Source organism: Haliaeetus leucocephalus, unplaced genomic scaffold (assembly GCF_000737465.1).
Source record: "Haliaeetus leucocephalus isolate CR32 unplaced genomic scaffold, Haliaeetus_leucocephalus-4.0 Scaffold848, whole genome shotgun sequence".
Taxonomy (NCBI): domain Eukaryota; kingdom Metazoa; phylum Chordata; class Aves; order Accipitriformes; family Accipitridae; genus Haliaeetus; species Haliaeetus leucocephalus.
Genome location: NW_010973284.1, coordinates 14,565,675 through 14,626,630, shown reverse-complemented (window position 1 = coordinate 14,626,630; position 60,956 = coordinate 14,565,675). Strand labels below are relative to the sequence as shown.

Sequence of the window (60,956 nt, the reverse complement as noted above, 5' to 3'; positions counted from 1 at the left end):
CCGCCGCCGATTCTCGGCGGCGGGACCCGCCCCCGCGCCCTCCGCCATTGGGCGGTGCTACCGCCCCCCGCCTCTCCCGCAACTGGATTGGCCTCGCTCGGGCGACGCCCCGCCCACGGGGCGCTGACTCCTCCTCCTCCCCCTCAGCTCTGAGCTGCCGGACCGAGGCGATGTCCCGCCTACATGCGACCCTCCGTGATTGGGAGGCCCTTCTTGAAGTCCCGCCCACCTCCTCACGCTCATTGGGCACAGGCACGGCGGCGCTTCGGAATGGCACAATAGTACTGCTCAGGCCGGCTGTCAATCGACGGAACCAGGGGCCCTATATGCCGGCTGGCAGCAACGCTTCGGCCTGAGGAAGGACCTTATTCAGGGTTGCGACCGCAAGGCCTGTTGAGGCGGGGGAACGGGAATCTCATTTAGCGTCGCTGTGTAAGCGCTACTTTGAACAGACTGGAGTGGCTTGGCTCTAGATTTCCCATAGAGGTTCTGGGTTAGCCGTTTCTGCTGGTGGTGCCGGGCGTTGGGAGCAAGTCTACGCTCTCCCGCATCAGGCAGTGTGTCGGGCATCCGCGATGGGTGAGGTCCTTCGGCGGCCTCCCGGCGACGCTGGCGGGAGCGTTCCAGCAGCAAGATGGCGGCGGCCGCCGAGCTAACGGCCCTGGGGCGTTGCTGGTTCTGGATGCTAGTGGGGCTGCAGGCGGTGAGAGGCCGTTCCGGTTTAGTTGCGCTCGGGTCTGAGTGCGGCTGCGATTTCCCGAGAGAAAGGGGGGGGGGGGGGGGGGGGGGGGCGGGAGTGAGACGTGTCCCATAGCGGGAGGCGGAGGCAGCGGGCCTTGCCCTGCCCGTCCCATCCCCGAGGCGTCGTCCCGTGCCTCGTCCCTCTCCTGCCTCCGTGGCGCCTCTCTTGCTCTCCTTGCCGCAGGCTGTTCTCTGCTTCTGCCCTCTTCCCTCCTCCTCTCGCTGCCTCTGCTCCTCCGGACAGCGAGAGCCGCGTTCTGAAGCCTGAACGCTCCTCCGCCTTGTCCCTCGCCTCGGCCCCGGCTTACTCTCTTCGCTCGGAAAACGCGGCGATCGCTGCGGGTGTTGCAGTGACTATTGAAATAAATTTACAGGCTTCCTCGCCCACTTTTAATGGGATTTGTGTGTTGTTACAAACCTCATGTCCCGGATTATCTTTAGTAACAGAGTTAGGAATGGGTTTGGGAAGTGAAGCTAGGAGGCTTTTGATTTCTAACTGAAAGTGGTCCTGTGAAGGCAGTCCCTCGAGGTTTGCCAGACAGGTCAGCTTTCTCTGTTTTAGTGCACTTAATGCCCTTAAAGTTCTGACCCACCTGAGCTCCAGAGACATGAGGTTATGCAGAAGACCTGTTCAAACGTTTCACTCTAATAACTATTAAATGCTTCCTAAAGCAATTTGTATCGATGCTGTATTTGTTTTAATATATTAAGTCATCAAATGTGAAAGCAAAGCAGTTGTGTAATGTGTATTTGTAGTCAAAGCTTTAAAGAAGAGCATGCCGCTGAAATGAGGCGTGTCATTGGCTAAGTAGTTGAAATTATCTTATTCTGGTGGGAAATTAGCTTCTGAAATGTGAGGGTTCTTTTCTAATCCTAAACAGAGACATTTATTTTAATTGATGTACTTATTATTTTAGGCTAGTACAATAGTTACAGTACTAAAAATTGAGGAAAAATACTAGGGAGAGCCAGTTTCTTCCTTTTTTTTTTTTGTTTTTTTGTCTCCTCCCCCTCTCTGTGGTTTTATTCTCAAGCTGTTTTGAGCTTGCTGTGTAACTAGAACCTCTTCACTGAGGAATTCTCATGCAATGGAGACTTTACTTGCTTTCATACACTGTTTTTTGGTTGGTCCGCCACAAAAAACAGGATAGTATTGGCGTTATATATGTAGATGCTCTAGCACTCTGCTGGGGAAGGGTGTGAAGAGTGCTGCTGATGGAAGCAAAATGACAATGCCGGAAGTACTGTTTTTGCTCCCAGGTGAACAGATTCAAAAGTGAGGAAAAGATGACAGTAAAGCATAAAAGGGGTTGGTGGCAAGCAGCAAGGTGCAAGAAAATGGTTTTAGCTACTGTCATCATCATTAATTTGATAAGTGAACAATAATTAAAATGTAGCTTTGGCAGTGTTTAGCATCCTCCTTAGATTTTCTATACTACTGTGGTGGTATTATATTTCTTATTCCTCATATCCCTCAGAAAGGAAAAATAATAGATAATTCAAGTACTGTAGGGTCCCATTTTTGCTTGCCTGCTGTCATATATAGAAATTCCTTTAGCAGTGTCCTGTAGGAAGAAGAAAAATAGCTTTCTGCCTGAGAGAATAGTAATTTCAAAATAATTTTCAGTATATTATACTTCTCTGTTCATGCTTTAATTTTTTTAGCAGATACAGAGAAACAGAATAATGAGGCACCTAATGTATTTTCTACCAATTCCTAATCCATAACAATGCCTATCTGTCACATCAGTGACATGTCTTTCCTTTGGCTATAGGTTGACCAGTTCAGGGGAGGAAGTAGGTTTTGTCTCTATCTTACTTGGGTATGCTGTATATATTAAATGTGAAGAGAAGTCTGATTTGCTGAAGGACAAACTTAGTTTGTTTGGCCCAGCATGATTCTTTTGACTCTTGGTCTGTTGTCCAGTCCAGTTTGCTAGTGTTATCTCACTCTTCTCTGAAAACAGAGATGCTTGCTGATTGTTTTGTTGGTAGTTTAGATGTGGGTTTTGCCCAAGGTCTTTCACCCAGACTGAGAAGCATCTGGCAAAAGGAAAACTGTCTCCTTTCTCTCCTTTCTTAATTTCCTCTCACTCTCCTCTGCCCTCCAGCATACAGCTGGCAGGAAGGGTTTTAAGCTCGGGTGTGAGAAATCCCTATGTAGGGAAGTGGGAATGTGGGGGGGAAAAAAAAAAAAAAAAATAATTTAAGTGCTGGGGTAGTTGGTAACATTGTTTTTGCTGCTCATTAAAAAAATAGAACTGGTGTTTTAGATAGAAGCCATGTAATCGAGTTGCCTGTTTTAATGTGTTACTGGTAAATCAGAATTGCAGGTTTTTATCTACACTTCCACTTTTAGTATGCAATTTTCCTGTAACATTAATGCAAACATGAAATTAAAATCCTACTTGTATGCCTTGTTGAGCAGTTAGGTCTGTTTCATCACTCCCTGGTTGTGCTTTTCCCAAGTTTAGTTGTTATGCTTATTTTCTAAGTGTGTTTTTGGTGATATGAAATTTACTGAAATTGTTTTGAAAGGGGAGGCTTTAGAGAGCTGTAGCCATGTGTGTTTCAGCTGATTCATTATGTTTGGGGTTTTTTCTTAATTTGTAGCTAGCAATAGGAAAACAGTAGAGTTGTCAGAAGCGTATATAAATGAATTTTGGCAGGTCTGATACCTTGAAATGTGCATAGTAAGAGTGTTTAAAATTCACTATTAGTTTAAGACCATTCTTCAAAATAAGGTGGTGTTTTGCACTTATGGGCAGACTGTTAAGCATTGCTGAAAAACAGGCACAAGAGACTTGTTCTTCCTAATCATTAAAGCATTTAAAATGTTCCTTTTTTTAAACAACTAATTTAATACTAAAGTATAACATTGTATTGCTTTTCAGATAAGTGTATATGGAGCACAGTTGTCATCAGAAGCTTGCAGAGAGCTGGGCTTCTCCAGTAACTTGCTATGCAGTTCTTGCAACCTTCTTGGACAGTTCAATCTGAATCAGTTGGATCCGTTCTGCCGGCAGTGCTGCCAAGAAGAAGCTCAGTTGGAAACTAGAAAGGTGGGGTTTGGACCAAATCCTCTGTGGAATAATTTAACACATTATGTGATGTATACGAAACTTTTCATTTTAAAAATATATGAGAATCTGGATTATAATCTCGAGAAAAATGCAATGTTTCTTCATAGTCCAATATACATAGGGTCTAGATTTGCAGACTTGCCATAGTGCTCTAAAATAACGTTCCTGTACGAGCAGGGGAACCTTTGGTTCTGTGACAGCCCTTCTCTAGTGTGAAGTGACTAATGGGAGCTATGCCCAGCTTCTTTAAATTGAAAGATGTATGAGATTTGAAGAGGGGAAAAAAAGAGGGTAAGGAGACTGGTGTTCTTGATTGCAGCTATTGCTTGGTCACTGACCCATAGTATAATGGCCAGGATAGTTCAGTTCAGTCCCAAGGAACAAAAGGCTGGTGCAGCTGTCAGGTCAACTCCTGAAGTGGCACGAACCTGGCAGAAGCAGGGCTGCTCAACTCCATTCTGCAGCAGTGAGAACAGTTAGGTTCTAACAGCTAGAAATACTGGGAATGATCTTGCTCAGAGCCCATGCTGTGCTTCAATCAGTTAGGCTAAGGCAAAACCTTTCCTTTAACTGCAGTAAATAATATCTATCTTGCTTAAGGTACATCAGCAAGGAAGAATTTTTACAGAGCTCTTGAAAAGAATACATGCTTTCAAATATGTTGTAATTTAAGAGTACTCTAGAATGCATTGAAGACCAGTCAGGATGGTAGAGATTTCAAGGAGAAGAGATGGTGAAATTATTTTTAATGGCTAGGAGCTACCTAAATAACTGACAACATGAAATTAATGAGGAAATCTAGCGGGTTTCTCTTCTCAATTAAATTCAGCATAGTATTTAAAAAAAAAAGTCTGCCTATAATTTTTAACAAAATCACTGATTACAGTGTTAAGTACAATGTATTAAATATCAAGAAGCCAGTGTTTGAGATTTGCAGAGAATTAATAATTAGTAGTTCCTTAATATTGAAAGACTATTAAGGTAAGAGGTAAGTCTATGAATTGTGTTTCATATGTTGACAAAATAATGCTTGCACTAATGTTTCAGTACAATCCTTATGGGACTTGATATCTAAGACTTTTTCTTTGCTAGATATATGAATCTTATAAAGGAAAATTTGTCTCTGGAAAATGCTGCAGTTCTATATATATGTACATGTATATACATGTACATACACATACAAAAGCTGAAAAGTTTCAGAATAAAATCTAATGAAATGTACTGAAAGGGAATGGAAAAATATGAGTCTTCAGCTGTGCTGTGGTTGTGTACCACAACTAGTAACAGTTGTGGTGGCAGCAACAAGGCTTCCTGTCCTCATGTAAGGAGCGGATGCTTTTATTTGTTCAGATAATATTCTTACAGTTGTGCCTCAGTGTGCACAAGATGTAGCACAAGAACTTGTGGAGCAGGATAATTTCTGTTGTCATTTGTTGGGAAAATAAAGTAGAGGAATTGTGTTGTATTTCTGTCAATGAGACTTGTAAGGAAAAAAAAATCCGTCTTCATCAATTATCAGTAATTTACTCAAGATGTAACTTTGTATTGTAAACATTACACTAATAAAAGTTGGATCAAGCAACAGGATTTAAAATCAATAGATATTTTTCTGATTATCCTGAATCAGACCTAGATTTCACAGTGTGGATAATAACACTTTTTGTGTAAGACTAATCAAATGCCATTTTGTGGTCAGGGCTTTACATTGTAAATATTTTTAGTCTCAAAACTTTTTCTATTTTGGTCATGCTGAATGTAGTAGAACAAATAGCACAGGGTCTCGAGGTTGTTTAACAAATCCCTTCAGAGTGAACCAGAATTTGTTGTATATTCATAAGAACCAAGAGATTGTATATTATAAGTTGTTTCTTTTTTAATCTATTTGTGTTAGTTTACCCAGTTCCATTTTCTGCTTGTGCTTTGTAGTAAACAGGAACAATTTGCTGCTATAGCACAATTCAGTGTACATCTTGATTATTATTTTATCTTACTTCTGTGACATTTTTGAAGAAATTTAATAGAAATGATACTTGAGATTTGGAGCTAGCATGTTATATATTGGCTTGAATTATAGGAGTGATTATGATACTATTTTCATGAATTTTCATGTCCGGGTTTGAATGCAGGCTTTCCATACTGTGTGTGTGAAACAAAATACTCGATTGTTCTAACATTACGGTTATATGGTTGAGTGCTAAATTACAACATGATTTCTAATATTCTTTTGAATGCTGTTTCAGAAGGTGGAAATTTTTTATACTGTTACCACTGCTTGGAAATGTATATTTTGGATTTGCTGACTTTTTTTTTTTTTTTTTTAAAGTTTAAAAAAAAATTGCACCAAGTAACTTCCCTTGACTAGCCAGTGGAAAATTAGCATTGGGAGAAATGACCACAAATATTATCTTAACAGATTGTATTCAGAATCATCACGTTTTGGACTGACTTGTGTTTTAACTTACTGCTAGTTGTAATTGTAATAGGTGTCTGTAATTGTTAATTTTTACATAAAAGTAACATCTTAAGATCAATCTAATTTATAGTAGCTTCTTGCTGAAGTAGTATTTTCATGATATGTGTGCGGAATAGAAAAACTGAATGCTGCCTTTTGCTATATTTTTTTCGCATTCCCTAGTTTTTTCAGATTACCATAGAAGTCTTCTTTCTAATGAAAATTTGGTAGTCCAGAGTGAATGGATGTTAAAAATTAAGTTTTTTTCCTCCCCTCTTGCTTGAAGAATTTTTTTAATCTTACTCTAAAAACCTGCATCTAGTTGGAAGGTGTCTGACTTGCTGATTAACAACCTTCTATGTTGCTGAGTTCTAAAGCACTGATGCTCTGGGTTTTGCTAATGCTGTGACTATGTCCTTTAACATCTTCAAAGTACATGAATCTTTTTTTCTGAACTGTGATTCCAGTACATGACCTAGCTTGTTCATTATGTGAGCAGATACTTGTTCCCATCATGTGACACAGCATGTTGGTAGTCTGTGCTACAGACAGACTTCCAAACTATTAGAATTCCAGGACAGACTTCAGGATTTTAAGTATGTGGCAAGTGTTAGAAATAGAGAAAGCGAGAGTTAGTTTATTGCATGACTTGTGCCTGAGTTTTAAATGAGAATTTAAAATTAAAGCAAAGAGATAGCATGTGTATCTGAGAATTTTTATGTATCATTGCTGCTTTTCACAAATGATCTGTGAAATATGCCCAGTGCTAAAAATACTTTGTGCTGAATAGCATCAGTGCAACCTCAAATGAGATGTTTACAGATTTCAACTGTTTCATTTCCTTGAAAGATGTTTAGTAATCCTCATCTTGTTATTGGTCCAGTATTCTGTGAATTGACATTGCAGAAAATAGCTGTGAGGTGCTCTTGCTACCCAATATTTGTCTTGCTCATAACTTCTGCTGGCACCTGTCCAGTGATATATTTTAATTACTTCATAATTGTACTGTGGGTAAAATGAAAAAAATTCTTTTTGGTTATTTTCTCATTTTCTCCTCTTCTAGGGATTTTGTATTCACTTTCAGCCTAATTCAGAAGCTATCTTAAACAGTATTGCTTTAGACAGCTGCAAGTTTTAAGCTTCAGTCTGTCAGATGCAGAGTAGTGCTGGTGTGTAAAACGTAGAAGGATGAAATGGAGGTGAAGCTAACTGTGCGTGAAATTGTAGTAGCAGGAGAGATTGTCCATATTTTGCAGTAGCTGAAAATAGCCGCACTCCATCTGCAGCTTCACTTATGCTGTGTGATCATTTCAGACATAGCTATAAGCATATAACATTAATTGTATATTATAATCTGAGATTATATCTCAGCAATTTATGCATGTCAAAATCCAAATTGATTTTAAGACTCAACTCTGTGATTAAATTTGCCATACATTAAATTTCACAGTTGTGCTGTGCAGCATTGCTGCCACCCTTAAAAGTCATCAATATTTCTAAACGGAGCTTTGATATATATTTTGCTCACTAAGATATGTTGAACTTCAGCATTTTAAATTTCTGTTGTCAAGTATTTGTCATGTTGTAATGTTATGGAGTTTGGTGAATTGGATAATGTGACATCAGGTGTAAGCAAAAGTTGATCAGGAAATTTGAGACATGAAAATAGATGGGTTAGATGGCAAGTTGTCATGGGTAACATCACATGTGTCTACCATACACTATTTCTAAATAGTTTGATTCTGCCATAAAACAGGGCAAACATAATGATACAGGAGTCTATATGCATACTTCTAAAGTTACATAAAGATGGATAACTGCACCACTGTACAAATTTAAGCAAGAACATCCAAAATCGTAAGATTTTTAGCAACTTTCTTGTGCACATATTCAATGTTGTCAAAATATGATAAGCTCTCAAAGCATGGTTTAATAACTTAATGGAATATCTGGCCTCTGCATTGCTAAGATAATAGGAAATTTAGGATTATTTTTTACCAGCCTTGTACCAGATGTAACAATATAAATAACTAAAATAATTCAGAAACTTGAAATGGATTATTGTGCTGTCAGAGGGGAGGTTTCCAACTAGACATTCTTCCCACACCAGTAAATATAAAAATTTCCTTTCATTTTGACATCAGAATATTGTGAAATAATAACCTGAAATATGTGTGGGCAGCTTAAACTTTGGTTATTATTTTTTCCCAGAAATCTTAAAGCCCATCTTAAGGTTGCTTTACATTCAGATCCCCATTCTACATCCTACCTGAACCTAAAATAATTTTCAGTATTTATGACTGCTGTTTGAAAGGTAATGCAAGTCTATGGACATAACCCCATTAGTTGTAGACAAACAGAATAGATGAGATTTAGAAAATAGTGGTATTTAGTGACCTTTAAGTATTATTTTCTCAACATTTTGAAAAATGCTAAAAACAGAGAACCAACTTGGGAGAAAATCCTAAGAATACATATTAAAATACTCTGGAAAATGGGGAGAAAAGTCAAGGCACAGCAGAAGAACATTTCCTAGAGTTTTATTATGGATTTCCACTGGCCAGTCAGGTAAGCATGTCTTCATTTGCAGTTAGATTGATCAAAACATCTGGCAGCTAGGCATGTTGCAGACCTGTTGCCTAGTTGTTGCATTGTAACTGGTGCTATACTTAACCAGATACTTTGATGGTTCTGCAGGAAGATCATACCATGTTTTCACTGCATCAAGCTGAGATTCTTTTCCTTGCAAGTCCTTGGTACTTGAAAGTGTGGGAAGTCATTTTAAGACATGAACGATTCAGCCTATTTCAACACTGCAAAACCAACAGAACTTCTAGTCTGTTGAAAGTGAACCCTGGTCTCTGAGCCTGTCTTCCATGTCAGCCACCTATTTCTGCATAGTATAACACAATTTGAGAGGGTTTTGTGCATGGAAAATACAGAGGTGAGGGATGATATGCAAAAGAAGAGTGAATTATACCTATTTAGCCCATGTAATAAGTAGCTGCTAATGTTCAGCTTGGTCTATTCTGAAATAAAGATGACCTTTAATTTCACTGAAAGGTAAAAAATACTCCTGTACAAATTCAGTTTTACGTAGTCCACCTTATCTGTCACTCACATCTTGAAACATTACAGGTTAGGAGACAAGCATGTACGCAGAAACTGTTCCTCAGAACGGGTTATTTTAATCCTAATGGATAATACTTATATTCTCCTTATGATGTAGTTTGATCATAACTTAAAACCAATTCTTTGGGTGGAGTTTATTTTCCCTCCTGGAAATTAAATAAATATTTAGTGTAATATTAGTAATAAACATGTCCACTGTAATCATGACTGTGTGCTACTTTTAATAAAAAAAAAAAAACAAACCTGAAAGCTTTCTTAAAACTCCACCTTTTTACATGTGCAGACCTTTTAAATGTGCTGTTATTACAAGGAGGAATAAGGTGACATTCTTGTTCAGACTTAATTTTTAAAACTCACAATAGTTTACAAAACTCACAATAATTACTGAAACTAGAATAACTTGAAATGCTTTTAATGCTTTAGGGTTTTTTTGCGTGTGACCCAATTTAATTTCATTTTTCAGGGTTTTTTCTTTTCATTTCAACTAATTAAAGTGTTACATTCAAAAATGACTGTTGGCTGCCTGCTTGTTCTGCCAGAGGCTCGTAAGATGAATAGTTCCAATGAAGCAGTCTCATCTCTTGGTTTTTAACTCGATGGGTAAAAACAGAGAACTACTTAGAATTCACTGACATCTCAGTGGTATGACATAAGTGTATGTCTTACCAATATTTGTATAAATGAATTAGAATTCTAGTTTACTTGTAGCTGTTTCTCAAAACCTCCAGCTTTGTCTGTCTTTTGATGTGTTCTGTAAAATCCTTTGTCTGATTTGTAAGAATCAAACTGTGCTTTTACATAGCTGTACTCCTTATTTCTAATATGCTACATAAAAATGGTTCATGTTCATTGTTTTTACCAAGTGTAACTTTTAAAAATAGCGTAATTCAATGACAGCATATTTAACACTCGGGTAAATAATCAGAACTCTGTAATTAAGGTTAATATGTCAAATGATCTCCCTTCAAAGTTTGCTTTTAACTAAAAAGTATCCCATACAGTTCACAGAGGAATAATTTTACGGGGAATATTGATAGGGAAGTTGGGGAATTGAGATGGTTGTGTTCTCTCGGAGAGTCTCTTATCAGAGTACTGTCGCTTCAGAATATTATGCGCAGCCATTCCTTGTAATAAGGTGATGAAGTGGATGTCCTTCTCAACTTTATCATGTACGCTGTTTCCCTTCCTTCTGTACATGAGGTTATCAGCAATGAAAATTAATGTTGACAAACAGTAGTCCTAGATAAGGAAGGTGCAGCTAGCTAGTCAATGCCTAAGATAAAAATTTACCATCTTTTGTCTAGATCAGATTCACCAAAAGTTCATCTGTGTCAGATAAACTAAGATAAAATACATTATCTGTCTATAGTAGGGCAAGCCTTACTATGGAGGACCTCCTTCTAGTCTTACCAGTGAAAAAAGAAAAGGTATGGGAAATTGTAAATGTGAATTTGCTGAATGTGAGTTAAGGTTTTTGATGTGTGTCAGTGCTGGTGAATGGAATAGGTTTAGCTAATTAAGTCTGATCTCCTTCAGCTGGATACACATCTGGGTAAAATACTGGCATTTGACTCTATATTTGTTGAAACAACGTCAAAAAGTACAAAGTCTCCAAATTACTTAAATGTGCAAAGTCAAATAAACAGTTGATGAGTTCCGTTCTCAATGTTTTCTTTGCAACTCTTCTAAGATGCTTTCTTTTTTAATAAAAGCACAGATTCTGGAGAATGAGATGTTCAAGGATTATACTTCTAGAGGTAAGTAGGTGGTTAGATAGTAAAGTTAATTGGACAGTATATTCCAAAACTGGAACTTAAACTGTGAACTTGCCGTCTCTACTTCTTAGCTTACATAATTCTGTTCACTAGGTCCAAGTGACAGCCTGTACATAGGAGCCCTTTTTCCACCACCCTTCTCTATTCCACTCTGCCCCCCACCCAGATAAATTGGGCATTTGGAGCACCTAATCCATGCTACAGTTCCAGAGGTCTAAAGTTGATGGTTGCTCAGCTTCTGCCTTTTCTCTCTCACCCTTGTGCCAGATCTCTTGCTCACATGACCTTACACCAAACCATTTCAGAGAGCAAAGTTAACAAAAAATAGTCTGTCAGGAGGGGAAGTTGTTTTGGTGCTTTATGGTGGTTGTTGGATTTAAACAGCAAAAATGTTTACATAATACTGCAAGGGGGAGATTGTTTAACACCAAAAATAAAACACTTAGGTGGATGACACGTTTTCTGTACGCTGAAGATTGTAATAGTAATGCACAACTATGTTATGTACATACAGAATAAAGTTGAATCTCCTACTCAAAGCAGAACTCAAAGTTCTGAAGATCTCCAAGGATACAGATTCTACAACTTTCTTAGTAAATTATTTCAGTCCTTGAACATCCTCATTGTGACTTCTTTTTTCACCCTTGTATTCATTTGGAATTTCCTTCCTTGCAAATAAATGAGAGCTTAGGTTCTCTTTCAGATTTGTTCAGAGGAATTTGCCTGTAATACATAGTGCTGATCACAGGAATAGCACTAATTCAGATAACTAGTTTTTGGCTGTTTGACTCTGTTTCCAAACTCTTATTTAGAGTTAGGCATCTCCCTTCACAGGCTAATGAGTTGTGAATGGGAGCAGTTTCTTTGTTGCTAAATTTACTGATTACATCAGTTGTGAATGATGTGTGTGTGTGTAGCAATGACTTTATTGACTTTCTGCATTACAGAACAGTAATTCATAATGTTCCTGGCAGTGAGGCTTTCTGACTGCTCTCTGTTAACCCAGAGATTCTTGCTCATTTTCTGTCTCCAGGGAAGGGGAAGACGAGTCATTTTGAAAACTTCTAACTGTCCATACAAATACCCTGCATTCTGTCCCCCATAGAAGAGGAAATACTTTATAGTTTATATCTCGGTGTATATTCCTTTATTTTAACTAACCTAGTTTTCTAGTAAAACTAACAAATGAATTGGTAGTTATAGGAAAGAGCAGAAGAAACTTGCACCAAATCTCTTTCTTTGCGACTTCATTTCTCAGAAGAACAAATACCAAATATTAACTTGTTTTGCCTCCTGGGTGGGTGGGACACACTAGAAATTAATTTGCATGCCTTTCAAAAGAGAAATCATGCACCTTATTTTAAAACAATACCAGTTTGCACATGCCAAGCAACTTTGGCTAATAAGACTAATAATGTCTGTATTTTTCCTGACTTTTCTTTGAAGTAAAACAATAGTATGAGTTGATAGGAGATGAGGAGGTTTCCTTGGCAGATCTGCTTATATAGTCATATGAAATCAAAATTACAGTGAATTTCATTAAAAAAAAAAATTTCTTTGCATTGGAAAGAGATTAATTGTTGGTAAATGTTTAATGGAAGATTTTCTTGTACTTGAGGCAAGTGAAAATTCCAATTTTAGTAGTAGCCATAAGTTGTGTTTTACTGCTTGTTCCCAGAGCTTAACTTTATTTTTTAAACTGTTTGATATTAGGAGAGGAAAGTATGCAGATATCGGAGGGAATCCAGATACCATAAGATAGCTATTTACCATTGTGTGGCTTTATCTTAACAGCCTGTTTCATTGTGTGTTTTAAGACATGATGGTACTCTCTTTTTTTTTCAGCTGATTGCAAACAGCTGTACAAACCCAGTTTGAGTGACACTTTGTAACCTGTGCAGGGTCAGGCTTAGTCAGTAGTTAGAAGAAACCAATGTGCAAAGTATATGTGCTATAGAAGTAAAATTAGGGATAATCTATTGTATTTTACAAAACTTTTTTTGTCACCTTTGATCTAACACCATTTTGTTATGATCAAGGAGCAATCTCTGTGAAGTATAGTTTTTTTCAGTTCAGTTTGATCTCAATTCCTGTTTAGTTGTAAACATTAACAGTTATATAGCAGCTTCATAGCAGGAATGTAATTTTTCTTTTGGAGTTTTCACCATGAGTAATTGTGATAACAATACCGTATCTATTTATAAATGAAGCACCGCTGGAATTTTGTCTTGCAGAAATTATATCAGTTCCCTTCCTAATAACAGGTGAAATGTTTTCTTTCACCTAAGTTAAGGTTCCTTGCTTTTAATTGATGGAACAATTATCTTTACAATACATATTTTTATCTAACACTCTTCTTATGTAAATGGTGGTTTATTCTGTTACAATTACCACTTTCCTTCATCATTAAAGCAGAAGTGACTGATAGTGTGGTCTTCCTCCTCTCAGTTGTGAAAAGCCATCTTCATTACATCAGTGTGAACTATTACAAGACATTCAGGTGCTTAGAAAAAGCTTTTGAATGAAATTTAGCTCAAGCTGATGCTTTGTAAAGGATGAGGGAGGAGTTCAGGTTTTGTCAGACTAGCCTTAGAAGGCATGCTATTAGAATGCTTTAAAAAAAAACTAAGTTATTTTTATAGATGCAGACATGAATTAGCCTGGAAATCATAACAGCACTTGTTTTGGATGTTAAAATGGGCACTAGTAATAGTTTAGGGAGTCTTTATTTCATTGCTTGTAGTATGAAACTCACTTTCATGAGCACTAAAACAAGTGAAGCATTATTTTAAAATGAACTAAATTCTGAGTTAAGCATTGTGTAATGAACTGACTCATCATGTTTGTGTGCTTCTACACTGAGTGATATGTGTCATTCTTAGTAATACATAGTAAATGCCTTCACAAAGAAGTTTGGAGGACATCTGCTCAGGACACGATGAGATGGTAGCAGCAGTAGATATTAACAAGTATGCTTTTGTTGTGGGCTAAGTGATGCAAATAAACCTGTTTCTTGCAAAAGACACCTTTGTTTAGAGTTATAAATGAAGCCAATTGATTTTTCTTTTTTTCTTGTCTAGCCATCTAGAGAGCAGCTGTTTGTCCCAGCATGAATCTGAACTTTTTTGTACCAGCACAGTTGGGCTTCAATTACAGCAGAGTTATAAGCTCAAAATACAGACATCAATGATTGAGCTGTTTTCCTTGTTAAACATCACTTCTATCAGATACTGGCTAAGAGTTACAAACTGGGAGTAGTTTGTAATCACAAGATGTCTTACACAGTTTAGATTCCTACAGTGATCGTGTTCCATAGAAATCCTTGTTTGAAAGGAAGAAATAAACTAAGAATTACTTGTAGTAATGAGAATTGAGAAATGCTCGTTTTGCAGTTGTACTAAATTTGGGTGCGCTTAGTTCTTTATACACATATATAAAATAATTAGTTAACTAGATAGAAGGAGGCTATTTATTCCTTTGTCTACTTCTTTATACTAACTTCTTGATAGAAAAATGCAGGTAACTGTCAGTATCGGAGAACCAGTATAAATGTTCAGTGTGTTAGTGAGTATGCAAACTAATATCTAAATCTAGGATTGCTGATATAATTGTTGTTGAATGTTTTTAAAGAATAGTGAGTAGAGACAAGGTAAGTGAAGTTTATAATCTCACTATTCCATGTTTGCTCCATCTTTGTAATTATTTCATGTTTTAAGTCCAGAGGAACTTTAATTATGCAAGCTAGTATCTGAGCTGTTTATCTGTGCCTTTTTAAATTAAAATCTTTGATGGGTAAAAAAAGCTTTAAAAAATGTGGTATTTTTGATCTCTTGAGTATGGTTTCATAGCAGTTCTGAGTTTTAACAGTCAATTCTTAGTTTTTATCTTAAATCTAATGTCTAGTTGAAAACATAAATGTAGCTAAGCAATTTCTGAATGCTGCTCTGAACAGATAATGCAGTGTAACATTTTTAGTTCCATTTCCTGTGAAAGTAATGATTACTGATTAGTTCACATCAGGAAAGAAGTTGTAATTTCCCTGCAAATTATTAGAGTATTTCTTACATTCTAATTCATAGTATTTAGGCAAATATTGAGTTGGACCTGAATTCAGAAGATTCATATTTTGAAATGAAGATGGATTCCTGGGTTCCGTAATGCCTACATAGATAGGTGACAAAGTGTTAATAAAATTGCCTTCGAGATTTCTGTCATGTCATGTGTTGTTTGCTTTTATGATTCGTCACTCCTTTTTCAGAGGTGTTAGTACTCATTAAATTTCATAGTGAAAGCTTATTTTTAATTACATGTATTCACTGTTCATGTTAAGTGAAATGTGAATTTACTTCATTTCAGTAAGGTTATGTTTTTGCATGTCCTGACTTGCACTTTTGTTATGAAAACACTGTATAAAAGATAATGAAAGCAGAGGTCTTAATTGTTTGTAGTAGGTAGTGTATTGAATTAAGAATTTTTAACTGAAGCTATTCTGTCAGCTTCTCTATAAACAGTGGGGTTTCAGAGTCAGAAGGACATGATTTGGTATACAGTATTGACAACTATTTGTAAGATTAAAATGCCTAACTTTACAGTATGAAGTTCTATTTTAGTAGCCAGAAAAATACGTTGTTAATTTATATTTAAGATTCAGAAAACTATGGAATCAATTGCATGTTGCCAAAAAAACCCAAAAAAGTTTAAAAACATGTGACAGTATACAAGGTCAATAGGGGTTTTCTTTATTTAGATTCTGTGTTAAATTGAAATGAACTTATACTTTAAGAACATCGAATCTGAGTATCTTGCATAGCTGATGGAATTGACTGACATCTAAGTGCAAGCATCAAAGCTAGCCCAACCTGTATATGTTACTTCAGTTAAGGCCTATTAATGTGCTGTCTTCTTTCTGCAATCACAATTAACTACAATAAACTACTAATAGTTAGCCCAAATGAGAAGTCTAAAGTCACTGCGTTATCTTTATTATAAACAGTATTTCACTGTCCAAGTTAGGTTTAAAATGGAAAACAAAATTTCACTTAATGAGACTTTCTTAGCATCTCTGGGGAGGAAGAAATAAAGTTTTCCTGTTACTAGTACATAATTCTCATTGTAACATGTCCCATTGCAATTTTTTTTTTTTAAATGAAGCTTTGCTTCCAGCAACAGTATATCTCAAATGATCTTCTTCTTCCTGTTTTGATATTTTTAATACAATGAATGAAAATTATCATGTATCTTGAGTGAATAGTCAGTTGTTGCATAAATCAGACAGGTCTGGAATTGTGATTCTATTTAGGCTCTTATTTGTCTGTAGTTAACTATCAACATAATAGTGTCTTGTCTCCTCAAAGTAAAATAGTTCAACAGATAACACACCATAAGTAAACTAGTAATTTAAATTTTTTTGTCATTAACCGCTTATGTTTATTATTACAGCTTTATGCAGGAGCTGTCCTAGAAGTATGCGGATGAAAATTGGGAAGGTTCCCTCAAGTCCAGGGTAAGTAAAGCCACTACTGTTCTTTCAAATATGGAGTACTGTCACAGCTGAATGACAAAATGTGCTTTTAAGTACTACTACAAGTAGTCATAAATTTCATATATTATATCAGGAAAGTTGCATTGACCTGAGACTCATGGAACTGGTCTCCAATAATTGATAGATGAAATTGTATTGTGCACTTAATGGAACTACTTTCTTTTCACAGATCCTGCAGTATAAGTGTTTTGTCAGTGGATAATGACAGTCAACTAAAGGGAATGCAACACAATAGTGTAAAAGGAAAGTCAGTACCATCAGTGTGCGGTGGGAGGAAGCTGCAGGAAAAACATCTGTGAGAAATTTCAAACTGGAATTTTGTTATAAATGGGGGAAGAGCTTAGGCAATAGCAGTACTTTGATCCCTGCCCCCCCCCCCCAGTAATGAAGATCCTAATACTGTACTTTGGACATAGAGAAGAAAGATTAATCTAGCTTTAGACATAAAATTGCGCAAACATCATGTCTCCATCTACCATGGCCAGTATTAATACCTCCCTGTTTGAAGGCTGACTGACAAACAAGTAAAAAAAAGGATTTTAAACCAGGTTACAATTAACATAAGTTATGCTGCTTTAGACCCTCTCCTGCCACCTCTACCACACACAGTTCAGTTAATTGACTGCAAGACCAGAGCAAAGCTATTTTCTCTTTTCCACTGTTTAAAATGCCAAAACAAGAATTGTTTATATTACTTGTCCTACTTCAGGGGTGTGAGGAGATTAACTTTGTTAGCACAGGAATCCATACTATCTCCATGACCATTCAAATTTAGCAAACATGAAAACATTCCCAACTGTTGTTGCGCATTCACTCAGCTTCTTTATGGTTGTGAATTTGTAACAGTTAAGTGCTCTTTTGAGCGATAGGTTTGAAAGAAAAAGTCAACCTGTTAGCCTGACTCCAGCCCTGCATTATGTCCTCGGTTATCTTCATGTGTAGGTCCTAAATGGGAATGGTCCTCCATTTCTACTGTGTGCACACTATGAAATATGTTCCAAAAGCTTACAGTACAGAAAGAAAAACCTGAAAATTTTAACTTTTTTTTTTCTTTCAATCCTTGGTTATCTAAACCTGCTCAAAGATTTACATTGCATTAATCATATAGCTTGCTTTTAAAAGTGACTGAATGAATTTCAGTGGTTTTTCAGTAGGTTCTCTGTTTTGACTACCAGTTCTTCTTTGCTACAGTAAGAATTCAAAAAAGGACTGACTAGTGCACTTAAGGATCTCTTGCCTTTTCATCACCAATTTCTGCAGTTACCCAATCTAAATTTATCTTGACCAAATTTACTGCTAAGGTATTAGAACAAGTTGGAAAATGGGATAAATTTTAAGAGCATATTAAGAAATTTTAAAAACCAGTAGAATATATTCTTCCAGCTGGTATTTGTCCTCACATTAGTATTAATCTCAGAGTACTTTTACTTAGATTTTCCCTTTGGTTTTAACTTCTACCAGAAACAGTATTTAATGTCTCCATCTTAAGACATTAAAATTCAAGAAGTGTTTTTATTTCAACTTTTTACTTGGATGTTTGCTATGGAAGTTAGGTTGCCTGAAGGTCATGTTGCTGTGTTTGAAGCATTGTCTTTGTAGGCTTCATTGAACTGTGTACCCTGTCATTGACAAATGTCTTGTTGCAAATAACTCCGATTCCTTTCCCATAGCTTCTGCTAGGATTTTGTTGGGGTATTTTTTTGCAAAATGTACACAAAATGGCACTACTAATTGCAGGACTGTGTATGTATTGGAATTACATGGATTAGTTACTTCTGTATCTGACCGTGAAGTCTTCACCTTTAAGTACCTGTCTAAATTGTTTTGTCACTTGGCTTACTCCCGTAGACTTGATTTGTCATGGACTACTTCTGGATTATATTTTATTTGGCCAAAGGATGAACAGTGGTTTTTTTATAATGAGATTCACATCTTAAAATAGTTAAGGATTAAGATCTATTGAATTAATGAAGGTTTGTAAAAGTTACACAGTAAGAAAGTTACACAGTTGGAAAATCCTGTGCACTGCTCATGGTTACTAAAGGCAATATTCTATGGTCCTTCTGTATCAAAATTTCTATCAAAATTACTGGTTATATAATTTTTAGCTACAAATAGATGCTGAATACACCTGTGTGCCTGAAATGTGAGAATCATTACATATGGAATATATTTGTAGATACTAGGAAAGCAAAGAAGTGACAAGTGATGAAAAAAATCTAGTCCTCAGCAAGATTATCTCAATCTTAAACTGAATGTTATTCTTTGTAATATCATAACAAACTACTAAATGCTTTTGTGAATATGCCCAAGGATGTCTGTTACATTTTTCAAATACAGCTTCTTGTGGTAAGTCAGGTAACAGACCAGATTTCTGTAAGTCTCTTTATGTTCAGTACTGAAATATTTTTCCTGCTAAGTTTCCCTTAAAAATAAATTGCTCTATTATGAATGCTGCACTGTAAAATTGATTCCTGTATTACATGTATTTTGAAATCATTCTGTATAAAATTGTTCTTAAATATTTATCATTTAAAAGCACTCCATCGAAGTAGAACATTGAAAACATAAATGACAAGATTCATAGATGAAGCAATATCTTATTGTACCAGGTAACAGAGAAAATATGACAGTTTTTGGCTGACATTCATAAAACTAAGGCTCTGAAATAGAATAATAAATTAGCTGGGTCAGTGATTAATCTAGCATATTTGCTTTAAGTTGACTTTTCAGTGGCAGCTGTGTTCTGCTCATGATGAGATAGGAGATAACAGTGTCTAGATTCCTACGTTCTTTCCAGCTTGTTTAACAAAAACTGATTTAGGCTGGGTTTTTTCATTTAACATTTCTTATTTCTCTGCATTCTTTCTGTTCATCAGTAGAATAACTCTCACCTTTCCCTGTGTGACTCTGTTAGCTTAAGAAATGGATGTGGTCCCAGCAAATCTGTTACAGAAACAAGGTCCTTAATCCTTGAACTCATTCAGTATGCAACTGCATTAGATCCTCTGACTTCAGAGTCAGTAAGCACTCTATTATATTGCCCAAGTTCTGCAAGTGTGAGGGGGATTCTTTTAGCTACTAAAATGTAATTTGTTATGGATTTGCATTTTTAGGTAAGATGACTTCCTTTTTATTTTCATCTGCAATTCTCAAATACTGGTGAAAGTTAGAAAGTTATATTAACCTGAAATCTTGCATTGGTAGAAATGTTAGTAAAACTCTTGCTAAGAAATGTAGGATATTGTAGTGGGAGACATGCATTGTTTTATCATAATCTTTTGTAAATAGATGATACACAAACTAAAACAACACTTCTCTTCAGGTTTAGAAATGTCTCTTGCCCTACTGCTTCTACAAAGTACTCTGTCTTTGGGGTTTTTTTGTGAAGTTTCTTCAGGCTTGATCAGAGCTCTGTCTTGGATTTGCTTTTGAAAGCGTGTGGTGTTTTGTATAAAATCATGAACAGCTGCACTGTAACTTGATTATTAGACTACAAATAGTAGTTATTGATGTTCCATATAAATTCTTAAATTCAAATTCTTATCTCAAACTGCGGTCCCCAAAAGGTAAAGAGCTATAGCCATTAAAACGTAAATGAGTGCTTGACATCTGCTGTAGTTCCGTCTTTTTGCTAGGTTCTCATGGTATCTTTTGAAGCAGGCTCATGCGATCTTCAAAACTGCAGAGCATGTATTTGTCCCCAAAACAAATTATGAAAGAGCCTGAGGAAAGAAATGAATGCTTTTGGTTTGCCTGTATTCCCAGTGATTTACACATTCACATTTTTAACAAACATTGCCAGTTGTCTTAGCAATGCTTAGATATTTGTGATGTAATTAAATGTTGCATTTTCCTGTCTTCATAAAATATCTACTCTTCCTTTTGTTTTGGTTGTTTTTCTTTTCCATGGGTTTAACACTTGATAATTAGCAATGCCTCAATAAAACCATTGTTTTATTCAAGTTCATTTCAGGTACAAAATGGTCAAGTCTGTGGTATGGTTAAGTCCTTTTTCCCTTTTTTACGTACAAATCTGTGACATTATGCACAAATTTGTGTTTCTAGTAAAATTTATTTTTACTTTCAAACTGCTTGTTTTCATTGGTTTATGCTAAGTAATATTACATTTGCTTTCTGTTTATTGAAATTAACTCAGAACAACTATTTATAGATAATCTTAGATGTACTTTAATCATTCTCTTGTATTAGTAATAGATCACTTCAGTTATTTCCTATAACACATTTTGTATACATTTAGTCTTTCTTTTGAGTTTTAAAAAGCAGTTGTATATGCTGCATTGAGTTGCACAAAGTACTATGCTACTGTTTGATAAAATGTCTTTTCAAAGATAGCAATAACTCACGTGCTTCCTATTGCTAATTCAATGTGTAAAACATTTAAATGCATCACAAGAAGACTTTAAATATTTCTCTAAAAATAGATCATCCTTTATACTAATTTTGAAACATTCCTCCTTACTTATGAATGATGGTGGAAGCATTCCTTTCTGATGGTGCTCTCGGAGCACTAACATTCTTTGCCCTGATCGCATAATGGGCTCTTTTTGGTGTGACGCTGAGGGACAGGAGGGATAGTCACCTTCATCAAAAAAAGTATGCTGCTGCTTTTCAGTGCACAATCAGCATTTTTAATTAGACTTACCTGTAATATGAATCTGTGTATCTGTACATAGCATCAAAAGTTTAGAAGAAGCTGAAGGGTTCTGTTTACTAGAAAAATACCATAAACTAAGAAGGGTGTATCCACTTCAAAAAGTTAGATGAATCCCCATGAGCATACATAGTCCTTATAAGTAGTCCAACAGTAAACAATGGAATTAATCTAAACTAAAAGAACAGCTTTTTAAATAACAAAAGTATTAGAAGTTTGAACAAGTGAACTTTTCCATTACTGGCAGATACTTAATCACATTAGATTCTTGCTAAAAGATATGCTGTATCTTACCAGGAGGAAAAATTGTACAGTAAAAATTTATTGTTGACCTTATGCTGAAGATTTGACTGGTTCTGACTTGTGGTTTTCTGCCATTAAAATCTGAAACTGATATAATAAGAGACAGTAAGGGGTTTTTTTAATCTCCTGCAGGCCTTTCTGATTTGAGGCCATTATAAGCCTTCTGATGCGTGTAGAGACAGACAGGGTTAAAAATGCTTGTCTGTGTGCATAGTTGTTTGAAAACTAGTGTGAGATTTTATTGCCATTGTATATTGGCTGTCATTCAAGAATTAAGAGATTAGCTTAATTTTTTCTCAACGTCATTTTGTATCTTTTCAGTTACAGATGAAGCAGGAGATCTTTGCTCCTAAAGCAGGAATCTAAATAATGTGAATATTTCTGAATGTAGATATCCTTGGTAGTCTGGATCATGCCCTTAATTAGGTAGTCAACTCTGTTTACAAAGAAGTTATGCCTAGCATATAGATCTGCAACTCTGCATGGAGAGATGTGGCATCATGTCCATTTTGGGTCAGGAAGTTTTCTTATGGTCCATCCTACTGTACCTCAGAGAGAATACCACAGGTGCGTGCATGCATATACTTAGACTTGCCATTTGGGCCTGAGTGATTCTTAGATTCCTTAGTAATCTCAACTTCGGACTATAGGCTTTAATTCCAACAGACTAGTTTTCACGGACTTTCTCAAAACAAAGAGGTGTTTCATATCAAACAAAGTGACATTACAATGATAGCAGTGAGTTTCTCTGTTCTACTGTGTTTGTAGGCAGAGGCTGCTCTTAAGTCTTTAAAAGTACCATTCAGTATTACCTCTCTTTGCAAAACAGTTTGGTGCTGAGCCGGCTTTAAAATGCCCATATGGACCTGATCCTTTTCTCTGACCTTTTAGTTGTAGTTAATTGTGCGGCAATCAAGCCTGCTCTGTAGGCTCACCTCAGGATTGCCTTCAAACAGAAGGCGTATGCTTTGGTATTGCACGTGTTTTATAAGAGCGTAAGGTGAAGTGATTTTCTTAACATTATGTGAAAGGACAGCTGCAAAGCTGGCAATAGAACAGCTCTGACTTCTAGTCTGGTGTTCAATTCACTGGAACGTAGTGTCATGGCACCAAGCTCAGAGTTCATCTTATGGAAGTCAAAGTGGAAAATGCCTTCCCCGCTCACCCATGAATGGACTATATAAATGCTTGTTTCTCTGCAGTGTGTAATTTCTAAAGCTGCCACAGGGAGAGGAAAATGGGGAGATAGCTAGAATTTTAGTATTAAACATCAGACTTACACCATTATTTAAAGATGTGCAAGTAGCCTTCAGACATAGGATCATAGCAAGCAACAATGTTGATGTCAGGGCGTAGAAGGGAAACTGTTGGAGCAGTGCTGAAGGTGGAGCATGTGCACCACATCACATGATAAGCATGTCCCAAAATGTGCACTGTAGCTGCATCTGACTTCCTAACCCTATTAATTCCATTCAAAGGCTGTTTATTCACTTAAGGCATGATTCTGTGGAAGGAAAAAAGTGTTTTATGGGATAATATGTATTTTTAATGCATGTCAGTATATTAGTTTCTCACCTTAGCTTCCAAAATTGAAAATATACAAATTATTTGTACAGTGAGTGTTTTTTCTCTGTTGCATTGCAAATTCAAGTGACTAATGCAGAAAGGCACTATGATCAGCATTAGAAATAAATAGGCCATTAACAGAAACAAATTTTGTTCCAGCTGTCTAAAATTTCAGGAGAAATGTTCTGTAGTGCTTCAGCTTTCAGAAGATTTAGACATGTGACATTGATACAAGTGTGTAATAGCTACTTTTAAAGTGACAAAATGTAATACTGCCTATAGAATACTTTCTTCTTCCACCTAATTCTGTTCCCATTTTTTGCGAGCTTGTTCAGTCCAACACTGCAGCCAGAGAACAGCCACTCATGTCCAAATGAGCTTTTATCTGTCAGTCAAGTAACAAATCCTCACACCTGTTACAAGCTTAAAGTGCTGTAACCTGAGTTAACTCCCAAAGGCTGTTCTTTAATATAAGTTGAGTTCCATAGTTTGGATTTGCTTCTGAAACTTTATCCATTTTACTATGCTCTCTTACCATTTTTCTTTAAGTTTTGCAATTAAAGTTACCCACTGCACTGACTGCTTCTTACAACCTCCTTTTCATATAAAGCCCTAGAGACTGATTTCAGCTTTAGATTTAAATCGAAAACAATGTGGAAAAATTCCCCATAAAATAGTTCAATGTGCTGTGGACTTGACAAAGAATAAGAAATACCTTTGACACTTTTTTGCATGTTCCTGTTGACGACAGCCAAGACAACTAGCAGGTCACAAGCAAATGGAAACACTGAAGTTGAAAATTATGTCTTTGTGAGTTTAAATCAGAATTGAAGTGCAGTATGTGAGCAAGTACTGGTTATTTAGTGCTATTTGAAATTGTTATATAAGTATAGCTTACAATATGACATTAGCGTATACTTCTATAGAAAGAATGAAAACAAGCCTTATTTTCTTCTTCAGGGGTCTAGTATATCTGGCAGCTCATTGGGCCATTGGTATTTTTTTAACTTGCTTCTGCTGTGTAGTGGTTGGTGCAGCAGGCAGAGTATATGATTTTGATCTGTACTGGGAGCACAGTGGAAGATGGAAGAAAATAAATGTCACTCTGTATATACATACTGAGAAAGTGTTAAGGTAACTGTCTACAGTAATATAAAGATAGGTATAAAGATGCTAGAGGACATCTCTACAATTCCTGAGGAAAGCACTACATTTTGTGAGGCAGCGTGAAAAATTAGTCCTGAGGTTGCACTCATCTCCATGCAGCAGCTGGATGCACTGCAATTTGTGAGAGGTTCATTGTTGTCTAACCTTGAAAAAGCAGCTTTAACATGCAGCTAGGACCTTTGTAAGAGCCAATCCGTACTGACAGGGTTCATCCTTGGGGAGATGCTACTGACATACTACAGGAGTGTCCTGAATCCACTTAATGTCAGTACAGATACTAAATTCAGCCTTGAACGTAACCTGAATGTAAAAAGGAGGAATGAAGACTATGGCATTTTCTAAATAAATTTTAAATACTTCTAGAACTCAGACATTCATTAGGCTAAAGTGTTTGGAAGTAGGGGATTATGCTCACACTTTGTTCTGCAATAATTCATATCATCTTTTCAATGTTAACACAAGGCCTGGGTTGTGCTGTAGGGATACAGGGACTATGCTGCAGTTAATGCTTACTGTTTGCTGACTAGCACTTCAAGTGAGGAATTGTTCATCAGCAGCAGACCTCAGACCTGAACTTCTGTCCATGTAGCTACATGACAGGCCATAGGGTCCATCTTAAAGCTGATTGCCTTTAGGATTGTCAAGAGAAGAGGAGATACCAGCCTCTCTTCTTGTTCTCAGCTCTTGTTTTTGTGCTGTTTTTCGACATGTAATCTCCAAGGTCTCTGCAAGACAAGGTTGTCCATCTTGTTGGCAAGAATAACACCTCTACCCACAGTTTCCTCTGTGCCCTTTCACCTGCACTGCTGCAGCTTTTGTGGAGCGTGCTGATGGGATGTGTCATAGTTAGCCTCCCTCACAAAGCTTATCTTCAGCCAGATTTTGATTGCTCTAATGCTTTTCCTCACATTTGCATATCGCAGCAGCATATGCTGAAGACTGTCAGTTGTACATGCTGATAAACTGATTTAGACAGTTGCACTAGTGTTTGAGGAAAATCCAAGCAGATACGAAGCTTGTTGGGAATACTAGCAAAAATAGAGTGTTCTTAGGCATAATAGGTTTAGTATTACTAATTTTTGTGAGGATTTTAAGAATTTTAACATTAGAATATCTTCTAAAGCATCATTCCAAAAGAAATAATCCATGGAAAACTAGCGTGATTGTAAATCTACTTTATGCAAGTGGAGAAGAATTTGATTATCTATCTTTCTTTTCTCCAAACCATAGCTTTTGTCAGGAGTGATAAGCCAAAACTCTTCAGGGGACTGCAAATCAAGGTGAGTAGTAACCTAACTTTTTTATTTGGGATGTTAGGAAGAATTAAGCTTAGTGGAAACAGTCCTTCTGTGGATTGTTCTTTATTTGCTGACCAAGTAATCCTTTAGCAGAGGACATATATTTGCATTGCCAGTATAAAACTTTACAAGTTCCTGCTGCTAATTTTAATTGGTTTATTGCTCAGTAACTGTTTGGTACCAATTCTTTGTGGCTGTTTTGGGTTTTTTTGTTGTTTCTTTGTTTTTAATCCAAGAAAAAAAAATAATACTGGAACTCATAAGTACTAGCAGATGGCAAAAGAATGAGAGGAATGCTTGCATTCTGTCCTTACTCTGTGGATATTTGGATTTACTGAAGCTTACTCTGCCATAGTTTCCTTTTTTCGTGTTCTATTCTCTCCTCATTTTCTGATGGAGCTGCTATTTCCATACATTCAGTGATTCTTACATTTTTCTCCTCCCTCTCAGACTTTCCTTGCTGTGTTCTACGATTCTGTTTTTCTTTATAGTCTTCAAACATCCAGCTTTATAGAAATGCATATACTGAATGGTCTTTCTTATGACTTGCATATATGCAAAGCTGCATAAGCTGCAGTGCCTTGAGCACAAACAGTTCTTTGGTTTCAAGATCTAGTGTAAGACTTCACCTTCCTCTTAAAATCCTGTGTGAACTTCCAGCATACTTCACAGATACACATCTTGATTCTCGCATCTTGTGCTCCCATCCCTATTCACCAAATGGCACCATCTGGAATCACTTCATAGCTATGCATGGCTGCAATAAGTGATTTGTCTTCTCAGCAGCAGAATCCATCTAAAACAGATTTCCTCTGTCTCATGCATTCATGTCTCTGTCCTCCAATGTCTTTCAAAAGCTTTCTCTTCTTCTGCGTGTCTAACTGTTTCATTTTTATTTTAAACTTTGTAGCTGTATTGAACATCAAAGCAGTCTAGACTACAATTGGTATAAAGCACTACCAGAAAAAATTTAGTGCAAATGGATCTGTATTTTATTTTACAAGACTTTTGGAAAACGGATTAGAGATGCCACTAGCTTCATTAAGTAAAACCAACTAGGTTAGCTCAGTAGGGTAAAGTAAAATACTCCTGGGGAAATCTTTCCATAAACTTAAATGGTTAGAGCCTTCTAATACTGTTAAAAGCTTTTATTTGCATTACATATTTTGTGACTTAGTGAGTCTTCAGAAACATTAAAGTATTATGTTACCAGCAAAGCCTAGGAGGCACAGATACAACACAGCAGGAAAGAATGTGATTACATTAGAAATTGATAGTAGAACTTTGAGCTGTTACAGTGACTAGAAATTTCTAGAATGGTAAAAAGGCTATTGATTATATGAGAAAAATCATTCAGCTGCTTGATTCAAAATTCAGCTTTGGTAACTTAAAACAGTTGAAGTAGAATACCACCTTTCAAAGCTAGGCTTATGGCATTGCCCCCTGCATATGCATTAGCTTGTGTAGTAGGCCAAGGAGAACAAGAAGTAGGTGTTTCTGACACACACACACACCCCTGACACCCACCCACCCATCCCACCCTCCGTTCATTTGACTTGTTCCTCCACTTTCCTCTCTTTGACATTAAATGCAAGTCAGATGTCTGAACTGAAGCTGTTTCCTACCTGTTTTATTTAAGGCAAGTAACTCTGTTCTGGATCTCAAGATAAACATTTACTGCTCTTAAATCAATGTTTTAATTTCCTGTGAAATGAGGCCTCTTTGTCCCTTATGCTTCCTTCTTTTCTCCCACCCTTATTCCTTAGGACTAGGCAAGAAAGCATCTAATCCAGAGCTACCAACACTGGCCAACAGCTGCAGGTGGAGTGTGCAACCTACAGCATCTCTCTGTCTTTAAAGCTTCAACATAGTATCTCCCCTCTTACTGGTTCTTCATTTGCATACACACATGCACACAAATTCTAGCTTTGAAAATCTACTTCTCCTTTGAATCAGCACAGTAGGTGAAAAAAATATTGGAGAGGAGGTAGCAGCATAGGAGAAAACAAGCTGAAAGACTGATCTCATAAGCTTAATTTGATTTTTATAGATCTTCAAGAAAAGTAGAATACGTTGTTGTTAAACACTCTAGTAATGAAATTCATAAAATCAGAATAAATATGTGGCACTGGAATATCTATAGCAGTGAGTATTGTCAGGAACAACCAAGCTTGTCTGTTTTTTAAGAATTCTAAGCTTTAAAAAGCCAAAGCTTAGGTTGATTTCTTAGCACAAATTGTATTGCCAAAGTTTGCCCAGAATACTCTGATGTAATTTAGTGGTCTGTTCTTAAGTGTTCATGGTGTCACTCTTTGGACTTTTTACTATTCTTGTTTTGACATAATTTTAACTGATTTAAATCAAGGGGGTGGGGGGGAATGTTAATATGGAGAATGCGTTTCCAGCACAAGATAACTGACTTTTTTTTTTTTTTTTTTTTCTGTAGTATGTGCGTGGTTCCGACCCTGTACTAAAGCTGCTGGATGACAGTGGGAACATTGCAGAAGAACTGAGCATCCTCAAGTGGAATACAGATAGTGTGGAAGAATTTCTAAGTGAAAAATTAGAACGTCTATAAATCACTGCTTTCAGTCCTCTTTCCTTTTCATGTTTTGTCATGGTAATCTTCTTGGATGAACTGTGCTACAATTGAAAAAACATTCCAGCTTCCTTATTAATTTTAAAATATCTGTTGTGCTGTACTAAACATCTTGCAATTAGAAGAGAAAGCTTCAGCACACATCTGACAAGTTGACAGACAGAATAGCTTGTCTTAATATATTTCAGCTCCTAATGCATTTACCACTAACAAAATGCTTTGTTTCAAAGTTAATTATGCAAATATCAGTTTGTTATAATTGGACCTGTTTTTACAAATACTCTTAAAACTGAAGAGCTTCAAATAATTGAAAGGATTACCATGCTTTTTGTCTGCTGCTGTTTGTAAGAAAGTTGGAACCAAATGCAATGTACTATCTCCCAAAGAAACTTGACTGCTAATGGCCGCTTCTTTTTTGTATCTGAACTGTCCTTTTTATAGAAGCATTGTTTACAGTGAGTATCTAGTTCACAGGCTTGAAGCAGATGGAGGAACTTATGCTCTGGTACTGTGAAACACTTAGTAAGTACACTTTAGTGAAGACTACATAGAAAACCTCTGAGGTGTATGGAAGTCAGATGTCAGGTGTGCTTTACGTTAAGTGTTTTGCTTCAGAAAGCATGAGATACAAGTCTTGAAAAACCTTTCCTGCTAACTTTCACAAGTTTATTGGAAGTCTGTTTATCAAATGAATTTGTACCCTGTTCTTTTAAAATGTGTATTTTTCTTTCTCAGTTGAAATTTATGTGAGCAGGGAATATAGACAGTGTGTATGATAATGAGTCAAATCCATTATGACTTGTTAGGTTTTTTCCACTTAGAGTGAATAAATATGGTAAGCAAGAATAATGTGGGGGTTTCTTCTTAAGTCTAATTAGCAAATAAGTCTTCCCTTTATGCACACCAGTTTTTCGTTGGATGGGTGTTATGCTATAGCCTGAATTGGTACTCAGTTTTTATCTTCATATATAATCTTATATCTCAAGAAATTTCTCTAAAATTTACAGATTTTATTCCTAACTTTTGAGAAGAAATCATCGGCTTCATAGCAGAACAATAAATTTTGGATGGAGACCACACGAAATTATTGGAAGTAATACACTAAGGTGATTCTTTAGGCATAGCCTTCTGAGTTTTTACTCCTGAAATAGTCTTATAAACTCTTAGAAGGTGCATACAGCTAAGTCACATGACGTTATCCTCTTTGTTCTTGCTCTCGCTCTTACTCTATGCCTTTCACTACTGTCCCTGTAAAACATGCTGCTCGTCTCCCAGATGACTTGGTGTGGGACAGCTACAGTAGTGGTCACCACTGTCTTAGAGAAATATTTCAGAAATATGAACTACACACAAAAAGCACAAATCTTTACAGGTTGTGCTAACTTATCAAACACGGATTTGTTCTTGGGACATGTGATGTATTAGTCAGCAGATGAACTGCAACCAAAACATGTGACCTGACAACCCAGTATTTTGGTAGTAAAAATATGCTGCCATCCACTGGTCTTTTAATATACTGACTATATCCCATACTTCTCATTCCTATATTTGCCAACAAGGGATTTCAGTTTCTGTGTTGATGATTTACTATGCTGTTTTAGAGGAATATTTTAACTTCATCCTTCTCTCCAGCCTTAGGTTGTCTTTACAACTCAATGGGGAGATTGTTTGCTTCATTTGATATTTACCAACTATTTCTCTCTGCTGCTGTCTCAGTATTTCCTTCCTCCTCCTCCTCCTCTTTAACCTGATGGCCCGTGGGTTTCTGACCTTCAACTTCCCTTTTCTTTCCATGTCTTCCTACTGCCAGCCCACTGCTTCCCTACACAAACTTCATCTTCTAACACCAGGTCCTTCACTCCTGCTTTTGCTTGTCTTTCACTGAAGCAGGGAACTCGCTCTTGCACCAGGAGATAACCATCCCATAGTGGAGGAGGATGACAGGCCAAAGAATTTCTCCTCTAGCATACTAGGTTTTATGACTGCAGTCCCGGTATTGTTTCTGCAGCCTCTTACCTTTCCCAGTATTGGTTCTCACTTATTTTCATTAAGGAGACTGGAAATTATCTTTTCTCCCAGTTTTCCTCCTAGGTTCCCAATTTGCTGATTCCTATTCCACATACTAATCTTGCCTTGTAATACAGATATTTATTCCCTTACCTTAAAAGCATGCACGAAGTACATCCCTGTATTTCCCTATATATAGGAACACGGTGAGTCTTCCATGATTCTGTTACTGAGCTGCTGAGCCCTGAACCTACTCGATCTGGTAGCCCCTAGCAAAAGCTTTACCACCTATGCTTCTTGACCTGTTGACTGTTCTCCATGCTGTTCTTGAAGTGTCAAATTCATACTGTCCTTGCTTTATTCTCTCTCATTCTGTCCTTTAGATGATACTCAGGTTCTTGGCTCTGCAGACACATGCTAGGAACATCTAGCATTCTGGCAAAAATGAGCTGGGCTTTGTGCTAAAAGAGGCAGTTGGAGTGGGGAATAATTTCTTTTGGAAATTCTTAAGTTTCTGTTTATCAGTGGGGGTTTTTTCCTCCAGTCTGCAGCTGTGAAAATTCATAGAGCTCAAAAGGTTATTTTGGCTTGTGGCAATTAACTATACAAAATACAAGGTTTAAAGCTCCCGTTTAAAAAGGAAGTGATTCATTTTTACTTATAGCCATGATAAGCACTCAGTACTTCATGGAAGGCATTCACTCAGATTTACGTAAGAATTATTTAGTCTTATATAATGCTCTTGTTGTGCCAAGTCTTGAGAGAGTTAATGAAAGGAAGAATAAAAGCAGCAAGCATGCATGACTGAGTTGAAACATGAAGTGTCCATCTACCCCTCCTATCTTTCTGGAAAGAAAAAAAGGCCACTCATCTTGCAGAAGAGAGTATGAGTGCTTTAAAAAAAAAAAGAAAAAGAAAAAAGTGTTGTACATTCCATTTTGTACATAGATATGATATGAAGATGAACTTGAAGCATAGTGTACACGCTACTTGGAAGGGTTGCCTGGGTACCTGCTTAGTCATAGATTCCTGCAATATGAACCAGAACGAAGTGATTGTAGCAAGCAAAAATCTGTTTCAGAGCTAAGGGAAACCTTCCAGCAGACATTAAAATAATGGAAAGAAAGTAAGTATTCAGCTCATTCTTTAAAACTGTTTTAGCATTTCATCACACAGAACAAGAACAGATTGCCAACTTAATGAAGAGCAGACACACAAAAAGTATGTGGGTTCAGAAACCTGGGCTCTTATTGAGAACGTCACTTTTTTTGAACCTTAGCTTTCAGAAGCAAAGTAAATCTTCTGATGTTCCTCTTCACCCAGGGAGATTAGACCTCCTGGCCCCCAAAAAAGAAATAAAAAGCCAAAAAATGCTTTAATGTCATTCTACTTCATTAGCATGGAAGCTGGATTTTTAGAGCTGCATTAGAACTTATCTACATTCTACCCATAAGGCAAACAGGCTCAAATCTAACTTGAGATAGTTTCAAGAGTGCATTGCAAGGAACAACATCATTTGCTGGTTCTTGCAGTGTGTAAAGAAGGTTAGACAAAGCACAAAATTTTCTTTGCTCGGGATGCTTTGACTACTTAAAGTAAATGGACTTTGAAATTTGTCAAGTGTGCTTGAGAAGGGTCCATCAAATGCTAAACCGCAGAATATTTTTATCAAAAGCAGCTAAAGGAAACACCATATGCTGAATTTTTGTGGTTTTCCTTAAGTTGTGAACTGTTAAAGCCCAACCCAATTACTGTGAAGCAAATTTGCTGTCAAGTCTAAGAGGAAGAGCCCAAGGGACAAGATAGCCAAGGAGACAAAGAACAGACAGCCCCCTGACAGGTTATGTTACTGAATGCCTGTGGTTCAGAACACCAGCTTCCCTCCCAAATGCACTCTTGTAAAAAGTCTAAGCTGAGGGTAGCTGGAGAATATTTTCAGTAATTTTTCTTCCTTATCACTTGTCATAAAGGATGGACAAAAGGAAACACGTTATGAAGTTACCTGGTGAGCTCAGACAGGAGACAAACTACAGAAGCAGTCAGAGTATTCTTGCACTTACTTATTGATTTAAACAGGAACCATGGCACCAGGCGAACACAGACTGTCTCAAAGAGTACCTCATTATCTGTTATGTTTTGAAATGGATTCCTGATGCTGAATGAGGCCTCTCAGCTTTGTTACTGTCCGAGAAGCAACGTATCCAACTACGCAGTTCAGTTGCACCTTTGTACACTGAAAGCCTTGCATACAGCAGCACTTCTGTCCGCTGACGTACAAGTTAAACAAAGCTACTATACACTGAGAAATGGAGTGTGTCTCTCAACACTTCCCACTACTAAGGCAACCAAGATCAGAAGAGTTGACCCTTGCTTTGAGCAAGCACTTCTTTTGAATCATAGTTAATTTTGTCTGCTCTCTGGCTGTGTCAAGCATATTTGTTTCAAAGCATTTACAGTCATGCAGTGGTCCCAGATGACCTAGACAGCCTAATGCATAAGCTTCAAGTAGACAGTGGTGACATACATACCCTCGTATGGGTATTCCTACCATCAGTAATTGTTTTCCTTGAAAATAAACACCACACATATATTCTACAGGGGCCCAGTATAAAGCTGGATTAATGACATATTAATTGTGCATCTTTTGGAAGTTTCTAGCAATACTTGTGTTTTAGCCTGACAGCCTTCAGAGGCCATATATGCCTAATATAGCTTAAAAATTTTGTAGAAAGTGACTTGATCCTAGTTCATAGGAGTTCAGTTAGAGTTGCAGATACTTGCTAGGATGAGCACTTCGGTGGCCATCATAGGTCTCGGTAGGTCTGTACCACATCAAAGATGATAGGTAAAAGCACATGTTGTGCCTTGGGAAGTTATAGTTTGACTAGCTTCAAAAAAATAAAAAAAGACACACTGGTAGAAGTATAATTACAAGCTATAAATACTCTGAGGGGATCTTAGAGTATATACCAGGGTTGCCAAGCCCGCATAATGCAAGTTGCAACCACCTGTTTGCTACAGCGTGCTACAGTGCTTCAGTGCTGCTGCTTTGTCTCCCTGAGGGTTACCCGTTCCCTGCTTTCAGATAGAGATTACGATCAGGTCACTTGACTAAACATAAAGTTATGTCCTTACCCATTTCTGAAATACAAAGAAACTCTTTGCTCTGAAGATCTCCCAAAAGTGACAGCAAATAAAAAAAATATTAGAAATTGAGTGGAAAACAATTTCATGTTTTCAGAGGAACGCTTAACAGTGTTTTATATTTAGTAGGAACAAGGGCATGAACTGAAGGCAGCAGGACAGTAACAACTAAGCAGTAATTTGAATAGGAATAAACTTGTTTAGTAAAAATCAATGGATACTACAAGGCTATGAAACAACATAGTATTATCTCATAAATAACTCAGGGTTTTGATCTCAATAAACCAGCAAAGATTTGTACACAAAATAGAGCAGCTTAATTTCTTGGTTTAAAAGCCACACTTAATTTACCGCTATATTAATTACATAGGTTTTCAACAAGTTATTCTAAAGAAAAGTAGTTGTATGTTCATGTGTCATACAAAATACATCACAAAAAAGTACGAGTTAACTATCAACCTAGCAGAATCAAACTCCAGAGACTAGGGTACTGCTGCTTTGTCTTAGTTTTAAGAAGTGCCTGATCTACTCAGCAGCAGCAGGAAAGCACTCTAGTGAGTTAACACTGTAACAGAGCACAGTATAAGAGTGTCTTAGTTCTCCCTATTCTTCCCAAGCTGTTACTGTGGTGAGCTCTCACTATAAGTCATGCTGGATGGAATGGGAAGGAGTAAATAAGTGTCATTGTAAATCCACAAATTCATCTAAGAATATATTTCCTAGTTTCTGTATAATTGAAATCCTCAGAGGAGGCTGTGTTAGCACTTGATATATAGGAATAACTAGATAATGGATTTACAGCGTAGAAGTCTTTCAACATTTCCAAATGATTCACTAGAGCAGTTCCATACCTTGACCTTCTCAGCCAGTATCCAGCACTGCAGTACAGTACATATCCTGGAGCTGGGAATACACCCCCTTGGGGCTGAGTGCATCAAGCACAAAAGAAACCATTTCTGAAGTCGCAAAGGCCACGTTCATGGGTGAGAACAGGGGGAAGAAACACTCCACAGGACTTTTATACCTACCAGGTATATGGGGCCCAAGCAGATGCCTGGTTAGGAAGGGGATAAAAGAATACTTCATCATTTCTTTTAGAAAGCTCTGCGTGGTATGTCTCAGTAACTCTATAGAAAAATGGTTCTATGGGACAGGTGATAGCCACAGAACCTGCATGCCAGGGTGCAACCATTATTTGGGAATCCCACAAACAAGAAGGAAACGGGAACCTCGATCGGTCTCCAAGAAACACAAAATCAGGAATATGGGTGTGTACAACCTCATCAGAAGACAGTCTCAGTGGTACCTAGAAGTAGAAGACCTCTGGCCTTTGTTTTCTGGGATATTAGCTTCAAGGCCAGCTCAAAATTTTTCCTTAAAAATACTTCCACATGTGTCCATCAATAATTTTAATTGCAACCACTGTTTGTAAGTTTTCTATCCTGAAAATACAGTGGAAGATGTTCTCTTGACAATGATCTTTTGAGGTTGGATTTAATTTGGTTAGCTAGGAGCCTTTCTGACTCTCCTCTTCCCCCCACCCCCCCAAGATTAAAGTGAGACTGGTAGGAAAAACACATCATTTAGTATTTGCTCTTACGTGCTTGCAGCCAAGCTATGCTTAGGAGGGCAGTTCACATTTTGGTATATTCTAATTCTTTCTAACCCAGTATTAGCTTCATGTAGTTATTTTAGTAGAACAGTGGCTCAAACCATGGACTAAAGCATTCTTCATCTTAAATATGGGCAGAGAAAAATTTCCACTTTTCTCTGTTGTAGGATGCATGTAATTTTAAGGCAGGATGTCTACCAAACCTATCTCTAGGCTACAGTTCCTGACTAGGCTGGAAATTCCATGGGCAAACGCAGATTTTTGGTGCAGGGGGATAAGCAGAGAACAGGATAGTTAAGATAATTTTTTACTCTGCCTTTCCCCCCTGCTTTCAATGACTTGGTTTCTCCAATGTTACTCTACATTTTAGGCCATCTGACCCAGTTTCTGGAAGGCACTGATCTTTGATAAGGAGAGGTCTTGAGAACAGGCAGACACATCTCTAATTAGCAGATTTAGGTGGTTCATGGTGAAACACCTCGGAGCCTCTGCACTTACTCAGTGCAGCCAGGCTCCAACCCGCGGAGTTTCCAGTCAGACGGTATGACTCTCAATGCTGCCAGCTTGTTTTTTCCCCTCCTGGCTCTGACAGAGCTGAGCTGTAATGAAGTACCAAACCGCAGCTTCCCTCTGCTCCCGGCAGTGGTGACACACCCGCATTCACACTCCAGCGTTAGTCAGCCATGCGTGCCCCAAGTAAGCAGCTCTGCCTCCAGAAGGGAGTCTCATTAATGCTTTTATTAGATTGTCTGCATCAGTCACAGAGTATCTAGTTTTATGACTCTTCACTTCTGAACTCTGCCACGCCACACGCCTCCCTGTGAGCCGGGCCAAGCTTTCCTCACCTGGGCACTGGGCCTCCCCGCCGAGGGTCACCCACGCAGCCAGTGCCTGAGGGGAAGGGGCAAGTGTCACCTTCGTCTCGCCAAAAGGTCGCTGAAGGGACCGTGTGTGACAAGGAAGATCCACAGTCTGATTTTCCCCGTTGTGTGGAACAGGCAGAGGTGTGTCACTGGCTGTGGGACAGCCTCCCCGTGACCTCCCAACTGAGCCGGCACCTCTGCCGTCCGCAGCAGCTCTCTCTGGAGCCTGCGCTGGTTCCTGTCACACCAGAGGCCACAGCCCATCAGAACAGCAAATCCGGAGAAACTACATCAAAGCAGAGTTCTTGCTTCTTAATCCTGGCTGCAAAGATTCAGGATTTCCCAAAGAAAAGCATGGCAGCTGTCAGTGGCCCTCAAACAGATTTGCCAGGCCAAGAAATAAGCCTTCTGGATCATTTCTGCATCACTGGAACAAAAGGCGGATCCTGCCATCAGGCAAAGCACATATTCCCGTGAAACAAATATTAGAGGACATTTGACACCCACGTGAAGAGGTGTGTGTATATATAAAGGGAGAGAGCGACTTCTGTCTGCCCTCTTTAGCAGCCAGCGCGGCCCTGCCGCAGGCTGCCCAGCGCCATCTTGGCTGCCCTCACTCCTGCCGGCAGCACAGACCACCACAAAGGGGACTGGTCTCCATGGCAACTGTGGACAGGGATTAATTAATGTCAGGCTGATGTTGACACATTTTCCTAAGGTGATCTGAGAGACAGAATCATGTAAGGCAGCGGGTGTAAGAGTAGGCTTTTCTTTCTTTCTTTTAAATAAAAAAAAGGTAACAGTAGGCTTTTCTTTCTTTCTTTCTTTTAAACAAAAAAGGTAAAAGCAGGCTTTTCTTTCTTTCTTTTAAATAAAAAGGTAAGTCTAAAGGGACATTGTTTGCTTGTCCTAAGCTTCAGAGCTGTGCGCAGCTTCAGCTCCAGCCAGCTGCAGCCAACCCAGCTCACCCTTTTCCTAGTTTACTGACAGATTCTTCACTGTGAAACTGTTTTATTTATCCTCATTTATCATTGTAACAGCTGGGGGTTGCCATAAATTATTTCTGTGAAAGTGAAATTCACCCCTTGGCCTAACATGAGCACTGCTGCTGTTCACCATTCATGCATGTACAAGCACTGGAAAGCCACAAAATTTAATAATACTAGGCACATTTGTTCCCCCATTTCTTGCCTTTTCTGGGACTGGGCCCCAGCCGGGTCCTGCTCAGGATGGGAGCGTGGTGACGAGGACCAACCCTGCTCTGGGCAAAACACGGGCTGCCACCTGCTGCTTTTAAATTAAGATATATAGTCATATCCCTCCTCCTTTTTAGCAGATAATTATTCCTTTAAAACGTACTCACAAGGAACATGACTTATACACTGTGAATCTGTATTCAGTGAGAAATTTTACCCCAGTTTAATTTTGAGTCTTTGGTTACAAAATCAGAGGGATAGCATCACTTCATCGCCAATTCACCCCAAGCTGAGCATTAACAGTGTAAACCAGGCATGGAGAAAAGGGCCATTTGGACCATGAAGATGACACATGCATGACAGATACGATGTCTGCATTGGAGCAGCACGATTACAGACATCTTTCATGGGTTACTTGTCGTAACAGTGTTCAGTGTTAGCATATAAACTTTGTATTGAAGCAGGCTCCTGAAACAGCCACTGAAAAACTCTCTGCATTAATTTCTGTGGCAGAGTCAACAGTTTTCATGTGATCTGAAGTTCACCATTGTCCTTTGCTATCCAGGTGTCCTGGTTTCAGCTGGAATAGAGTCAATTCTCTTCCTAGTAGCTGGTATAATGTTATGTTTTGGATTTAGTATGAGAAGAATGTTGATAGCAACAACTAAAACCATCAGTGTGTTAAGTAGTGTTTATACTAAGTCAAGGATTTTTCAGCTTCTCAGCAAGAAGGCTGGAGGGGCACAAGAAGCTGGGAGGGGACACAGCCAGGACAGCTGACCCAAACTGGCCAAAGTGGTATTCCATACCATGTGACGTCATGCCCAGTATATCAACTGGGGGGAGTTGGCCTGGGGGGGATCGCTGCTCGGGAACTAAGTGGGCATCGGTCAGCAAGTGATGAGCAATTGCATTGTGCATCACTTGTTTTGTATATTCCAATTATGTTGTTGTTATTATTGTCATATTATTACCATTGCTTTCTTCCTTTCTGTCCTATTAAACTGTCTTTATCTCAACCCACAAGTTTTACTTTTTTCTGATTCTCTTCCCCATCCCGCTGGGTAAGGGGGAGCAAGCGAGCAGCTGCATCGTGCTTAGTTGCTGGCTGGGGTTAAACCACAACCATCCAGGTAAGAATTGCTGCCATTAGCAGATAAATTTTATACATAGAAAGGCACATATGTGAATGGCACTGCAGTGAAGTGTCTGAGCAACAAGTTGCCTATTACCAACCTCCTCTTGTACAGGCACTGAGCAACACCCAGAAACCTCACCCCTATGGATGAAGGGCCTTTCCAAGGGGCTGAGCCTGTCAGCATACGTCTAAGGGTTCTTCTGTTGACACAAGAGCACAGTAGGAGGATGCTGGCATTTTCAGTGGGTTTTAAAGTGTGTTAGTTATGGTAATTGTCTCTGAGAAGGAAGTCTGTTTGCCTATGTGTTGAATGCCAGTGCTTGTGAGACAAGCAAAAGTTGTGATCTTGCTTAAGGCAGTATCATTTCAAGAATTACTTAAAAACTCGGGTAAAAACCTTCATCCAAGCTCAGAAAGCTGTGAGACTTTCTGAAGAGTTTTCACTGCTCTTTGGTGTCACTGACCACCTCTGTCTACATTAGCATGGGACAGAGGGAGAGGGTTACAGAGCAAAAGAGCTGGCACTGAGAATCCAATGTTACACGATAGCACATTTCAGGTGCGCTCCTAGGAAACATCTCCCATTTTCATTTCACATTAAAGGAATCCAGACCACATACTCGAAGACCACAATGATATGAACCAAAGCACACTAGGCAAGGACAACTGGGAGGTTCACATCAAAAGCACACTCCCATTGTGAACCAAAACGCCCATGCAGACAATCAAACAGTGTCCCTTCACAACACTACAGTCCCAGTATCCCTTCCTCTGAGCACAGCCATTTGACAAAGAACACTGCCTGTTCCATGCAGATACACATTTAAGGATGGACACCATTGTCACCACTGTTTATGATCCTACTGTGTGGTTTTAAAAATTGTATTTAGCACATTTGTTACACTGATATTTGCTGCAGAATTGATAGGATGACAAACAACTACAGTAATCACCATTGAGACAGAATTGGCATTTGGCAGCAGTGCCACAGAGCGGGCTAAAATAACACGCTGTTCTCCACTTTTTTTCCCAAATGGTTACTGCTGCAAAGCAGCTAGCATTTAATTCCATCCAGCAAAGACCTTACAAATATACATAATCTGAATGTACAAACCACCCCACTCATATAGGCATGTTTGAAAGGTTTGCTGGACTCAGGCTCATAAGTATGCTATGCCTTGCAAGTGCAAAGAACAGAGACATCAGCATTTTCTTAAACTAGAGCAAATAAAGGTTAGATTCGAAATATGCAGGATTTTGCATAACCTGAGAGCAGTTCAGTGGAGCACAGAAACTAATGCCACTGGCTCTGGTGCCTCTATGCTCAGAGAAGCAGTAGCCTACAGGGGCTGTTGGGACAGAAAGTGTCTGGAAATGTCCAGCCTAGAAGAGCTACCATCTGTACAAGTCTCACATACATAGTGATCAAAGTCTTCAGGACGAATTAAATAAAGCTACCTGCACACCTGCTCAACATTCATCTGGCCCCAAAACTTAAATACCTCTCCGGTCAAACTCTACAATGCTTTAAAGACATTAAGCTACCAGTCTAGCCCATCACACCCTATCCATGAACTCACATTGAAAGACACCCTTCATCTCTAATCTTAACCAGTTTATTTATTCCATCAGCCATTCCATGACAAATTTAGCTGAACACTATTTATCCTTAGGCATGACTTTAAATTAAAAAAAGAAAAAAGTGTGTGATCTACAGACTTTTTTACAGGATTAACACAATTATAAAAAGTTTTATGTTCCTTCCTTGTTACCACAGATTTCTCCAAGCATATCAGCAAAAACATGCTACCAAAAGACCCCGACTAGGATTGCAACTGGAACCACAGGGTTTCCGCTGCACACTGACACATGGAGTTTGGATTTTGTTTTTCTAATCATTCATTTCTCACCATCTGTAGTCCTACAACCTCTTACCTTCTCGCTCACCAATAATGGCAGGATTTGAGCCTGTCTGGGAAGCTGGAGTGAGGAAGAATCTGCACTTCCAAGAAGCCATCTCCTGTGGCACAAACGGTGCAGAGAAACTTCAGACGCCGGTAGTACAGCAACAGAGTAGGTCTGGTGGAGGCAGGACTCACCTTTTGTCGAGTTTACAGCCACAAACTCAAGTGCTACCAGCTGTGTGAGCTCAGTCAAATGCGACTTGGAAAAGCGTTAGGGTAGCCATAGTAACTTGTAGATCTTCACTTGATGCACTACGGTCACTGTATACTGCTCTTAAGAGAAATACTGTTGTCTCTAGAAGTACCTTAACATTAAATTTTACAGAGCTAAAAAAGCTAGCAAGCTTTGAATTGACAGGAAAAAAAAATCCTTACTAAGTTGACACTAGCAGTTATTCTATTGGCACAGGCCAAATATGTCTGTTCTGATCCAGGTTGGACCCTGTCTACTTTTGTGCTCCCCAAGTGGCTGCCAGACCTTCTCACAACTGGTGCTGAACAATTTTTATTTATTTATTTTTTTTTCAGTCTGTCCAAGAACCAAAGTAACAGAGCAAAATGAAACCTTGGGAAAATTATAAAGTAATATCAGGGTCTCCTTTCAAGACAACAAGTGAGAAAGAATTCTATCTAAAGCATTTTTCCCCCTCTTGCTATTAATACAAAATGTAAGCACAGCCCCTGAGAGGTCATCTCTGAGCCAAGCTTTACAGGAGAATATGACTAAGACACAAGCCACCAGGGAACAGTACGCTCAATGACCATATCACTAAGACAACATGGATGAATCATCCCCCATTTCTGTGCTGCAGTTTCTCCCAGGTAAACAGAGACAATGACGCTCACCTTTGTAAAGAAAGTTAATGAACAGCGATATGGAGGCGTTACACTGAAAATAATGAATAGTTTCTCTGCAGGGGGAACAGCATTAGAAACTTAGAAACTCTCCTGGATGCTTAATATTCTCAATGGAGAAATACCAATACTGTTTCCACTGGATGGCATGTAAAGGTTGATGGGGAAAATGTGAAATTAAGCCTCAGTGGCATTGGCCTTTACCTTTTCCAAAGATGCATAAAACATAACTCCCTAAAATCTCTAAAAAGGGGAATTGAATATTTCAAAAACTTCTAACACCCCCCCCCATTTGTCAGACTCCTGATGTATAGCAACATCACTGTTGAGTATCTAGAATTAAAAGCAATTTAACTCAAGAGAAGTAAAATTGGAAGATTATTTCTCATTTCAAATGTTTCTCCTTTCGAAGAAGCAATTTCCTAGCTCATTATTCCAATTCCAGTACTTTTGCTTCTGCCTATAACGGTGTAAAGACATTTTAAAGCTTTAATTCATTTTGCAATTCTAAATAGCTTCCCTTAATCACTCATGTCAAACACCTATTTCATGTTTTTAAAAAATTTATAAAACAATTCTGTGCTGTCAGGAGAAAAAAATTTCTCAGCATTCAGATTATTAACTGCATGCAAGCTCCCTGTGCTAATGTGTTGCCTATCATTCACTTCTGGAAGGAAACTATTTATAAAAAGCATAACATTCATACAGTAATTTAGTGTTTGCATTCATGGTACATTTTCTTGCCATTCCCTCAGCTAAGGTACAGAATTCGTCAAGCTACCCAATTTGTTTGGAGGGGTTCCTCACTGCCAGATGCCATGCTGAATGCTCCATGTCACTGAACAATGGTAAGGGCAGTAGCATAGAAGATGACTGAGGTTGTGTCTGTCAGCTTGACTGATGTCTTTGCGTTTTCACCAAATACAAATTCGCATGGCTAAGTGAAACTAACAAGCTTGCAATGTACTGCCTTGTACTTCCATTAATAGCTGTGTGATTAATTGGTTACAGCCCATTATATTAAAACATAGCCGGTTAGGAATTCTACTTAAAGAAAAAGGAAATGGATCGGGATTGGGCTGCAGGCCAAGTTTAGCAAGGATTTTCAGCAATTCATAAATTCTTAAGGTGAATGAAGTGGAGCAAAAAACTGAAACTTTTTCAAGTAGGTCTGAGATATGGGGATTCAACTCTAGTCTCACAGGACTCAGCAGACCTTGACCCTAAATAAATATATACATTTGGCAGTCCATGAAAAGTAAGACAGCCTAATTCTGCAGTCCTTGTTTAGACAGCACTTGCAACCATAGTGCCAGAAAGGCAATGACTAACTTCCCATCACCTCATATAGGGACAAACATCATCTACTAACTCTCATGGGAGTTTTTATTAAACAGGATTCCAGGACTTAATTTATTTATGCCTGATGGGGCTTTGATAACCCTCTTCCTTTTCCCAGAAGTATTTATTTCAGACCAGATGACTACCTGACCCTCTAAAGGACTACCTCTGAATTGGGATAAGGGAAGCCACATATTATCAACTACTGATTAGACATTTAAACATTAAATCCTTTTGCTCGAAGTTTAATGTGGAGTTGCATGGCTAGGTGGAGACATTCCACAAATTCTGAAAGATGGATGAAAAGATACCAGGTTGCACTGCAGAATTTCACAGAGCTTCACTACCTTCCAACAACAGTTTCAGTCTCCATTTTTGGGGAACTGAAAGTCTGTTTCCCTTCATGCTCAAGTATTTTGTGCTGAATACAAATGGGAATATTTTTGCCTGTTCCTTCCAGGTGGAAGCATAAAAATTTCTAATGGGACTCCTGCCAGAAATTTGAGTCAGAGAAGTAATATGATGTCTTTTGAATGAAGAACATTTGTTTCATAAGCCTTTCGTATTTGTGGGTTGTCACAAGTGCCTTTCTGCATACTGCAGTACCTGGCTTAAACCCCAGAGCAATGATCTACTTCACAATGTCAGTTTTTAAGCCCTCCCAGATTTCAAGGTAGGATGAGGCACAGTTCAGCTATTCCAATTGATTCTGATGGTATTATGTGGACACCAGCACTAGAATTCTTGACAGTGAATAATACTTTTGATTCTGAAATCCCAGACAAGGTGTTTGCACAGTACAGACATAGCCAGCATGAGTCCTAACAAGTTTTATATTTGTTCTTATGTTTTCCGAATCACAGTATATTCTTGGTGTGTTCTATCATTCAGAAAGCCCATGCCAGCTCCTTGTAAAATCTGAAGTATCCATATATATACTGTACAAAATACAGATGAGGCCAATCCTGCCCAATTTTCTTTCCTAAATCATCATATATAAATCCTTGGTTATGATGCTACATGCACAAATAAAGATCAGGCCTACCACAGTCAGAATATCAGTAAGCTACCAGGCCAGTTCAGCCCTCACCAAAGCTGACAGGAGTCCTTTAATGTACAGCAAAGTCAGTCCCAAATATAGTTTTCCTTTAGGTTTGACTTACAGATCTGTATGGATATAGGAGAGTATATCCCGCACTAGAGGAACTTTTCGTACTATACACTGTGAGGAAGAAATTTATCATTCACACATCTTGCTGATTGGTGCATGTGACCCCGTCCTTCACTGCTCTGTAAAAAATGCACAACAGACTGTACTCAGGCTTTCTTCCGACATTGCAGTGTTTAGGAATTGGCAATTCCTGCCTTCTTGAGCTGCTTATTTACTTCTAAATATTTGAGTTTGTTCCAGGGGGCAGTTTTCTGAAAGCCCTGATGGTCAGTTTCATAGCAAGAGTCAGACCTGGGAGTCAGCTAAGAAAGGAAAACAAAGCAAAATATAAATTAAAGGCATCTCTCTATTCAGAACCACCAGATATACAGAAAAACAGAAGAATTATTCTAAGACAGATGAGATTGTGTGGCCAGACAGATTCCTAGAAACCCAGACCTTGGGCACCACTAATCTAAAAATACACCACTAATTTGGTTCTGTTCAATATATTATGTCTTAAATGCATCTTCCAGTGTTTACTGGCATTATGCTACAAGTTCTATACAAAGGAGACTTCTTCTCATATCAAACCTTAAATTTTAGCATGGATGCCTTAATATTTAAAGGTATAGTGAATTCTGAAGAAAGGGCAAAACCATTATGAAGCAACCCATATCCCCACTGGACTCTGCTACGGTATCTTGCATAGTACCTTGTATTTAATAGTACTTTGTAATTACTGGTACTTGTTGAAGTCAGCATATATTCTCAAATGCCTGTGCTTGAAAGGGAACATCATTATAATGTCTGTGTTGTTGCCAAGTCTAAAAGCCAGATGGAGAGACTGCTGACAGCAGAAACTCATTGCTGGAACCAAGCAATCATGACCATAATCTTCTGGCAAAAGCAGTTACATACGTTGTAGTTCTGATGCTTATTTTGTGGCATGACTGATTGAGACAATAGTGAAAAGCATTGTTATGGGACAGTAAAATGACAATTGGTGTTAAAAGTGGCTCTATGCATGCATCAGTGCAACTATTAAGGATGGACAGAAAACATTTGTCAAACTCACAGAATGAACTTTAATGAAGCTGCTCAATAGAATGCATTCTTTTAAGAGGAGACTGGAAAGGCCAGATGCAGTGTATGAAAAGCCACATTCTACACAGATGTACTGAAGTTGCATATAGTACACCAAGTTTTTTTAACGCTAATTATTTTGAAGCACTATAAAGGCAAATTAACTAACTTTCCATATATTATCATACCTAGGCTCCTAAAATACACCTTGGGTCACTCTTGCACAATCTTCCAAAAAGAACTGAATTGAGATCTAAGAGGCCATTATTCAGTGCTGATAATCAAATACTCAGGAATTAATTGATTTCTATTTAATCTCATTTAATCTACTGATGCCTTATAATTAATTCCCAGATTAAACTCTAAATGTATTATTTATAGCAGAACCAAAACAGTTTTAATGCTATCTCTTCCCTGGGCCAGATTTAAAAGTGGAACTGTCATGTATGTTTCTTCTACTGAGAACAATACAGCAAATTGCAATTACGAAGCTGCATCCTGTGGCCAAACTTAGGGTCCAATTGTACAGCTACCTACATCCAAAAAATTCAAGCTACAATATAAATCACTCTTAAGTATTCTGCCAATGTTTTGTTCCAGAATACACCTATATTTTTTCAGTGGTTACTTACTGTAAGCCATATGCTAAGCATATACATAAACTCCAATTACTTGCACAGTTTTGTCAAAATATCTTTAGGTTTCACATTCGGGCATTTCCCATTTTGCTTCTCTTCCCCCAAAACATCATGACCATCTTTTGGACGCTTCTTTTGGACATGGACTTGCTGGTCATTGCCTAAGCAGCTTATAAGTAATTCTCTCAAGTTCTGTTCTAGCAGAGCACCTACAGTTACTAAACTTCATATTTTTCAACACTTCATAATATTGCTTTAGTCTACCGCTACAGTATCTGCATTGTAACAAGAAAGATACTCTCCTTACAGTGTTCCTTAAAGGTATGGGATATCCTAACAATTAGAATATATGGGCTTACCTCTATCCTTTCTTGCAATTTCCATAATGTTCAATAAACTGCACATTATAGAGGTACCTGAGCTAGTGACGCTGTAAGAATTAATATGGCAGCATACTAATTCACATACTGTATATGAGATCCAGAGATGTTAGCTCCAATCTCAGAGGCAGTAAAGCTGTAATAACACAATGTTGTTTGTGGGCTAATTATGCTCGCATTTCAGAAGACTAATTAGTTTGGGCAGAGTCCTATGCTAAGTTCAGTATCTTTGCACAGTCATGTACTTCATGGACATATTTCTTTCCTTCCTCCACCTTCCCACACACATTTGCCTGAATTAAGACACTATATACCGATGGCTTTACCTGTAGCCAAAATTTCCATATGGTAGAGAACTCTGCTCCAAGATACAACACTACTCTAGAAAGCAAAAGAAGCAATATAACAATTATAAAAATATCATGGTTTGCAAAAAGTCCAAAACAGGATTTCTGTTAAGAATCAGTAGGAGTTACTTTTCAAGCTTAGCCTAAGCAAGCATTAAAAACTGCAATTATGGTAGAAACTGTTTAAAGCTAGTATTTAGTTTTCTAAAAGCATTCATTTACTCACACTAATAATGCCATATATTATCCCATCTGCCACAAAAGCTGATAATCTTTGATGAAAACTCACTCAGGTTTGTTACAGAGTATACATGAGATGGCTACTTTGGGTGAAATTGTCCAAAATCTTAGCATTAATTAGAAAAATGAAGTAAAATGCCAGTAAATATAGAAAAAAGGTATACATTGAACAGCAATGGAAGTATTTATCCCCCTATGTACACATCCTTAGGTATCAATTCAGAATGCACTTGTCTTGCTACACCAGTTATTAAATATAAAGGTAACGCATATTCTACACTTTTTTCCATGTCTGAAATCTGATTTCACAGATGTCTCGAACTTTCACATAGGGTTTTTCTAACCTGGTTTACCTTTTTTTTTTTTTTCTCCTTTCTTTCAACCAATAAAGCTTGTTCTAAGAAAACAGGGAATTAACTGAAGAAATAAGAGACCCAAAGCCAACTTCAATTACTGTCATATTTGTTGCAAAAATCATTGAGTCTGAAGGCAAACCCAAAGAAATCCAGTCAATTTTTCTTTGAAAGTTCCCCACAAAATGACACTTAAAGACACTTATTTGGGACTACCTGCAATAAAGTTCTACTCAATTTAATACTAGTGTTAAACGAGCACTTTTCTACTGGCTTCCCTTCTCAATGGTACAACAGAGAGCCTCAAGATAGATGAGTTTAAGAAAACAGTAACTACTTTCTTTACTTAAGAGGAAAAATTTGAAAATGGTTTGAAATTAAACAGAAACAGGGAAACTGAGAATATGGATTTGCAGTTTTGTTATACTAAGGAGTCAACTGCAATTTCTCTCACACACAGCTTAAGCTGAAGTATAACAAAAAGTAATTTTGACTGCTGTCAAATGTTGCCTTCACATAGCTGTACTACTTGTATTCCACTAAACCCCCACCAACTCTTTAAATGCTGCTCTATAACATTTTATTGCTTTTAAATAGCAAGTAAATGGTCCAGTATAGCAAAGAGTCATTTACATTTTTAAATTATTTTACATATGTATTCTTGAATATGCTATAAATTAAGTCAAATGAATAATACTGATTTGAATTTAAACACATTTGATGGCAGTTCACATTAGAGAGGACTGGAGAAGACCACCACTGTGGTTAAAGTGTTTGGTTTTTTCCTTCTAAACGGTAGGGCTTTATCTTCCTATTAATTTTATTTAATGCATCATGAATTATTCATGGTTATTTCTAATTCATCAGTAATTATTACTATTGTTCCTTATAATCTTTGCATTTAACAGACCAAATAAATCTAGGATTTTCTTGCTAGTTATCCCAAGAAGGTTGCAACTGAAACAACTGAATGTATTTGTTTTAAGGTAACCTCTGCACTCTAAAAATGAAAGACACTATTTCTGGAAGTGCAATTCAAAACAAAAATCATCACTTTTTAATTAAACAACCATATCACCTAGATGAATACAATTTTATCCATTCCACTGCAGTAATTTGTATCACTGAAAGTTTCATCACTACATGTTTGCAATGACAATGTTAAAAATTCTTTACAGAATTGTCACTGCAAAGTTGCTGATCAGAAGCAGTTAGCTAAGCACCTGGTACCAGTGTTCCGTAAGAGCTGAAGTGGACTTCTATCCACGTTGCGTGTTCTGCACGGAGAATAATTTCCTTCTCAATGGAAGGAATTTCCTTCAACAAGTCCAAATCAAATATACTGGAACTTTAAAAAGAAAAAAAAAGAAAAAAAAAGAAAAAAGAAAAAAAGAGAAAAGAGAAAAAAGAGAAAAGAGAAAAAAGAGAAAAGAGAAAAAAGAGAAAAGAGAAAAGAAAAAAGAAAAAAGAAAAAAGAAGAAAAAAGAAAAAAGAAAAAAGAAAAAAGAAAAAAAGAAAAAAGGGGGGGGGAAGAGAGATTCCCCTCAATCTATCCTTTTAATCTTTTTATCGCCTTAAAAAATCTGCTATTTATGAAACATTAAAGGGTGCAATGTTTAGGGAAAAGTTATGTTATTTTGCAAATAATACTACCTTTGTTAAAGCCATTTTTAGGTTCAAAACATTTTTTTCCATCCCACATATTTAAAGGAGGTCCTCTTGCAAAACAAAAAAGTGTAACGCTAATTGAATCCATTTAGAACATGACAATAAACTGTTGCATAAGAATTGTGGAAGCAGATTTTCATTAAAACCTATAATCTGAACAAATGTATGCTCATCTATAGAACTACTTAAATGTAGAGAGACAGTACATATTTGGTTAGCAAAATGCAGTGCTTAATTTAACATAAAGGCTGATCTGCAGTTGAAAGAATCTTAATTACTAATCAAACTGAATTAGCCTCTTTTCTGGAAAGCAATTAAAGGGAAAAAATACAAGGCAAGATTAAAAACAAGTCAGAACATATGTCACTAGCTTGTGTCAATTCACCTAGGTGCAGTTTAAAACCTCAACATACTGGCAATTTGCCTTAAATTTTCAACAGAGAGAACACAACTGTTTTCATTTTTCAAGGGTGATTAAATACACAAGTTACTCAGCAGATAGCCATATATGCCTCAGCACATTTGAGCTCCACAGGTGTTGGGAACAGAACCATATGGACTTCTTTAAGTTTTACATTTCACGTTTGGTTTTGGTTATTCAAATAACGTGCATTACACCTGCATCAGTTCACAATAAGTTTATTTTATGTGAAGAAAAGCTTTGCCATTAATGAAAAATTTCAGTAGAAAACAGTACCTCCTGCTTTCAATCTAGATTACTCAAAAGTAGAAGCTTGTATTAGTGAAAACTTCAGTAGAAACAAATCTGTAGGAAACATGTTCTTGGCACATGAAGTAAAAGCTTTAAACACATTAAGTTTGAATAGAGTATTTACCATGCAACCATGCTGGCAGAAAAGCCAGTTTGTAATGGCTGGTATTTGTCCCTCAAGACAATAACATGGAAGACACTTAAACCTGCTTACAGAACATTAATTGTATATAAATATGTGTCGCCATAATTGACAGTCTTTATTCAGGCCAACCATTTAGTTCAGCAGTTCTAAATAAGTAATAGGCACTTTGCCTTTCTGATTTCCCCTTTCACCCATCAGCCAGTCTGAATCCATGCCAGGGATACTGTACACTGTTATCACCTAAAAAAACCAGAAACACATAATTATAACCTTTCCTTGCCTGGAAAAAAATTACAGTCTACCTTCATGTGATTTCCAAGGTCTTAGAATTGAGATTAACCAAGTTATATAGAGCATTTAATATGAGCATCCACGGAACTTAATCTAGTGCTCATAAAAATTATTTCACTGGTCCATTGAAAAGAAGTAGATATAGTAGAACATTTTAAAGTCCCTTTTTTTTCCTGATGAAATTTTATTAATTACTCTTTCTTTTCTATTTTTTTATCTATAAATCTTGTATATTGCTATCAACTTTAACAGGCAATTAAATGAAAGTTTGTTGGATCTTCAAATGCATGACAAAGACAGACGGTGTTGATGTGCTACATCTTAACAGAAATCTTAGGTCACAGCTTCTACCTAAATCACTGCCTAGATAAGAAAAAAGTCAAATAGAAATGTTTAAGTAATGCACACTGAAAAAAACAAAAAGTCTGAAAATTTTTTTGTGGATGGTCATCTTCAGGGTTAAGCTACAGTCACATTACCAAGTGGAACTCTGTTCCAGCACTCTGCTTTATTGTATATCTCCGCCTGCTTTGCATAGACTCTCTGACTTAACAGCACAATTGAATTGGAAAGGGAATAAACACAGCACAACCATCACCATCAAAACAAGAAGCAGTTGTATTTTCATATTCTTCCCAAATTGCAGTATTTAATGTTTGAAAGACTAACTGTATCGATAACAGTGCTAAAGGTGTAGTAAAAAGTAGACAGCAGAATTGCACCTTGATTGTCTAGCAAATGCTCTTGCAAGCTAAGCTGGTGTAACAAATGTTAATTCTCACTACAGAATATTAGGGTATATAAGTACAGGACAACGCTCTAAGAGTACTACTGAAGTTTAATTAAAAAAATCAACTACACAGATTTCTTGACGTAGCACATCTTCGCTGGCTAGTCACAAGCATTCCGATTTTACTTTTAAATTATCAAGGTACATAGAAAACACTTACCTCATCTGCAAGTAGTGATAATTCACTGCTGTTTGCAGCATCATAATCATAGAGAACTCTAGCTTTTCTGCTGCCACTTGATGACTTCAGTTCACTGATGCCTGAAGTAACTATTGAATTGCTTACTGAAGTCAATGAAGCAGAGGCTGAGGCTAAGACTGAGGGAGTAGAAACACTCTGCACAGGAGTTGAGGAAGACTGATTATTGTTAGAGAGGAAAGTAGATGGAAAGCTGTGGGAGAAAACAAAACGAAAAGACTTGTGAGTGAATCAGTTCTACATGGGGAGTTATACATGCCTCCATGCCTAAATTAGCATTCTTGCTTTTATCAGCTACAGAATAAACACCAGTAGACAGTAGTAACAGAACAGCACTGATATTTGTATAAACCTAAATAAAGATACATGTTCCTGACCTGTAGTATAAATCAAACCAATATACTTTAAAAGAAATACTAACACCTTAAAAAAACTTGGTAATTGCCTCTTAAAAAAAAAAAAAAAAAAGCCAAAACCAGGAAAGCACTGTTGGTCAGACTTAATTCAGACTGTATTTTAATCAACATTTCTTTTGACAGCTCTGCCAGTAAAAGTAGCCTCCACCTCCTCCTGCTTATTCCTCAATTATGTGGCTACACAAAAGATTGCGCTGGTGAACCAGATCAGGGAATTATGCGGGTTAAAAACACAGCCTCCCTCTGAAAGAAGAAGAAAAATCACACCTTTTTTTGTAATCTAAATCAGTTCTTTGATTCAGCTAACTGCAAGCTGTAAACCAAAAATATTTCTTACACTAAAGATGAACTTATATCAACTTAAGCCCCTCCTTTCTAGGTCAAGCTGCTGCTTGTTCTATTGCCAGCTGTAGTGCTTGCCAGACCCTTCTATGAAGTCAATTCAACTCATTAACCCGCCTGGAAAAAAAAAAAAAAAAAGGGTAAAAAAAAAAAAGGGTATAATCTTCTACTAAGTTAATGAGCTGAATTACTAAAAACTGTGATGAGAGCCAGAGCAGATACAAGGGAAAGGACAGAATAACATGGCTGAAAAGTGGAAGGAGCAGAAAGAAGAACACAGAAGCAAGAGATTTCAGGGCAGTGGAGTAGGGGGAATGGAAGAGCAGGGGGGGGCAATGATGAGCTGTGAGATTGTCTCATGTCACTCTGCCCTACAACCTGGGATGCAGTTCCATGGCAGACTAAACTTATTTATTTAGCAGTTGATGTAGTCAATTCTTTGTCCCTTTGCTGCCTTACTTTGTTCCAGCACTCATCTGATTGTACCTTAAAAGCAGGTCAATGAAGGTTTTGAAAAGTGGTGGAGCTGATGAAGTAAAAAAGGGTCAGCAAGTAGAACACAGACTGAGTCAGGATGACATGGAACTGTAGCTGCATTTCCTTCCATCCTTTTGACTACACATCAACTAGTCAGTCAATTCCCACATATAACTTCTACATACTTTTTCATTAACACCTGGGGTGTTGACATATTACCCTCCCCCCCTTTTTTGCCTACTCTTTTGACATAATGAAGATCTATTCATATTGTGTGTATGAATCTGTCAGAAAACACAGTCTCGTCTCATCTCATCCCTTCCCACCTATGCTCCCCAGTTAAGTTCTTCTTGAAGATGCAGTTCAGTGGCAACTTTAACCATATAAATCAAGATCAGTATATTCCCACAACAATGTCTGCAGCATTACTGGTGCTCATATAATCATAAAAGGAGCTAGTTTAGGGAGCTGATGCAGGTGAAAACTAAATCTATCAATACAGCAACTAATTTTTGGATCACGTGGCCATGAACATAGGTGGAATTAAGGCAGCTCAAGTCTGTATTGGCTGCAGCAGTACTGCACACAAGTTTACAGTTTCACACGATACTTAATCTGGTAAATTTACACTGCCACCAAACAGGGTGGATCCACTCCTCTACTCCTTTTTTGCATAAATGTTCATTCTCTGTCATTTGAATCAGATCTAGCAATCTGTTGGCTTTGAGTTGTTTCAACAATCTGATCTAACAAAAATCATCAAGAAGATTGCTAATTGTCCATCAGAACAGCTTGTTAAACAAGTTCACCTTGCAGGCATGCTATTGTTATATCTGACTGAAGGGAAACAGCAGGAATATATTATGAAGGACAGAACTAGCCCCTTCACAGTTAGACTGAATTGCATGTAAGAATTGGGTAGACTTTCAGGAGACTGGTGTGAGTTTAGTTAGCAGTTTACTACTGTCAAAACAAGGAAGCCCCACTTCCCCCTCTGGCTTACCTTCACTTCATTTGATCATAAAGACCTGGTTCAACTCACCAAGAAGACTGCAACTCCACCAAAAAAAATATTTTTTTTTCATTTGCCAGATTAGTTTCTCAAACCAGTTCACCATGTTCGCTGAACAAATCAAATGAGCAGAACAAAGGGAAGAAAAACTAAACCACACTTTTTTTTTTTTTAGAGATAACTCAGCTGTGCCTCACGATATATTTATTACTTGATTAGTTGGCAGAGGGATTTAATTTTAAATGACAATCAGCCGTTTCTCAATATTGCTAAATTACTGTTTAGTACACTGCTAAACCTGTTAGCTGTTAACACAGTAATTACTTGTAAATCATTCTGCTCAATTCAAAGGGTCACTGGTTTGTACAGGTAGTGGAAAAGAAAGCCAAAGCTTTATAACTGCTGTGTCAATCAGTAAGTAAAGCATTAAGTCCCGTTCTTTTTGCAAAGCCACATGTAGGCATGTTACTGGAAAACTTCAGCTATACGGAGGTTGTCTGGGATTTGTTTTGAGCACTTGAACAGCAGGAGTTTCACAGCTTGTAGAGTAGGGGACTAGTAATGGATAATTTGAAAAAAAAAAAAAAAAAAAAATGATGCCAAAGCTTAGGCTTTGCTGTCAGGGAAGCTGAGAAAATTCAGAGCAAAAGCAGTTATCAGCAAGAAAAGCAGCCAGAGTACCAGGATATTTGAAATAGATTTGTTTAGTTCCTTCTGAGGAACTAAAAAAAAAAAAAAAAGAAGAGAGATTGCTTTTAACCCGGGAGATTTGATTCTTTAAGCAGCCCCACTGGAGGGGGAGGCAGTAGAGGGATAAGCAGCTGGTGCTGCACTGAGGAGAAACACCCATAAAACTATGTCTATTTTTATAAAGAGAACTGAAGTTTTTTCCCCCACCTTCCCTACAGCTGACTCTGGAAAGTACATCAGGAAAATCAGTACTCAGCTTTGGAACTTGAATAGTCTCAGTGTGAACCAGGTTAAGGTTTATGCCCTAGATTCTGACCCAGGTAAAACATATAGTATGCAACTATTCTGAGAACCAGGTTTCTGTTTCAAGCAACAAACCATCCCACTTAGAGGCTGAACACTTCTGGTCCACCAACAACTTCAAAATAAAAATAAGTCCCTCGCAGCTCTTGGCTTTCATATGAAAATATGGCACAATGTCATTCTTAGATGTGTGAAAAGAACATGTGTAACTCAGCACTATATATCCCTTGTTAACCAACAGAGTGCTGGCAAATACCAGTAAAATCTAGCTGAGCTGCCTAAACTATTTATTTGGTGCTATATCTGTCTACGCATAACATAGAAAGAACACTACCCATATCCTGCTTGTCTGTTTATTTAATGCAAGTGCTATGCACTATATGCCTATAATCCCAGGAACTCTTCCAAAGCATGGAGCGCAACTTGAGACCCTGTCCCAGTGCTCTCTTACAGTTCAGTGGGACTTCCTTGCGCAAGGAAGGAAAGACACACCCAAGATTTAATACCATTACTGTTTAGTCCACACAGGCAGAGAAACTCATTTGGCTGTTTGAGGCATTTAGGATTTTGTAAAGCTTCCATTCTTCTGGTCTTCTAGCAGTCATAGTGATTTTATCAAAAACTACTAATCGGATCACAGCCACAGAAAGATAAATCCTTCTGTTTTCCTAAAGGCAGTATTTTCTTCAAATATACTTTTTTATACCTGGTAGCAGTTTACACAAATTTTAAACAAAGACAGCTGTTCTGGACATGCTGTACATCCTAAATCAAGAGATTTTAAGAGGAATACATTTTTCCTTAGGTTAAGGTATTATGCTTAAAGCTTTCTATACAGATTTTAAAAACATTCTCTCAAAATAGTTGTGTAAATATACTTCTGTATAATAAATATACTAAATAGACTTAATTTCTAATTTAAGAGACACTTGTCCTTAATCCAGTAAATGTTTCTTTTCAAGCTATCAATTCTACAACTTGCATTTATGCGCTACCAAAAAAGATGTGGCTTTTTTTTGAAATCACAGTTTTAAACTGAGGAAAGGAAATCAAACGCCACAGGAAGCTGCAAGTCAGGAAAAGGACACAACTCAATAACACTTTTGTTTTTACTTCCTTGTCATGAAAAACATAAACAGAGATACTTTATAGAGACAGTTATTTAGAATAGACACTACAGTAAACTTCCAAGTACAGACAATCCTTCAATGCATATGCGCACCTAAAGAATGTGGTCTGGTATAACCCTAAGAAAGGGTGATTTGTGAAGAAAAATTAGAATAGGGAAACTTTATGAAAAATAAGTATGTAGATCTCTACATCACCACCAATCACACAAAAAGGACTATGAACACAAACTAATGTCAGACAGTTTCTTCTCTTAATTTAAAAATACTAAACCCACTAAACAGTAAAACCAGACAAACTAGCTTATTCCACTGTGAGTGCTTTGGATTACTAATTATAGATATTATAAATTACATTTCTCCCTAGATACAATACCCATGCTGGCAACTCACTTACAGTGGAGAATGCAGTTTCATTGAAAATCAGGTAGTACCCTGTAGCAAATTAAGATGTAACAGGAATTTACAGGCAGTACAAAATCTTTTCCCACCTTGTATAGTGGTTTTGTAGCATGAAGCATAAGAAAACTGAATGATTACAAGTAAATCTCTAGAAATTCCTTTTTGTGCCATTAAATGAGGTTACCATGGGCTTACCTTCCTCAATTACCAAATACACAAAATCTCAGTAAATCAACCCTCAAAAGGCATTAGTGCTGTGTGTAGGCTTAGGGAAGTAGTTGCACTGTGGTAATTACATATTAATTACCTGAGAATAGATATATTTCCTTTCAGTCCAGCATACCTGTGTGTTCACCACTTATATCTGCCTAAGTTTTCCTACTATTCATAAGCACTTAGAAAAAAATGGTTTTTTCTGAAGTTTTTACAGTGTTACTACCTTCCAAGTTGCTTCTGGAGATCCAACATGTATTGGTAACATTGTGCATAATAAGTCATCTGAGCTTCAACAAAATCATTCAGACAGCGAAGATGATGTGCCTACAATACAGTAAAGAATCCAAGTTTTTAGTCTGTAAAAATACTATACTGCATTAGAATATCTGGTCTCCTAGTCAGATGCTAATTCCAATATTAGCATATAGGGATTTATGCCACATACGCACAGTGCCTGGATTTACCACTGAAATGGGATAAAAAGTTACAAAAATTAACATATTTGAGCACAAAAAATAGGTGCTGTACAAGCATCATGCCATTTACCTACGTTGTTTCCATAAGAGAATAAATATTTTAGCACATTTTTGTAGTTTCAACATTCAGTTGATCTGATGAATAGGAAACTGAGTTTGAAGGATAAAAATGAAAGATCCTGCATGCTTAAGGTTAATGGGAGAGTAAAGCCAAATTCAGTGGATACTTAACTAGAATTCAAAAAATAAAAGAACATGCTTTGATGCTTTAACACACTTAAGTGAAAACTTGTAGCCCAAAGATCCCAAGCAGCTTACTGTAGTTATTTTTAGAAAGTGCCCTGATTTTGACTTTCCCCCTATACCCCTTTTGGGTACTCACATGTGTGCTGCTGATTCCTTCCAGCAGAAGTCTGGTAATCTCTGCTTGACGGTCAAATTCACTCTGAGTAATTCGTACTTCCTGTTCAGACTAAAAGTAAGGATGCACATTAAGTATTTGTACATTGCACTCTGTTACACTTTCCGACTTCAACAGTTCCATTTGATTCTCAGCTACTCATACAAATGCATTAATCACAAGCTTAGGTATTTGAAATGTGCTTTTTCTTTGCAGACCTTTACTAGGCAAAAAGAGTAATTGCATTTGGGGTTCAGAAATGTTGAGGCCCTACGTACACAACAAACAGTTTTATCATCAGACGCCTACCACGTAGAGTCAATATATGCAAGAGGAAGGCATTTTTCTGCCAGCGGTATTACGCCACCTCTCCCAATAACAAACCAAGTGTTCATTGGCACAACAGTGTCTTCACCAGGGCTTCTGTCAGTATAGTAGTGTGTATTGCGTTTGCATGGCAAGGTTTTGGTAGTGGAAGGGGGCTACAGCGGTGGCTTCTGTGAGAAGCTGCTGGAAGCTTCCCCTGTGTCTGACAGAGCCAATACCAGCCGGCTCTGAGACCGACCCACCGCTGGCCAAGGCCGAGCCCATCAGTGATAGTGGTGAGAACATGCAAGAGAAACAGCCCTGCAGACCCCCAGGTCAGCAAAGAAGGAGGAGGAAGGGGATGCTCCAGGCGCCGGAGCAGAGATTCCCCCGCAGCCCGTGGGGAAGACCCTGGTGAGGCAGGCTGTCCCCCTGCAGCCCAGGGAGCTCCACGGTGGAGCAGATATCCACCTGCAGCCCGTGGAGGACCCCACGCCAGAGCAGGTGGGTTCCCAAAGGAGGCTGTGACCCCGTGGGAAGCCCGCGCTGGAGCAGGCTCCTGGCAGGACCTGCGGATCTGTGGAGAGAGGAGCCCACGCTGGAGCAGGTTTTCTGGCAGGACTTGTGACCCTGTGGGGGACCCACGCTGGAGCAGTCTGTGCCTGAAGGACTGCAGGGCGTGGAAGGGACCCATGCTGGAGCAGTTCGTGGAGAGCTGCAGCCCGTGGGAAGGACCCACGTTGGAGAAGTTCATGGAGAACTGTCTCCCGTGAGAGGGACCCCACACTGGGGCAGGGGAAGAGTGTGAGGAGTCTGCCCCTGAGGAGGATGAAGCAGCAGAAATAACGTGTGATGAACTGACTGCAACCCGCATTCCCTGTCCCCCTGCAGTGCTGGTGGGGGGCTAGGTAGAGAATTTGGGAGTGAAGCTGTGCCCAGGAAGAAGGGAGGGGTGGGGGGAAGGTGTTTTAAGATTTGGTTTTATTTCTCATTACCCTACTCTGGTTTGATTGGCAATAAATTGAGTTAATTTTCCCTAAGTCAAGTCTGTTTTGCCCGTGACGGTAATTGGTGAGCGATCTCTCCCTGCCCTTATCTCAACCCACAAGCCTTTTGTTATAGTTTCTCTCCCCTGTCCAGCTGAGGAGGGGGAGTGACAGAGCAGCGTTGGTGGGCACCTGGCTTCCAAGCCAGGGTCAACCCACCACACAGTGGCAGCCAAGTACAATGTAAATTTTTTCCATATTTTAAGTTAACAGGGCTCTGACCAAATAATTTAGGGTAAACCTCAGATTATTTTTGTCAGGTAACTTCATGGCCACCAGCTGTACATAAATATTCAATGTTAAGAGGGTATTTCATAAATTAATGTCTCATACTGGCCACCAAGCTACTACAACCATTTCTGGAGCTTGTAATTGAGGTCTCTTTAAAAATAAATAAATCCGAACTATAGCAAATGTTCTAACTTCAATTAGAGTAAAATTTCTATTAAAATGATTGAAGTTTCATATTTAAATAATTAAAATTTATTCCATGTTACATGTCATTATCAGCATTTTAAAAATAATCTGACAATATTATAGCAGTTTTAAAGGACTTCCATCTAGCACAAGCCAAAATTACTTTAGAGTACTTGGGGGGGGGGGGGGGGGGGGGGGGAGCGTGGAAGGACTCAAACACACAAATACATAAAAATGTGTTGTAATATCTAAGATTTACTGTTCCAAGACAGAATGTCCTCAGCCTGGAATCTGGACTATCTTGCCCCAATGCTTATATGCATTTAGTAGCTTGTTTCTAAAAAGCAAACCCAAAGGCAAAAATCTACATTAAGTCCAAGACACAACAGTTACTGTTCTCAACAAAACGGAGTAAGAAAATATATTTTCAGGAAACTTCATGAGGTGATACTGATAGGCTATCAGTTTCAAAAGGATTTTATGTGTTTGCAAACATCCTGTTCTTGCATTCCGCTAATGTTAATCAATATGAAAAGTTGCATGGAAGGATCTTAATCTCAGAAATGGGCACAGAAGAATGATGCAGTTACCCAAGAAATATTTTTCCATCTGAAGTCACTGCAGCTGGGAAGGCTTACACATTAATTAAACAGTGAGGAAGCAGCTATAGACTACTGTGTGTTTCTTAAAACTGAGATAGCAGTGTATGTATCAAGTTACAAACTAATTAGGTTTTCAAAGTTTGTTGAGGCAAGACTCTTTGCTTGGAATTTTCCTATTAAATCTGTATTAATATCAGTGAAATCCATCTGGCAGTCCCTGAGAGAAATGTAAGAACAAACAGAAGAAAAAAGCAGATCTGATAGCCAAGAGGGGAAGAAAAGCATTCCCTTCTGTATTAGCAACATTTTCATTTCCTTTAAAAAAACCAGCAAATTCATAGGTAAACCATTTATCTGAAGATAAATAGTCTAGTCTCTTGCTTCTCTGAAATCAGCAGTTGCTAATATGTTTCTTTCTTCCTGCCAGCTAAGTAAATACATGAGAATAGGAACTCATAAGAACGGGAAATATCCATCAGAATAATTCTATCTGTTTCAACAATATTTTAGCAAATCAACTATTTTCTATAAGAAAAGGCAAAGCAAGTAATGTGGTAATATGTATTAACTTAGCCAGTACAGAGTGACTTTAAATACACTGCTTTAAAAAAGCCTGATATACTGGCTTTGTACAGATTTACATAAACTGAACTATGTGATGATGTGTTTAATCTGTTTTGCCTATCCCTATTTTCAGTACTTCTAGGTGAACAGTAGCAGGACAGCGTATCTACTCTACACCTTACGGTAAAGGTGAAAACCAGCCAACTTTCAGTCTGGGAAGTTTATGGCCTGATCACCTTAGTTTCTGAACAGAATGAAGAGCTCAACATACAAGCCTAAACTTTCCAGTGACCCCCAGCTGCAGTCATATTTTGGTTTTAGAACAACTAGAAGGCCTCACTGGTTATCTCCCATGAAGATCCCTCAAAATGGTACTTGCTCCTCAAGTTCAGAATATGAACCCAGTGTCTGAATATGAACATTCAGAAGTTCATAATCTCCCCAAATTTCACATAAGAATGTGACCTCTCAGAAATACTGTGCAATCCTGTAGTGAAAGGGTAACACACAATCATAAGAGCATAGGAAATAAAATCACCTTCCTAACGTCGTTTTATTAGACATGCTATTAGCAAAACAGTGATAATGGATATATTCTTGCTACCCAATATAGCTGTGTCTCCTTGTCTCCTTCGTAGCAAAAAGAGAAAAGCTCCTCTTGATGCTGAAAACCAGTCTAACCTCAACATGCTGAACAGATGCTAAAAGCCTCTGCTCTTCCCCTTGACTGCACCAGACACCTCAGAAGATTCCTAACAAAATTCATGTTTATAAAGTGTGTAATATCGGTACCCACCCTATGTGTTTTATAGTACGGTATTTAACATCCTCTAATTCTACATTTCAGAGGGGAAGTTAAACTGAAGAAAGTTTGTCATTGACACCATGCAGACCTTTTGTTCTAACTCAAAAAAACCCCGTAATTGATCTAGAGATCACTGGACAGTCCAAAATCCTTGTTGGGACATTTCTTAGATGTAAACTGAAAACATCTATGAATCTGTTTCTCCAACTTTCAAACACAGAAGGACAGATTGCCTTTAGAAACCTGGATGAATTACTGTTTATTTGGCAGAACATGTATGTTGCAGTTTCTTCTCAATAGTTTCTGCTTTTAAAAAAGGGAAGCTTGAATTATGTAATTTGTTACAAGATTTAAAGCTTTTAGTCTCCTTTATGCTATGGTTAAGCACTTTTATTATTTCTTTTTCTCTCCAAGACACAATCTGTTAGATTTCACTATCCTTAAAAGTTGCTTGTCATCATCTCTGAAAAGCAAATAGTTCTATTCATCATTGTCTTACAGATTCAAGATTAGTTTTCGTTACAGCAATACTGCTTCCCTGCCATCTTTTTCCCCGAAACAGTACCAAGTACTCCAGCAGACAGGTTTGCTGCTTCCAAATTTTTACTTAAATAGTAAAATAATTCTCAAACTTTGGGATCAAAGCTGACCTAACCCTCCTTTTACAGTTCAATCTCTAAATTCTTTCTTCCCCCTAAACTCTCACACTCTACACATATACTCCCCTGTCTGCACCATAACTCGGAGAAACCTGGAACAGAAAAAGCCTTCGTTTATTTTCTCTCACAAGCCCAAAGATTTCACCCAAAGCTCCATGTCCCAGCTTCTAATAGCAATTCCCTACACCTCCCACAGCTGCCTATCTAGTCCCCTTTTAAGAACCATACAAAGCCCCTGCCCTCC

General features: G+C 37.9%; 2 protein-coding genes across 3 annotated transcripts in view; one reads left to right on the top strand and one right to left on the bottom strand.

Annotated features, from left to right (window-relative positions):
* Positions 1-606: 606 nt before the first annotated feature.
* Positions 607-29,182, top strand: LOC104841130 (15 kDa selenoprotein). The gene is given in 5 exon segments (XM_010582584.1): positions 607-703; positions 3,636-3,803; positions 16,623-16,686; positions 25,667-25,716; positions 28,181-29,182. Coding segments are annotated over 5 exon segments (483 nt in total). The 5' UTR covers positions 607-634; the 3' UTR covers positions 28,313-29,182.
* Positions 29,183-48,938: 19,756 nt separating this feature from the next.
* The window catches only part of SH3GLB1 (SH3-domain GRB2-like endophilin B1), a 26,596-nt gene continuing 14,578 nt past the window's right edge, over positions 48,939-60,956 (bottom strand). For both annotated transcript variants that reach the window (XM_010582582.1, XM_010582583.1), the window contains 4 exons: positions 56,296-56,385; positions 55,661-55,761; positions 50,414-50,645; positions 48,939-49,412 (listed from right to left, as the gene is read on the bottom strand). In XM_010582582.1, the coding sequence (XP_010580884.1) occupies positions 49,305-49,412; positions 50,414-50,645; positions 55,661-55,761; positions 56,296-56,385 (531 nt within the window). In that variant the 3' untranslated portion in view covers positions 48,939-49,304. The remainder of the gene's footprint in view (positions 49,413-50,413; positions 50,646-55,660; positions 55,762-56,295; positions 56,386-60,956) is intronic.